Here is a 58,610-nt window from a genome sequence, read left to right on the forward strand (position 1 = left end):
TAATATATAATATATAATATATGAATATATATTCATATATTACACTTATAAACCATAAAATTTGTAATCAGGATATAAATAAGGAAATAGGAGATCATGTAGTGTTTGGAATAATCCACCCTTTTTCTAAAATTAAACACCATCTAAAGATTTGTATTAAAGTGTTTTTTATGATAGTGATTTTAATCACTGACAGATTAAATTTATACTGCACTCAACTATGCCGCGATCCCACTATGATGGGTTTTTTTAATCAATTGATATATAGTTTTTCGGTTTTTAAAAATTTTAAGTTCAGTTAAGGTTTTAAAAGCGGTATTATAAGTTTTAGGTTTCTATAATCATTTTTACAATATTTACTAAAAAAAAAAAATGCAAAGATGATTATTTTATCATCACCCACTTGTGCGGTGCTAAACTCTATCGGGTTATTTATAATTTAACTTAAAGTATACTTGTAAATTCTCCTGGGTCAATTTTTATACTACCTGATTTTATTCTAATAGTAATTTGTTAAAAAAAATACTACTCTGTGTTGTTAGCATCATCAAATAAAATGACTAAAGCACGTGAATCCATTCCATTTTCATTTTAATTCGTATTTTTCGAGTGCTCATTCGTCATTATTTGTTTTTTAAAATACTTAAAAAATTTTAATCTGTAGTGTTCATAAAAATTCAAAACATGAAAAATATGTATAGATCGAAAAAAATACTAATATAAAAAATCATGACAAATTAATAACATAAAAAATTTTTGATTATAAAAATAGTAAAATTGATATTTAAATTTTTTTTAAATGTTTGTTCGCATGTATAGAAACGTTATAATTTAATTATTATTTAATATTATTCATATGTGACCAATTGTAAAAACATAATTGATTACCAAATCAATTGGGATTTAATTAATTATCATTAAATATATAAAGTGGGAGATAAATTAATTTAAAACTTTTACACCTTAAATATTTTAAATGATTATTCGACTGCCCAAATTATCGACATTTTTTAAATTGTAAAAAAGTGTAAAAGACACTATAATACCATTAATATATTAAATTGCCCTCAAAAACTACCCCTATTTTCACTTATGCTTTCCTTTCGTGAAAAAATCCTAAGCTCACTGAAAAGATGATAGTCTAATAAAAATATCTAATACGGTTATATATGTTTATCCATAATTATGACAACATGCATATCGATAGGCAAAGAACAGAGTCAACGATGTATGTAGTTAGAAATAGAGAGAGATATAATCACATACTAAGTATAAGTTATTCTATATAGTGTTATTCTTATGGCATAGATAATAAAACATAACTTATGGACACAAACACTTAGTTACTATCATGTTGAATTTAGCATAAATAATTTACATTGGTGTTTTTGACTGATTCATTATTTATAACCTTCAAATATAAAATGTGTGCGCATTTTCTTTTCCTTTTTTCAGTGTTGACACTAGTCCTCTTAATTTGTCTAAGTATCTATTGAGTCTAAAACAAATAGCTTAAATGACATTTATAAAGAATTATTTGATTTATGTCCTTAACACTATCTTGCTTTTATACCACATGAAATTACCACTTATTATTCTTTGGTAGACAATAACAATGATTTAAAGGAAAGCACACTGTATAAGTGTGTTAAATTCAGTTAATTTTCTTTTGTTCAGCTAAAAAGCCTAGTTTTTATAGTTTTCGTTTGAAACATTACTGTATCATATTGAGTAATTGGTAGTTCTTTCAATTGTATTCCTGAAAAAGTAAAATAATTAGGAAGGCGACAATCTACGTATTTCATGGAATACTTTTCAATTCAAATATTCGTTGTTTAAAAATGGTGCAATATAAAAAGTGCAAATAGACCGACTGCAATATCTTTCCAAAGGAATATAAGATATACTACACGTTTCTTTGAATGAGATTTCCTTAAATTAGTAAACAGAATATCAATCTCAAACGGGAAATGTAATTTAAATAAAGCTCGTCTCAAACTATCTTATAATATATATTCTCACTAGATTTGCTTTTTAAGTATGTAATATGTATTTAAGGAATATAGTCGCCTTTTAAGATTAACTTTCATGTTGCCGCTAATGTAATGATTATAATTTTCAAGCTCATGAAATATTTTTAATAATTTTTTTAAAATTTATTTTGTTATTACTTTTATAAAATAAAATAAAGCTATTTGAAAAACCGCGACATTTTTAAGATTATTTTTAAATCATATTCGGGGTACTCGATATAGGAGTAACATCTAGTAATAAATTAACACTTTTTGCAATTCCGACTTTTTAACGACCAAGTTAGTACTGACAGCAATATATATTTAAAAAAGTAATTATTCTTAAGTATTACTTTATTCTTATTCTCTAAATTTAAAAAAAAGTCAAATAAACGCAAAGTATAAATTACCAATACCTTTTAACTTGCATACAAATGTATTAAATTTTTAAACACAATCATACTTGTTTGAAATTTCATTTAGCATAATTATTTCAATTTTTGCTAATTAAAATTTTGTAAGTTTAAAAAGTCGAAATTCAATAGCTGTCTCGATGTTTTGTAGATAAAATACAATTATTTTCAAGTCAATTTATTACTATTAAAATAAATGTTCCTAAAATTATTTAACCTTCCATCTGCTTTAAGTACTTTTATGTTCAATTCGTTTCATAATTATTTAAAGTTCATTGGGTATTATTTTAATTCATTGTTTTATAATTAATGGGTGTATATATTCAAAATGTTTAAACATCGTTAGAGGAAATCATGATTAACATCATTTTTTATTACAGTTATTAATGTTAAACTTTTGTTGCAAATAAAATGTTCTGATCGAAGTTATATTTAACTTTTAACTTTTTTTAGTTCGTATAACTTAACAAATATTTATTTTAAATCAAAAGTAATCATTAATTAATGTTTGATTTGTATTACGGCAATTACAAATTTGTTTCGCGTTATGCGTATATTACATTCTATCAAGTACTTAATATTTTGTAATCATGTAAACTTAATGTATACCCTGTAATTTACACTACGAGTATAAAAAATCAATATCTCTATAAAGACTACCACTGTCATGATAAGCTCAGTAAAATATGTTATGTAGTCAGTTAACATTTGATGATATTGATTATGCGTTTAGCTAAATAATGAAGATAGAGTTAAATATGTTCACAAATAGTTATTTGAGCTGTTTGTATTTAACGATAGGTAATATATTAAAATCATTTTTGTGGTCAAATTCCTACCTTGTTAATTATTGTAAAAATTATGCTATAATACAAGTAACCAGATATTTTTAATTATCTAAATAAACGATGTAACAATTTAAATCGTTCATTTTTGTGATTGTGTTTTTTTTCAATTCTATAATGTAGAATTTTATATTATTTTACGTTTTTTAATACATTTTTTTGTCAAACGAAATGCATTAGTATTATTTTTTTTAATAAAGAACGATTTTTATTTGATGGTATTTAGTATCATTTCTAAGGTTGAAAAAATTATTTCATACGAAAAAATACTTCTAATAATATTACTTATATCATACTTGCAATTTTATTATAGTAAAATTGATATTTTATTATATTCCATTAAGTATAAACTTCATACTCTAAAAAATACTTTTCAATTTGCCAATTTCATGTCATAATACCTAAAAAATTGATGTTCCTAGTATAAATATCCACTAAATTACATTAGAGCTTAAGACTTCATTAAATTGATATCGGCAATATACTAGGGTAACTTTTATCTTTGCTTACCTCATCAATTATGCTGACAGATCATTATAGGGATAAGAAAAAAGAAAGCGTATCTCTTTAAATATATTTATATAGTAATATTTTAGTTTTTTTAAAATCTATTTATGTGTTGAAATTCATCTTCTTTGTTATTATTGTTACATACTTCGACATCAATGGCCATTGGCAAATAATTTTTTTTTACATTAATGCAACTACATAAGTACATGTTTATAAACGTTACAATAAATAATTTGCTATTGTAAAATTAAAACTATTGTTACAATTGTTTTAACATATCTGTATATTTTAAAAATTTAATAAGATTAATTTCATTTTCTGGGTGTGGTCCGAGGCTTTTAGTTAGGTGGTGGTATATTTTGAACAATTTTCTGGTCTTTTCGTATTTTCTGCTATCTTTAAAAATATGTTTGATCGATAAAAGTGTACCACTTTCTATATTTTGTTAATTTCCTAAATTCTAATGTTTTTTCTTCTTAGTTAAAAAAAAATTGGCAATCATTAGAAAAATATATTCATAGAAAACATAGATCAAACTGAAATAAAATATAATTTATCTAAACTAGATGAATTGAAAAGCTTGCTGCAACTACAGGATACGTTCAATTTTTTGAAATTTTACTTTTTTATAGAATACAAACGACAGAAAGTACTTTATGTAGAGGTCCAGTTAATAATTTTGTAAAGATGGAAAAAATTATGCATAATATTATATATAAAACGTATTAAACGAAATTTTCACCAAAAAACGAAAAGACGGTAAATTTTTTTCTACATTTGAATGCAAATGAAAGTTTTTCTTGCTTCTGCTGAACATTTTTTAAAAGTGGAGCTAGTTTGTTATTGCAGTGTAAGCCGTTCAAATGAGCTTACAAAAATGTTTATTCAACTTTTCTATCTTCTTCCTCGAAAATAATCTTGAGATGTTTGTATGTTTATCAATATGTATAACCTGACGTCAAAAACGACAATTACCCTTTCAGTGAAAATTACCAGAAATCAATGGCCCCAGTAAATCACGACATTACTACTATTATATGTTTTTATGACATTTATTATAGACCGTAAGAAAAAGTTACAATCTTTTTTATTCGTATTGTCTAGCCTATTTGCAGTTTACAAAACATTATCCCATACTAAAAAGACAGGTTTATTTTTTTATGTTTTAGATTCCACGAAGACATGCATTTTATTTGTCGTTTATTTAATAATTCAACGGGATAAAAGTAACTGTTGCAACGTCGTGTACAACACTACGACAAAACTTGATTATCATATTCGATCATTTAGTAATTTACTATATTGCCACCGATAAAGTCATTATTATACTCATCTTAGAAATTCTCTTGATTTTGATCGACGAATAATAAAAACTAAAGGAATTAAAACATGACACGGAAAAGATTCCACTCTACAAGCAACAACATTTTTGTTTCGATTGTACCCAAGTAAAAAAAAATAATAACGACGTCATTGTGATGATTGTTAGACAATCGTTACACCGTAATGATTGAAATATACATTTTTTAAAAGGCTGACAATCGTTTTGCCCCGGATTGTTATGGTACTAAAGTTGCCGTCATAATACCGACAGCTATGTGCAAGATACAAACGCAGGGACCACCGATCAGATATAGAAGGCGTCCGAAACGCTTGCGCCCCGAGGGGTCGCGGCAAAACACATTATTATCCGGCCCGTGTACGCGTCTACGGGTTTTAGTAGTCCACCGCCCTTTTGCCAGGCATAATGTCAGTGCGCCGCGAAATGCCGTCGTCAATCATCGTAACGTACCGGACTTCCGGTACTCGGTCATCGTGTGGGGCTTGTTTGTTGATTCAGCAATACTTTTAGTAAGTTAAGAAAATTCGTCAGTTAAATAAAAATTGCAAATTTTAAAAATAAGTACGTCACCAAAAATACACTATGATATTTATATATATATATATATATATATGTATATATATTACCGAGTCCGGTTTCCCAACAAATGTTGCCAGTTTATTGTAGTAGTACTGTAAACATTGCAGGTTTTAATAGAGGAATGCTTATTTTTCATAAGCTATAAATACGCTTTTAATAAGAATCATTTTGCACGTGCCTTCTTATCATAATATCACAATATTACGTCATGATATACACGTGCAATTTTAAAACGTCATATAATTGTTGACGTTTAAAATTACAGGTGCCTTACAGAATTCATTAGTGCATTATAACGCTGCACGTCCTTCACATTGGATTATTAAATTTTTGTTTTTTTTTTACTTCTGCAGTACAATTTTTAAAATAACAACAATTTTCTCACTATGATAAGTTGAATATTCAAATTTAAATTTTACTATCCCTATGCTTTCGAATAAAATATTTGTTCTTTAGCAATTGAACATTAAAAAAAAAAAATAACAAGCTATTTTAAAATAATTGGATGCTGAAACTCTAGATTCTCATTTAAAATACTTCATTGAATAAAATTTTTGTAAATTGATAGTGCAGTTATAACTCAAAAGTTCATTTGAAAACCTTAAATAACTGTTTTAACTATTTTAGCTCTAACAATCATTGAATTGCGCAGTAAGGTTGATATAAATTATCGCATTGTTGATAAGTGTTAAATACTCAATAAATTTCTTATTGATTGACATTCCTAATAAAAGTTAAAGAGAAATTGAGAACAGCTTAACTTAATATTAAAAAATCAAGTTTATATCACATACAAAGCCCTTTATTATATAGATATAATAATTATTATGTTACATTAGTCTACAATGAATTTTCATCAGACAAAAATATACTTTTTAAATTATTTTTTCTCACTGATATTTATGAAAATTTTATAGAAGAAAGTTTGATTTTTTTACCATAACTTTTTTTGTCTCTATTTAGAAGTTTAAAGTTGACAATGTTAAAGGGGAAATTTTATGAGAATCTAAAATATAGTTTTGTTTATATTAATAAGTGTTCATGAACTTATATAATTATTATTAACAGTAAAAATATGAAAAAAAACTTAAAATTGTGTTAAAACCACTTGTTTTTATTTATATTGCATAAATAATTTTAACAGAAATTATAATAGTCATTTCTGTGTAACTTTTAGTGTTTAAAAATATATTGTGTATGTAGACATTAATAAATAAATAACAATGTTATTCTTTAATAATAGTTAACTTAAACATAATTTTAACAACAATCTGAAATTAGTTGTTAAAAAAACTTATTTTTTTCAAAGCTTTAATAATACAGAGTAGTGGAAAATTCACTCCTCCAATATTTCTATTACTATCACTTTTAGCTCATGGGGTTCGGACCCCATTGATCCCCTGTAAATACGCCTTTATATTGAGTAATGGAGTTTGGTTTTTTTTTTCTTCAAAAAAATCTAGTTTTATCTGAGAAAAACAGATTTTTTCAAAAAAAAATTTACAAAGTATATTTGTATAAAATCTAAAAGAAATTTTCATAACTTGACAATTTTATATGGTTATACTTTGAGGGAAGATCAAAAAGAAATAATTTTAACGCTTTATGATACTAAAAAGTTATTTTATTAAAATGAAGATTTTGGAATAAATACTAAAGGTGTATTATACACTTCCACAATGTGACTATCCATTTTCAACCCTTTTTTAAACTTAAAACTGAGTTTTGTTATTATCACATTATAATTCTCTCCCGCTCCCTCATTTAGTAAAAAGGTAACATCATCTTGAAAGTCCTCGTCATTGTAATAGTGTTTGTACACCAAATAATTTCATTTAACAGTAAATCAATTAAAAGACCTAAGGCGTATGGTAAATTTTGTAAGGAGGTTAGAGAAAAAAATACATAAAAGACAAGAAGAAATGTAGCGTATTCCACACAAACATAAGGGTGGCATTAATTTGTTAAAAAGTGGTGCTCTTTATTATTTGCCACATATTTTTCATTAAATAGCAAGTTATAAGTTTTTCAAAGTCCAAAATACATATTTGACGTTTATTGCAGTTTCTTTTTAAATAAAATCAAGCAATTCAATACAAACATTGTGAGCTGTTGACTTTCATAAATTAGTTAACGATATTCAATCTCAATTTTTTAATTTTTAAATAAACTCATTATAGATAATTTCATTACAAAACATTCATTGGAACTGAAAATACGTTTCTGACCTTAACCCTAGTAGCACAGACAGTTTTTTGCAAATTTTTTTTGCTGTCTCTATGGGAAATTTATTGAAAGCATTAAATAGAAAAATAAAAATTTCCCCAATACCAATCACTAAAAGAAAATAAGTAAGATGTCCCCGGTGTATACAAGTTTAGCTATTACACGTTAAATTGTAGCGAACTAGAAGTACAAAGAAGATAATCAAAATTTTCACCAACTTTCCCTTAGATATTGACATATATGGCGGTGATCCATTTATCATAACCACTCAATTATTTACAAAATAAAAATAATTTCGGAAACATTTTTTATATATTTTTTTAGTTATCAATTATTAAATACTTTTTCAGTTTATTTCTTATACCTTATAAGGGTGTCAAATAAATTTTTTTAACGACATTTCATTTAAAAGAATACTAGTATATTATGATGATTTTAATATTATAATATGTATTACTGTATTTATTAACTAAAATTTTTACTTATAGAACAATTAAAGGAAATTTATTACTTACTTCAATAAATAATGTTAACTCAAAATTTGTATGAAAAAAATTATTTTTAAATAAAACTAAAAGTTTTTTTTAACAAATGAATCAGCAATACATTCAAATATTTAAGTTTTATTAATTTTATTTGACAATTTATTTGAAAATTATTATGACATTGAAATTATAACATCAAAATATATTACAATTTAGTACTTATATTATCTATACTTGTTTAACTTTCAATTTAAAAGTTAAGATGATAGTTTTTTATAAGTTAAAACAATGTTTATAAATCCCTATTTTAAAACTTGTTATACTCACAAGGAAATAATGTTTATTTTTACTATTTTTAATTTTTAATCCTTTTATATACGCAACATGTTTCTTAGTGATTTGAGCCAAGTAATTTTTTATGGAATACTTTTCTTAATAAATTTAACATTAAGTTACTTTATTAGCGTGACTAAAAATAGTTGTTATAAGTGATTGTAACAGCATAAATCTCAAGCACCATCTAATCAAATAATTAAAAGCACCTGACATGGTTTTTAACAACTTTTTCAACTTGTTTTAATTTAATTTTTTTATAATTATCATGAAATATTACTTCAATTAGTCAAAGTTAAGATATATTTTGTATTAAATTTATGATTAGTTTTTTCTTGTAACAATTTAAACTTTTGTAAAGTAGAATAAAATATTTTACTCTTATTTAATGTAAGTTTCTCTGGCTTATATAAAAGTTTACACTTTTTTCAACGTTAAAGAACGAATTCCTTTATAGTTGCACCAGACACTAATTTTAAAATATAATATTTTAAAAAAGAAATAGTAAAGAATATTGTTTAATTGTTTTTAATGATTTTAATTTAAATTTTATTTAGACTATAATCATTCATATATTGATTTAGTTTATTGTAAATTGCTGTTTTTACTTTAATCTCGATTTGTAATTTATTTGAAGTAAAACTTTTTATAATGATATATATTACAAAGGCATTAAAAGTTTAAAAAGAATTGTCGGCAAATTGTTGGTTGGTACCTTTAAAGTCTTTATGCGCAAGTTATTGTTGCGTAAATCATAAAAGAAAGATATCCTATATATGCGAGCTGGTACTGATTGGCCATTAGCTCTACATTTATTGAATAGATAGCTATGCATAATGTATAAGATGTGGGTCAATATATTTTGAGTTTCATCGAAGAAATAGTTACTTACCCCATTGAAATAGGCCTTTAGCATTAATGGTTTTAAATAAAAATAAAGCTCGTTGTTGTAATAACAATCTATTGCGTTGTAACACTAATACTTCTACACGCATTAGGCTATTATTTTCTGACCACTATTGTATGACAACTTTATCTGTGTATCTGGAGTAATTATAACTAACCTATGTTTGATTATTACTATGAACAAATATACAAATTTGCAAATTATTTCCATGTATACACTAACACCGTATACAGCTTAAATGATATATAGTACGTACAACATCATTTAACCTGTTTATTTTACGTTGTCACTGACACACACGAACACATCATTAGGAACATGATTCGATCAGTATCGGATGTAGATCATTATGTTGAGTTCTGTAACAAGAGATTTTTTTATTTTAGTTCAGTTCCTCAGAAATCAATTATATAAATGATCAAATTTTTTGGCTAAAGATAAAGTTGAAGAGATTTTATTTTTAGAAATAATTTTTTTATTAGAACCTTGTGTACTTCCCGGATATTATTTCGTATTTTGATTTCTTAAAGTAGTATACCCAAAGCGCACACAAATCATAATAAAATATAATTTTAAGCGGTAAAATCAATATAAAGCAATCTCACCAAAGTGGGTTTACAAGCTTGTGCATTATTATAAGCGCATAATAAAACACAGATCAAGAAAAGGATTTTTTTTGAAAACGGCGTAGTAAAAAATGGATTAATAAACAATATGAATTAACTGATAAAAAAAATATATTCTTTGTAAAAAATCTGCTTTTTTCTTGTATTTATCGTAGTTAGAGTATTTTAATCCGCTTACTATCACTCAAAATTAGAATTATATACATAGTAGCTAAACCAAACATTTGGTACAATAAGCCTCAGTTATTTTTGAATGACTACTTCACACTTGCGTCAGTCTTTACGGTGAAACATTATTTAGTACGGTTTATAGCCATTGATCCTTTTTTTTTTTCAATTAAAAATTCAATGACTTTTTATCACCTTCCCCCCCATGTTTTTCAATTATAAAGGTTTTAACCTTATTCTAATACCTCTGAAACTAATTGAATAAACCTATACCTTGAAAAAACAAAATTGATCCAAAGCTTTTGATTTATTAATTCCAAATAAAGGGTTAAATTTTTTAAGAATACAAAATTTGTATACCAAAATTTTTTGTTTGTGTTTACATTGTATAACTTTATTAAATGTAAACACAAAAACCCGTAAGATAATTTTTCTATACAAAGCGATTTATATACATGTTTTTGGCTTGCTTTTATTACCTGGTATTAAATAAATAGATTATTCTGGAAGCTATAAATTCATCTTACTTTATGTTTAAATTTCCTGTACTTTTTACGCGATCAGTAAAATTACCATAAACAAAATTGTGCGTGGGTCTAAAATTGATGAATTTGTAATTAGTCTTCTACTGAGAAATTAGAATTTAATTGATGAGATTTATTTTCACTAATTCAACAAATGGCTTATGTATACAATATCGGTCACTAATGTTGATCATCAAATACATTTTTGATACTATTAAAATTTTGAACGTATTAGTTAAATGAGAATTTAATTATTAATCATTTATTAACAAACTCATAATAATTAAATAAATTTCTAACAATCAAAAATCTACATTTTACAAACAAAACTATTAATCACAGGTGAAACATAGTTCCAACATTTTTATTAACTACGGGAAACATTTTAATCACTATTTCCAGCAGCGAAATTAATATATAATCATAATTTGCGTGGGCGTAGAATGGAAAAAATCTCTTTCTAAAAAAGCTCCATTAAGTGTTTGTGAAATCCGTAACCATATTTTCTCTTTATATTTTTTATTATTTGACGTCATACAAGAAAATATATAATGGATGATAAATTTAAAATAAAGGTAAAAATGGTGATTATAGCGAAATAAAGTTAGGAATAACAAGCGACCGCTTTTTAATTTTGTTGAAATAGAAATGACTTTTAAATTGCATAATAAACTCAATACTTATTAGTTGTGTAATTCAATAGTGATTTAAATTATTTGAGTTAATCATTCGTACTCATACAGTATATAAACTTTCATTCTACTCTACACGGATAAATATGTTTTCTTGTTAAACTATATTTCTTGTAGTCATAAAAATTCGGATATATCAGTAGTAAACACAAATTAAACAGTTGAAATGTGTCTTTAATAATTAGAAATATAATAACCATAGTAATTATCAAAATTTCACAAAGAATTTTCCTATAGTTTGAAAGTGTTGTCTCTTGAAAAGAATACAACGAGAAGAATTTTTTATTTCTATATATCAAAATAATTTATCCTTTTAAAATTAATTCTCCCGCTTCCCTTTTGATCCATTGTAAATATTTTATTATATGTACTAAAATCGACTGTAACATCAAATATATTATACAAATATAAAAAACAGAAATATGAGTAATCTCATAAAATCTTTAATAAATTGAAGTTCAGTTTATTTTTATAAATATTTAAGTAACGTAAAAGCAATTTTCACTAACAATAGAATTCATTAAACACATCATAATAAAATATAATAATAGTCCAAATATAATAACAAAAACATTTAACTTAGTAAAAATATATTTATTATTTGTTGCTTATTTAAATTTAATTTTATGTTTAAAAAACTATTTATTATTTATGTAGTATTTTCTATCAGTAGATGTCAACATTTAAAAATTGTAGGCTGTGTCCAGATTTTTTTTTTTAAATGTTTTCTAACAAATTTTTAATAAATGCTCTTTTTTATATACAAATGAGGTCTCAACTTTGATGGTCATTGGCCGGAGGTTGGTTATACATAAAATATACATTTTAGGAATTAGATTTTGAATATAAGAATTTAAAAATTGTTTAGAGAGTTATTAATTACTTTTCTATTAAACGTTTTGTAAGTTGCTGATTTAGTTGAGCTTTAATGTATAATTACTACACATTAATTTAATGAATTATACAAATCTTAATACAATCTAGGATAATAAAAAAAAATTAGTAGAAAATAGTTATGAATGTGTTAAAGCTTTCATGGATTGTCTTGTTTCTTGAAGTGCTTGAGGATATATCCATGTTTGCAGTTGAGTTCTGACGTTTCGGACTCATTGCAGAGTCCATCCTCAGAGTGATGGTTGCTAGTCGGTGGCTGCAACTATACTGGCGGCTTATCTTGATAACAGTCTGTTTTTATAAAATTGATAACATCGGGTTTTTGACTAACGTTGTTTACCGTATCTGGGTTTTTGACTAACGTCAAGCAATATAAAATAGTTGTTTATTTGATTTCGATACATGGAAAAATAATATATTTTTTAATGCTAATGTTAAAATTATTTATTTTAAAGTAGAAATGTAAGTAAATTTAAGTTTTAATTTATAAAGAACGAGTAATTTGTATAATGAACATGATCACATTATAATTGAATAAGAAATACAATTTCAAATAATATTATTATTTAAATTATGAACGCAATTTATTACAGACATAAATATAAACCATTCTAAATAAAAATAAATAAAGGATGATTTTCTTTGAATTTGGTTAGCATTATGATCTTAAAAGTTCAGTGTCAGCAAAAATATTTGATAAAATTGTTTTACATAATTCATGCAAAAACAAATAAATATTTATTACTGAATAAAATGACGCCTATCTGCGGTTCATTTAAAATTTGCATTAGAAATACAAAATATTAAAGAATTTAACTAGAAATTAAAACATTATGCATTATTTATGAATGATAACATCATCACAAAGATAAAAATAATATTAAATATTATCTGCAGAGTATAGTACAATTTTACCAAAACTTATTAGCCAAAATATACTATTTGGTGTAAACATTTTATTAGTTACTTATAAATAGTATAATTTAAAATTTTTCTTTTGGATCCTAGAAAATAACTGAGATTTTTACATGGTTATACTACGAAATGAGAATTTTAAAGAATTCTTTTACTGGTATTTCTAAATATTTTTCTCTTAGCGCTTCTCCTTTTAAATAATATAGAATGGTTGGTGTAACAATAAGGGTAATAGTACAAGACACCATTAATTGTTTGAAATTGATATCATGGCCATTGGTGGAATCTAATTTCAAAATACTTGGAATTCGATGCCTTTTTCAACACACAAATACTTAGTCTATTATTTTACAACTCAAAAATATTCAAGTTTTACAACAGAATACAATAAACTAATAGTTATACCAGGAAATGATATAACATCAAAAATTCAAATAGCCTATAATATAATATTTTTATATTATGTGCTATCTGGATTTTTTTTTATTATCACACGCTTGTAATATATTTTTCGTCAAGTATAGCTGTGTCAATTAAAAAATAATCAAATTTAAATAATTTTTAGTACTATATTAAAATTTTAAACTTTTAATTTTGCTTTTTCAATAATTTGTATTATATGCTATGTATTATTATAAGTAAATTAATTGAGTCGTTTTGAATTCTGTTGTAAGTAAATGAAACACAAACTCAATTATGGTTTCACAAGGGCTACTAATATCTCATTCAAAATATATTTTACAATTTTGTGAGTGATGTACAACAGTAGGTATCTTATATTAAATGTTCATGAATAATGTTCAAAAGATGTGATAATGGCATTTTTAAAAATACAAGAGTATATAATTAAACTGAGCAGACAAACCTAAACTCAAATTAATATATCCGTAACAAAAATGTACATTACACTGTGAATTAGACGAGGGTGTATTACATATTTATGATAAATTTTATTAAAACTTGATAATATTAAAAATGTCACTACTCTTGATACTAAGCTAAGGCCTAATTAGAATATTTTAAATTAAGCTTTTAAAGTTCAATGAGCTTGTTTTCATATCTTAAAGTTAAATTTGGAGAAATATTGTTGTATAATTTTGTTAGATTTCTTTGTGGTTAACAGTACAAATAAAGTTTTAATTTTTTTTTTGAACCTAACATTTTAGTGATAAAGTCCTACCTGAATGTATACACTGAAATTTATAAATAAACATTTTGCATAAAATAATTGTTTGACTATGATTAGATTCATTTCCTCATTTAGTTTTCTTTTTTTAACTAAAAATCTACCTTTTCAAATATATTAAAATGTATATAGCTTAGATGTTCAATACCAAATAGAAGAACCATTACATAGTCTAAAATTAAAAATTGTTTAACAAAAATAAGCAAAGTGGTTTTTAGAATTGTTATCCCAGGAATACTTCAAGATACCCTGCAGTGTGTCAAAATAACTCCTAGGTGTTGTAGATTTTATTTCATTTTATACTTAGTAGTTTTTAACGTTTTAACTTAAATATCATGCTGTCACATTTTAGTATATTGAAGTGTAACATTAAATGAAAATATGCCACAAAAATATACTTCCTTAGATTAGTAATAGAAAAATATTCAAAAGAAAAATTATAATTTTTGCTATTGAGTCATTTGAAATAAATGAACTTAAACAAAACTCTTTTGTTATATCAAAGTGATATTTTGTTCTAATTATGCATTAAGTAACTTAAAATAAAGTTAAAATTTTATAAATAAAACATTATAAATTACCAAAACTTATTACAAGTGACAATTTGTGAAATGTTCTTTATTAAAATTTTAACAAAAATCGTACAACCGACATTATTTCATAGTTTCATTACTTACATAAAAGCGTGTGTTGAAGAATAATGACCACTTATAAGTAGAGTGGTTCAAAAGATTTGAAGACAAAGTACCCTCGAAGACCTCGTTGTCGTATGCATAAAGCCTTTTGAATGACTTCAAGAATTAGTATTGATACTATGTAGGTAATGTACTTATTGTAGACAATACATCAAGTTGATTTCAAAAGAATTTGAAAATATATGTTTATTGTTATTTTATACAAAATAATGAATACAACTGCATAGTTTTTTTAATATATATATATTTAATTACAATATAGCAATGAATATGTATATTTTTTCATATTAACAAAACCTGTTAGTCAATAATTAAAATCATAATATAAATCAAACGCTTTAGAAACTCTATTTGGATAAAAGTTAATTTACTTAGTATGTAAATTAATTCAAGTATTTTACAAAAACAATGTAAATATTTTGCAAATATACTATCACTGAAAAATGTATAGATGTACTTTTAAATTTGTAATCTCTTATTTTTTATCTAGTACATAGAAATATATAAAAGTTTAAATATTAACCGTGAGTTTTTATGATAATTAAACTTTAATTAAAATATTAGGAATTAAAATTATCGTATACAACCAAATTATAATAACACTAAAAATTTCATATAAGTTTGATGTTCGTTTACATGTATTTTTAAAGAAGTACTATAAAATTTTAAATAAATATCTGATAAATGCAACTTATATAATATTTGAGTTTACATATTATGTAAACTCAATTTAACTACCATGACTTCTACTAAGTTGACTTTGTAAACCTAATTTAAAAAAATAAAATATTACAAAAATAAATATGTTACTTCGAAGTTGGTACATTAATTTTTGGATAACCCTTTTGTTATTGATAAATGTGATTGTATAGTTCGTGTTTGTTATTAAATTTACAGTCGCGTGCATAATATTTTAAACGTTCTTGTCAATTAATTTTATATAGCTATCGTGAATTTTTTATTGAACTTTGCTGACATCATTTTGTACTTTTAACAGCAAAACAGGTTAATGTTTTTGAAGTAATCGTTACTATAACTATTAAAGCTGATTTTCTTCACTGATTTCAAGAGTTTAGATGCAAATTTACAGATCGTAGAATATATTCTACAAACTTCTGCTAATAGGTACTTTCTGATTACGAAAATCTCCAGTGAGTATATATTTAAGGAACGTAGACATCTAATCAGAGCCAACGAAAGTAAAATTATGCCTTAAGCAACCGTTATATGAATGCCTTTTTTATACTTGTAATACAAAAGTTTTGGCGTCCCTTAGCGTTAAAGACACCAATGATGTCTACAGCAATTGCGTAAGTCGTCATATCCCAAAATCGGCCTTGCATATGATATAATTACATATATACACTGGCCGAACTCAAACCGACATTTTTGGATGGTTTTCAAAAAATAAATATATGCGCTAAAAAAAGTTTAGATTAATTAAAATGTGCCGTCTATCAATGTATCGATAAATCACAGTAGTCAAATTGTAGTGGATATTAATAGAGCACACAAAAACTATTCTTTTAAACAATTAATGAATGAAAAATTTATGTCTTCATTAATTTAAACTGTTAAGCATATTTACATACTATTTATACATGAACACAATCCACTCATTTATTTTAGCCAATGAATTTTATGATTTAGGATTTAAAACAATTTTTCGGATAAAAGAAATGAAATAATTTTATTAAAAAAATCATTATTGTTTCTAGAAACCATGGGTTGATGATGATAATGGCCGTTACGGAGCATAACTAAAATAAGAACAATTCAAAACATGTTCAACCCACCCAAACTTCACCAACATGATTTTAACTTACTGCCCCCTGATGCCGGTGGTTTTATGGCCATCATGGCCAGTTTAATCGAGAGCACGGTGAATGGTGGCAGTGCCATGGATGCCGGTGAAGACCACAGGGGCATCAAGAATAGCACTTCGCCGTTCGGTACGGCAGAGAGAAACTTGTTCAACTTCAGTATTAAATACGCACTGGATGCAATATTCGACCATCAAATGAACTCGCACAGAGTACTGGTGCTATATTTGGAAGTTGCCATCATCGTCGTGTATGGAATATTATTCGTCGTGGGGTTGATAACGAACGGATTAGTATGTTTCGTAGTGTTCCGGCAGTGTGGCAAAAAGAATGTGCCCAGCCAAGGACCGTCTCCTCGAAATTTATACATAGTTAATTTAGCATTTGCTGATATAATCATGTGTATGGTTTGTATACCGTTCACTTTGTGGGCTCTCATGTCCAGACGTTGGACATGGGGTTTGATCATGTGCAAGACTGTTCCGGCTGCTCAAGGAGCTAATATCACTGTATCAGCATGCACAATAACGGCCATTGCTCTCGACAGGTAATATATATTTTTTTTAATCGTATTAAAAATGTACACCGTGATCGTTAAAGGTTGAAACGGTATCGATTACCGTCTCTTATATTAAATAATAATTCGCGTATAAATAATCCAAATCTTTTATTTTCACTCTTGGAAATTATTACTTTATATACACAAGTTTAATTTAAAAACACAATAAAATATACACACACATATATATATATATATATACCTTAGTGTTTTTTCCAATCAGATACTTTAATAATTATATTCGATGACACTGCATATTTACACAGCGTTGCGGCTGGTGAGCTTAATTAAGCGCCCAGTCGTTCGGACGTCATGTTATAGTCCTGAAAAGAACCGTTTAAAATACTGACTTCTATTAACAAGGTACCAATGTTGGTGGTTGTGGTTTGGCTAAAGCTTGTCTTCAAGAATGTCGTCTTTCTCCAAGAAAAGTTGTGATTTCACCTTATTACTCGTTTATCTAAATGAAGTGAGCCAGCGTGGTGGTCAAATAAATTACTGCGCCGTCAAACTCACCACCTCATATGTCGTGCGCGTGTACAACGATGATCGGCCCGGTAACCTTTACTTTACTTATTTTTATTCTTCCGCTAGATAGCGGTAGCGGCGCGTTCACTTGTTTGGTATTGAATGTGTATTGTGTATACACATGCTTACTATACGTGTTTAGGGAAGTGCTCCGTATAAAAGTAAGACACTCGTTTAATTAGGATCTATTGAACGTCTTCAATTTTCATAAAGAAAAATATTGTTTGAATCAAAAAACTCTATGATTGTTAAATAATTTTATTTTTCATTTCTTTAGGGATAAAAGCTTAAATTTTAATTTTCTTTAATGGGAACCTCTACTTTGATAATATTCGATACTTCAATAGAAAAAAAAATACAAACAGCTTTGTCCTTTTATTTTATTTTTTATTCACTCGACTGATTGCGTTTTAAAATTGTTTAAAGATTCGGATTTAAAATTCATTAATAATTTGAGTTTTATAAAACTGAAGGCAACAATAATACTTTTCGATGGGTCATAAATTATTATCGATATTTATTCTTGTTGTCGTAAGTGATAGATATGATAACAATAATTGTCAATAAAAACTTGTACATGTGATAGTCTAAAGAAATTATAATTACTGTATGCTATTTAGCAAATAATCAATAGAAAATTGCTAAAACTTTTCAAGCAATAACAGTAGAACGGTTCATCATCGTATAGAAAATATGATGAGAATAAAATTGTTTGTAATTTTTTTTCTATCAGATAATTACACTAAAAATAAGTAGTTATATTAACGAAAATGATATTTTAGACTTTTAACCAAAAAAAAAATTATTTAACTTTACATTATTGTAAACATTTTTGAAAAAAAAAAACAATTTTCGCTTTATAAAAATTTTAAATTTTCAATAGGATTCGAGAAAATGAGTTTCTTATTCTTAATCGATCACACTGTATGAGTGTTGTAAGGCAAAAAAAAAATGAGATTATGATACAACGTTGGTAGTCACAGCGTACTCGGCTGACACTACGGTTCTATCGAGGGTATTGTAAAGACATTGTTATAGGAAGTTTAGAAGAATAACGGCAAGGTATAAGGTGCAAGATATAAGTACTTCAATTATACAAGGGAGGTAGCAAAGTATGAAGTGCAGACACGAGTACTTGAGTCAGGTAAGGAGAGGAGAAACAAGGTAGGTAAGGCGACAAGAATGAACAAACTCTTGACGTAAGATTGAAAGTCTTACAGCGACAACCGAGTACTGAGATTGACGTTTTGACAATAAAACTTGATGTGCTTACTGAAGTCTGCTGACCACAATGGGCAGATTTAAATATTTAAATGATTGCGTAGTTGTATATTTCTATTTAATTGTCAAGTCATCAGTCGCCAGTGGTGGAAGTGTTTCCTTAATTTGCTATTATATTTTCTATAATTATTAAAAAAATATCGATGACGTGACAACATACATAAATATATTTATAAGAACAATTTCAATGGTGCAACGATTTCCTAAATCGAATCAAATTCCGCTTAAGTATTTTATTTACTATAAAATTTTAACTCTTCGTAAAGGTTCATAAATATTTCGTTTTCAATGAAATAATTTGCAAGTAAGAAATATTAATTATTAAATAGAATGATTTCTTGAAATAGATTCAGGTAGATTAATTTTTACTGCTTATATTACTAATTACAAAACAAATATGCTATTAGTATCCTATTAATTATTAACAATATAAAAACATAAATCATTTGCTTCAATAGATATTTGTTTTTGCACTAATAAATTTATTATCAGCTCAATTTGGAATTTAATCAAATACATTTACTAAATTTTTAATTCACAAAATAGCTTCATTGGAAAATACTGACAACTATGACAATTAATCAATTATTTTAAGTTAGATTTACTAATGTATTAAAAATAATCTTATTTATTTATTTAAGGTGTTCTTTACAAACACCAATGAAAAATAAATAAAAAGAAAACTAATATTTGCAAAATACATATACATGTTTTTGGAAATTAATTTTTTCTTAAATAAATCTTAATTATTCTAATTTATTAATTATATTAGTTAACACTGATTTCATCTAAAAACTAAAAATAAATAATTAAATACTTTAGACTGAAACCGTTAAGTGGGGAGGATGTCAAACCCTCATTGATCAGTCTCTATTCCTCACATTCTTCATTGACAACCCTTCAAATATCAGACTTCAGTGGCTTGGACAATAATATTTAATTGGACATTCACGACCGCTTATTCTGATCGAATGAATTCAATATGGCTGACGTTACCTCACTCACTGCTTTTGAAACTAAATGATCAGCTATTTTAGTATAACAGTCCTGTCACTCTGGGACATAGGTAGTGTGCATTACATAAATTCTTCGTTATATGTTTATATCATCAAAAATTACACCAATATATTGAGGTTTATTTTAGTAATTAGTACATAAAAAATTACATTTATTTGAACTTACGGATAATATTAATGAAAAATATAATTGATAAAAGCTTAAAGTAATTTTGCAGAATTGATTTATCTTATAAAAAATATAGTAAACGTCTAATAATAATTTTAACAATTTTATCTAAAAACATCAACCATAATATTTAATAAAAACAAAAACTTCAGTCTAATTTCAATGTTTTCCTTAAAAAAATGTTATTATAGTAATTATAAGAGGAACAATTATTAAATTACATACAACTAGTGATGTACGAATTTCCAGAAAAATAATTTCGAAAATATCCTGGATACAATTCCCCAGAATATTGTCATCTTTTATATTTTGTTTAAAGTTTTAAATATATAAATTAACTTGCAGTAGCAAATGTCTCTAATATCAATTACACTATACCCAAAAATATTTATTACCAATATTAAATACATTCTTAATTAAATTATTTTTAATTAAGTTACTAAACATATTAAACTTTATTAAATCTAATTTTATACACTATCACTAATACACTATGTTTAGTTTCAATTGTTTGAGAGGTGAACCAAGTACTTAGGTCCGCATGCTATTGTGCTATTATACTAATTTTATTTTTACAATCATCTTAAATTTAATATATTTCTTATTAAAAAAGCCGAAGAATTAACTGACCAAGACATGAAAAAGAAAAGAAAAAGACAGGCTTATATATGAAGTATCAACGTGGAAACCTTATGGAACAAAACCAAGAGGATGCCCAAGATTCGAGAGAGATCGAGTTTGGGACAATCCTAAGATGTTAGACGTCAGAGATATAGAAGTATTAGCGATGGTCAGAGAAGCGTGAAGAAAGTGATGATGGACAATCAGGCTTGGATTAAGCCTATAAAAAAAATATATATATATATATATATATATATATATATATATTTAATGATTGTCACAGAATGCAATCAATTGATGTGAAATGAAGTACTTTTGACCAATCATTTTTCTCTCTAACTATCCTTTAAACATATACAGTTATAAGCCGTATGTATTTAATTTACACATTTTTTCTAGAGGGATATTCCTCTAAGGCAAGGAAAACTTTCCGGGAGAGTTGTCCGTAAATAATCCTAGCGGCATATCACTGCATACAACAACCTTAATTACATAGACATTACATCAATAGTTGAGAAAGAATAAAATCAATACCTTTCTAAAATATATACATACATATTGAATGTACGTTACATTAGCATCAAGTGCTAAATATTTTTCTATAGTGTAAATAGAAATTTTGTATTCGCACTACAGAAAATGAAATTTTGTTGTCTCATTATTTCTAAAGTCTATAAATAAAATTCAAATATATATTTGTAGTTATGACTTATTTCTTTCTTTGAGTCATAATGAGGTTGCGTCAAGTCGACAGCCGATGTAAAAATTCTGTTAAATCAATAAGGTAGAGCCGACCCCAAATAGTTTGGTAGAGTCTAAGGAGATAATGTATTTTAGTTATAATTTAACTACTTTAAATAAAATGAAGATTAAATATGATTAAAACTCATTCATCTGCAACAACAATTGTTTTTTACTTTCAAAATCATAAATGCGTTAATATTTTTTCTTGTATTGATTCAAGGTAGAAATCATGCCGAATACGGATATAGTTTACACATTATAAAATTTTATGTTAATTGAAATCGTTCGTATAAGAAATTTCATCAAATACATTTGTTATAGTCAAATATGGCAAGTAACGTCTTGCTAAGTTATGGATTACGCGATTTAATATACATAATATACTATATTAATTAAAACAAAATTATCAGCTTTTCTATAAACTAATTTCTGCTAAATATACTGTTATTACTCAGTCATTAAAATTTAAGATTTCTATTAGCATATTAAGTGTGTAAGGTGTTAAAGAAAACACCGTTTTATCTCATAAGATAAAATGTTAATTGATATTCAAATTATATTTTTCTAGAAGGGAGTAGGATTATAACGCTTAGTAAATACGTATATGCAAGTAATTTGTCATGTATTTAATATTGTTAAAAAAGTTTTCAAAATTAGACATATAACTTATAAAATCAAATATAAAATCATGTTGTTATTTTTATCTTTGCAAGTGTTTTTGCTCTAATTTTTATAACAAAAAATAATAAAAAAACCTGAGCTGTTAGTTTAAGAAAAAAAATAGACAATTTGGTAAACAAATCTTCAATCCGTTTCAAATAGTATTTAATAATCATTTTTTTAACAAAAGCTAAAAGTAATTACGAAACCATTTCACTTACAAACTATGTTCTTTGCAGTTTTTATTCTCAGAATTTTTTCTAAATCATCCAAATGTGTTTTTTCACTAATATGTTGTTAAAAAAATATTAAATTTTAAATAACTTATTATATTATCTAAAAAATCTTTATACTCTTATTTTATTATCATCTGTATTGAATGTTCTCATAAACAGTAGTTAACTATATTTTAAACCATACCTCATTGAACAGATTTTTTGTAATTAGCTGTCATAAACAAATTAATTTTAATTAAAAAGCATTTATTTGTTTTTATTGTCATTTTGAATACATAAGTCAATGTTGGAATGATATTTATTTTTCAAGTGTGATAACTGTTCTACTCATTGACAATACTACATATCTAATTGTCTTTTAAAATAAAGCTTAGCGCTTAAAGTGTTTTGCCGGCGTCCTATATAGGCAATTAAACTACATACTTGTATTTCTTAAAATAAATTGAAAATCCTACGAAAAACAACTGATATGAACTTAAAATTTTATATTGTGTTTATAAAGAAACGAATGAGCATTTTGCTAAACTTATACTATTATGTTCAAATAATCTAGAGAACAACACATTCATTTTATGACGAATAAAAATAAACAGTTTAATTTTTTTTAATAAATTCTCAATTAATATGTATTTTTCAATCAAACGATATTTGCAATTTAGCAAATTCTATTGAATAAAATTGTTTTCATATTGATGTTTATCATAATATTTAAGATAATATATTAATTTTCCATTAGAAAATAGGACATTTTTTCTTTTTTTGAAATGAACTTTGATAAAATATCAAAATACAAATTATAAATTATAAATTTTTTGCTGATGTAAAAACAACACATTCATTTAGTATTTATGCAATTAATTTACTATAACTTCCAAAGAAAATCGTAAAAGAAACCTGATGATATTGACTTTAATTCAAAATAACAATTGACATTTCTTGGGTTAAAGTTATGAAGGAATTAAATCAGGTCGCAGAGACACTGCTCTATCTATTTAATTTCTTCTAGAATACAATATTATTTTTTATAAAACAATTTAAATGAAAAATACATTTGAATACCGTTTGTTTGACCTACTATTTCACAATCATAAAATGATACAAATATCTAAAAAATAACGCATTAAGTATTATGTTTCCAACTAAAAGAGGAATAATTAAAATTTAAATAAATTGTTCGCTAAAAATACTTAAGATACTATATGACGTTAAAAAAATGTATAAATTGAATAATATTATATTATTTATAGTTAATATATCCTTTCATATTTATTCTTACTATTCAATCTATATAAATTATGGTTCAATTCTGTATAAACATTTTTATCGATTAACAACGTACGTAATATTTTTTTTAGTCAAACTGAAAAATGAAGTGTTATTTGAAGTTTGATCAATAATACATAAAAATAAATGATTTATAATATTAAGCTACATTATATTGCAGTAGAAAAAATATTTTTATGTTAAGCGATAAATTTATGATAAATATATAAATTAACAATAATGCAATAGTTTTATCAAAAAGTACATTGACAGAAACTTAAATAGTAATACTGTTTTTGTGGTTTTTGGTAAATCACAGACTACATATAGATAAAGTATTAAGATATATTTTTTTCAATAAATTTTTTCTGGGCATAGTTTTATCTCAACATTTTAATTAACACAACAAATTAAATAAGTGTTAAGCTTGTTTTTTAATTCTGTCAATGGCTAATACTAATTATACATATAAAATATTTATACCTTACTCAGCGTTTATAAACTCCGAGTAAATTTATTAGGCAGTAAGCTTTTAAGTAAACAATTATAAAGATTAATTACAACTGTCAATTTAACTATGATTAGTCCTAACAATACATGTGATATTTTAAAATTTTTTCCATTGATTAGACATAAAAAGCCAAATTCTGTTTAAGTTATAAAAAAAAAGTTATTTATATATCAACTTTTTTTTTTTGAGGTAATTAGGAATTAGGTTTTGACTTGCTTAAAAACAAATATATGTATATATTTTTATAAGAATCATGTTTTAATATTTCAAACCAAATTATGCTCTATTAAAAAAAATAATTATAACCTTCTATATAAGTTACGTAGTTTAAATCAAAATTAAAATTTTTACAAAATGTACGTTCAATTACAACTCTATAAAGAAAACTTTTATTCATTTTTCTATAAATTTCACAATAATAGATCGATTTTATTAAATTTCTTACATGGAATTTCAATAGTATTTTAAGAAGGAATTATTTAAAAAAATACATTATTATATATTGTTTGCAACAAATAACTAGTAACTGAAATACTAAACGAATTTGACAAGACAGAAATCAATAACAAAATATTTTCGAATGTCAATATGAATTGACTTTTTGAGACATTCTATGAGAAATTTTATATATATCTTGATTTATTATTTCAGATAGATAAATAAATTATCTTTTTAAAATCTATTTTACCACTACAACAATGAATATTTTAATTATTAATAATGCTGAATATAGCACATTTTCTAATCTAAAAAATTCATTAAATTAGGACTAGAAACCGAAATAATTTTCAAAATTCTTATATATAGTAAATTAGTTTATCTATATGGAATTTTTTTGGTATATGTTAAAAAAGTGATTGTAGAATCCAACATTATTATAAGGCCACTTTGAAATCTTAATTGAATTTGAATTATTTATTGACTTTAAAAAAGTTTAAAAACCGAAATTAACCGAACAAAAAATGTATTGGTCCAATTATTAGTTTGGTTAAGGCTTTAAAAGTGATTTTATATCTGAAAATTAATAAAGTAAATACTGTAAAGTAGATTTAATAAATGTAAATACTATAGTAAAGTATGGTTACTAATTTTAAATTTAATATTTTGCTTTAAGTGACAATGTGTCTCTGTCGATGAAGAAGTAAGTAATAATGCTAAAATAATAGACTTTCTCATGCGGTAGGAATATTGGGCATAAGTCTCAACAATAAAATAAAATATGCGGTGAAAATGTATTTTATTTTTATTTGGAAATGGCAGTAAAAAGTTTCGTTGAGTAAATCCACCTTAGAAAAAAATCCTAAGAATGATCCTTGCTGAGTATTTTTTTTTTAAATTTTTCATTCTCAGTTATGATTTTCACGATATCTAACCGATAAAAAGACGCTGTCCTTTCTTTTTTTTTTTGATAATTTATACATAAATCATGAAAGAAAAAAATGACACCTATAGCTGTCATCAAATAAAAAGAACCAAGAAAATCTAACAAAATTGTTCTCTTCAAAAACTCATCAATTTATAAAAATAATAACATAAAAATTAAAATATACAGATATCCCAAAAATATTATCAGCCAATGGTTTGGTAATTTATTATAAGTTACTAATCTAGGGAAAATTCTAAAATATGTCAAAAATCATGCACTTTTGTGTGCATAGAAATAAATAAATATCTATATTTTTTAACAAAATAACAAACAAACGACAAATAAATTTGTCAAGTAAATAATTTGAAATTAAATGGGTTGGTAAAATCATAAAATTGTTTGATAAATATCTAATAGTGATAATTATACAGGTCGTTATTATAATTCTTGGAGAATAAAAATATAAAATTTTTTTTAGTTACTCTTAACTATATATTGTAATGTGTTGTTGCCGAGGTTATACTTCAAGGAGGTGGGAGAAGTATCGCATTAGAGAAATACACTACACTTTCAGTATACATTTAGAAAATGTTAATAACTTCCGAAATACTGGTTCATAAATACTGACCATCGTATTGTATACATTTTTCAAAAATATAAACTGAAAAACTATAGTGAACTATTTCTAGCTTTGATACAAAGCTAAAAAGGTATTGGTTTTATGATGGTGTGAGTTTTTAGTCATGTCTGTCCATGAAAGATCTTAGCTTTCATATGTCCGTTTTTGTTGATATATGCGATAAAAGAAGTCAAATTTAAATTAGTTATGTCTATCAGCACCATAAACACTATCAATTTTAAAAATAAAAAAATAACTGAAAATTATGATAGCCTAAAAAATGGGATCTTTAATAATTATTTTATTTGCGTTCTAGATCTTTTTTAACGAAAAACCAATTAAAAACCTGACTACAGGAAAGGATTCAATGAGACCACCACGCTTATAATAATTTTTTTTTACTGAATTTTTGAAAATGATCAGGAATGTTCGCATTCTTTATACCGATATCAAAATTAAAGTTTTTGAAGTGTATTATAGTTTAAAAAAAAATCCATTCCATAATTGTTCTACTGTAAGTAATCGGCCGTCAAGTAAAAAAAGTCGCAACTTTTACAAAAAAAAAAAAATACTATAATTATTATAATTTCTTTAAGCGAGGGAACAATATTTCAGCGATTTAATTACTATAAAAAATAATCACTGAAGCAAAATTGTCAACAAAATATGTTATTGATATTGTGTATCATTGGTTATATTATTAGGGCTAATATTTAAGGCTTTTATTTAATAAGTAACTTGTGTTTAACAATTGTAGACTATAATATACTATGTCGAAATTTTAACTATATTAGGAATTTTGCATAATCGCATTCGTTTGTAACTGTTGATAATTACTCGTTAATTCCCGTCTATCGACTATGTTAAATTTTTTTTACATACGAAACGAAGCGATAGATTTCCAAGCATTGGCAAAAAATAGTTCTAAAAAAATGAAATAATTAAACGTGTGCATTAATTTAGAGTTGTTGTGACATGAAACAAGCCAGGAACCAGAAAATATGGTCAAACCTGTTTTGAATAATGTTCTAAATAAAGTTGCCTTTAAAACTCGAACCCGAAATTAATCAAAAACTATTTCTATAATTTGTTTTGTCAGTCCAATTAACCTATGGAGTCTTCGCTATTGTTATTTTTATTACAATACTCATAATAGTATTTTTGAATTTATTATTTGATAAAAAGTAAAAAGCAGTCTGCACAATTTTATATAATTTTAAAAGAGGTATACTTTTGAAGTTTCATCGTCAAAGTTTAATTGAAAATAATTTTCGCAGGTACTTCACAATCGTTCGAAACCCTAGAGGTTCAATTTTTCGATGCAGCGTGGCCAAATCGTTGATGCTCATTTGGTTGGTGTCATTTGCAACTATGGTCCCACTATTGTTATATCAGCACATTGAAGTGGTTCAGGTTGGTCCGGTTCATTTGTACGAAGCGTGTATAGAAAAGTGGCCGTCTCGGGTAGCACAACAATCATTCACAGTGTGCTTGGCAGTCGCCCAATTCGTGTTGCCATTCACCACCATATCACTTATACACCTCAAAATATCATCCTACCTCACAGTACACCTAAAACATCCAGCGCCATCAAAGGAAATTAACTGCAGACGAGGTAAGTTACATTTATGGGAAAATTATTTTACTTGAATGTATTTGTAGTACACAATTTCCATAAATTTATTTATTTCAAATTCAATATATTTCAAAATAAAAGTGTTCACGAAAAATAAAATAATATTTTATGAGAAACGCTCAGCATAGTGGTTGTAATAAAAAAAAACTGTACAATTTTAAAAAATAGTTTTTAACTTATCATACAACCTTGTATACACAACAATACAAAAAAAGTATTTTTTAGTCTACAATAAAAGTAGTCACAAAGTGTACGAAAATGTTATTAAGATTAAACATTTTTCTGCTATTTCGTTTTGTTAATATTATTGTTTTTTAAACAATTTGACATATACAGATTATAAAATTAATGTTATTAAATTTATCAAAAAATGTGGTTTTTATTAAGCATTTTACCAAAGTTTAATCGTTTTTTCATCATATACACCATTGATTCAGCATGATAATATTTTAATAGAACAAGCGTATCTACTCATTTTTTGTTGGATATTACATCACTATGCAAATTAATTAATTCAGTTTTATTACTATTAGAGTGTTTCATTATAAATTATATAATTCATATTATTTGCATATTAATAATTTTAAGAACGACTAAGTTTTTGGATATGACAATCTCCAACTTATCTTTTCTAGTACATTTAACTTTTGCCACGAGAACAACAAACTTAATTAATGTTTAACAAATAATTCAGACATTGGTACAAATAGTATAATTTAACATCTACGACCATTATTCGTTTTTATAAATAAGTTATGTCCAATTCAAATTTTAATTTGTTTATCCAAGAATAAAATAACGATTTTAAAAACGAGTGTCCATTATGGACATTGAATATTATATTGAATAATCATTTTTAGCAAATGATAAGATAGAAATATAAATGAATTTTCTTTTTACTAATCAATGAATTACTTTAATACGTTTTCTCTATTGTCGTTTTGAAAAAAATCTATATATAATAATAAGTCTTTAATAAAACAAATTTTAAATATCAAATTTCTTAAATTAAAATTATAAAGGAATTATTTTAAATTTAATTTAAGAAACGCATATCATTAAGAATGACAACTAAACAGTGCGCTAAGTACGTGAGATTTTTTTAAAATCGAATGGTGAACAAATTTATATTTTAATAATCGATCTTATTTTATGGCACACAGCGGAATTACAATTGTACAATTTTTTGATTTGGAAATTAATTCCAGGCTTTATCTTGGGTTTTTAAATTGTAATTTTTTTATTAACAGCAAAACTACGAAGGAAAAATTTTTTTTCAAATATTCAAAACTAATTGGCTTTTCAAGTAAAGCACCAACAATTTATTACTAAATTATGAAATAATTAGGCAATATTGAGTTATCCAGTTAGTATTTTTGAGAAACAAAGTTGTCACAAATTTTATCAATTTTTCAAAAATATCTTAACAAAATAATTGCTCAAACTAAAAATAGTAATTTTATAAAAAAAAAACACCATTTGACAGGTATAGTAATTGGATCTAAGTATTTCATTAGTCCTAGGAAGTTTTAGAAGTCCTGACTACAAAGAGAAAGTACATACAAATGTAATGATTACAATTGTTTTACAACTAACTAAGAGCTCGAATTATTTATCAAATACAAATATTTGTCATGACGACTATTTGAAACGATATATTTGTCTTTAAAAACTTGAAAACGTAGTGTGCGAAAAAACAAATCAATTTTCTACAGTTTTATTCATAAAATAAAATTTTTTGATATTAATAAATAGTCTTGGCTCTCAAAATATTAAAAATTTATGTACAGATTTTAATTGTTCGCTATGAATTCGAATGTATATATAGTATTGAATACTTTAGTATGTACATATAATATACTTTCCTAAAATCTTAACGCCTTAATATCATTTATAAAAGAAAAATAATAATGTTAAAAGTTAAATAAAACTAAAGAAAGCAATTACAATTCACTATTTAAACAGGCGGTCGGTACAATAGATAAAACTTAGGATAGTCATTTCCTTCAGTCGAGCGATAGTTTTTCATTGTACACGTTGTTCATACAAAAAATATATATTCATCTTATGAAATACTTATGCCAAGATAGCTATCATTTTTTATTACATTTAAGACTATTAAATGAATATAACCATTTTATAAATTCTTAAATTTAAGCGTATATTAATTCTGAAAAACAATAGCAAAGTTCTTATTTTGATAAATATTTAATAAGTCGAGTGTAAAATGGATTCACTTCACTATAACATTCAAGTTATGATAACATCAGTTAATGTTGATTTTTTGCTGAATTATAAATCCGTTCGTCAGTTCACTAAAAACCGTCATTAAGTTAAATACGTAAATAAAAAATTCAGATTAACCACTTTCGTTATGAAACTATTTTTTCCAAATATTTTTCTACTGTCTACACTATCATATCAAAACATCTATTAGTCAAAACATTTTAATAACACTATTGTGCGTTTTAATATGCAAAAAATATTGAATATCAGCGTAAAAACAATGCTTTGTTTATGTGGGGAAAATATTTTGATGGGAATTATATGAAAATATTTATTTTTTAATTTTTGCCAAAGCGATAAATTTAATAAAGTTACAGCCAATACTTTTTTGTATAGTCTTTCTTATTTTATTTATAGTAACCGAATTAATGATACCTAAATTAATCCGCAGCATACTGAAAAACACGTTCGAAAATAAAATGTGACTAGTTCTTGAAAAACTATACCCATAAAATGGTTATTAATTAATTTTGGCATAGGTATGATGTGCATAATACAGTTGATCGTCGATAATTAAATGAAATCCGATACGCTATAACTAATCACGTATCACACATGACCAATAAAAATATTATTTTAATTAAAAACGTAGGGTTAAACTGAGTTTATGATTTCAACAATGTGATAGTATTCTTAAGTTCTTTGAAAACGTTTGTCAAAACGCACCTCAACGTTTAACTTGTGTTATTAGCGCACATGCGAGTGTTACTATAAAATATGATTTAGAGTAATACGTTGATCCCACACAGTTCTACAAGAAAAAATCACTAGCATTAGTTTTTATATGGCATTTATTTATCCTTTGAAACCGGGCTCAATAATATGTATATTTACTGCTTACCGACATCAATCGGATCACATTGGTTTGTCAGTTCTTATTTCTTAGAACCTAAAACAAACACTTGGCTTTACACGAGCATTCGAACATGGACGGCGATTGTATTTTATCTAAAAGAAACCATCACAACTGACGTGAAGTGTATGTACTCAAAATCACGTGTTATACGCAATTTTCTGTTTTATAAAGTGTATGTGCGACGCAAAAATGCGACGTCATTTGTGTATTTGAACAATGACTGTAAATATTCATCTATCATGTTCGCCATTGCTTACTACGTTCAATTCCCCGGTCGGTTACTAAAAGCTTTTTTTGCGTATTAAAAGCGTCAAAATTTAAATGAAAAAAAAAATCCTAAAATATTTTTATTATAGTAGGATAAATGAGAGTTTGCATATAAACGTGCATTAATCAGTATAGTGTTTTTGAAAATTAGAATGTTACACCCGTAGGTTAACAGAACCCCTCGTAAGTACTTTTTGTAAACGTTTTCGTAATTTCATTACAAACAAAACTTTATAAAACGAAAGGTACATCCAATAACTTGCATTATTAATATGTTATTACATGCATAAAATTATCATATTTTATAAATATGCCCCTTCTTTGCTAAATATCGTTCCAATAAAACTTATGCGTTAAAACGGTTATTGTTCAGATTTAGATTTATCTTATTTTTTTTTATCTCGATGAACAGATTCAAACGTGTTGAAAACACTAAAAATGTCAACATTTATAGTGATCGTATAGAACATTTTAAACGTTGAATGTTTAAGTCTTTATTCATATTTTAAATAGATTTTTTTTTTAACATTATTTTTAACAACGGTGCAATAAAATACTACTCTGGTGGTCCGGTAACTAAAGAGATTTATTGTTTTAACGTGTACTCACACTATATATAAATTGTTTCTAATTAAGAAATTTAACCTCTTAATGCGACCTGATTGGGTTACAACGCAAAATTTTCGCTCTCAACAAAACCTAAAATAATTCCACTAGTTTTTATTACAAAATTTTTCCCTCCTTAAATATGTCCTAGTGTATATTTATACAGCTTTTAATGTAAAACGTGTTGCGCGTAGGTATTCCAAACATGCTACATTAAATATACTTAAGTATTTCGGTAATGCTACAACATAGCATTAGAGATTTAACCCATTTTCTAGGAATAATGACATGTTATTCGCCCAACCATATTAAAAGTTGACCTCGTGACCCATTAAATAAAACCACAGGGGAACTTTTATTTAATATTAAACATTATTTATATACGGTAATACGAGCAATAGATTTTTATTCGGCTAACAATGGAAATTTTATAATGGTATCATAAATAACTTTGATATAGAATTATTACTTACTTGTATTTCTGATACATTGAAAAAGTACAATGTTTCTACTCAAGTTGTTTTTAATGAATCAAAAAATTACTCATGTATTACATTTCACTTAATCTCTCGTTGCGTGTTATTTAAATACAACAGGCCATGTTGATTATACGTAAGCAATCATTGTTTAGCAGTATTTATATAATATAATATGACTTATGATAACGTTACAAAAGTGTTCCAACTAAAGCTTACCGCGTGACGTTTGCGTTGACAGAAAATAAAAGCGAAACAATATTATACCCTGTTGAGTTTTTTTATTACAAGTTTAAATTACATGTAGTTTACGTTAGGACTTTGACGAAATAAATTTAAATTAAAAAATTATATATTCGTAGACACTACTTTATTTTGACGAATTTTTAGTATTACTCTCTGTAAAATTTTACAAGATTGCAGGAAAAAATAATAACTCTGATAGATAATATGAATACTGGTTTTGACATTTTACACGAATAAACGCCGCATTTGAATCTTTTGACACTAAAGTTGTGTCAAATCTACAAAGACTTTTTAGTTTCTTAAATCGTATCCTCCGGCGTATAATTTAAAACTTAAAAAATAAACGCGCTATCACTTTTGAAAATTATTTGGTGTTGCGTTGGTTAACATTCACACAGACCGTCAAGTATCATGTTTGAAAAAGAAAAATTGTGACAGAATTTGCATAGTTACCATAAAATTGAAAGTGAAACTATAAAATGAGTTACAACTTAAAGTGTAAATGGAAGTTCAATAAACCGTATCTATGAATTCTACGAATTTGTAAATGGAAATATTAATAAATCTAAAAATAAAATGTGCGTCAACTTGTCAAAGGCGTGTAAAGAATTTTCGGCTTGTGATAAGAGTGAAATAAGTCGATTTCGTTTGTTGTATGCTGTTGACATTTTTATTTTAAAATACCAAAGCGCCATGGCAGGTCCGGACAATAGAACTAGTCTGTAAGCCGTGTAAATACGAGTACAACTCGCATATGTTCACAGGAGTTCTTCGTAAAAAAGAGAAAAAATTTGGGGTGTTGTACAATCAATATGTACAATTGTTTTTTTAACGTTACGAATTCCGTGTCATTGTTGTGAATTCAAAAGTAAAATGCCAAATGCGAAAACAGCCATTAACCAGATTTTATATACTTCAATTGTCAAAAAGGATAAAAAATAAAGGCTTAATATTTATTATTTTTTCACGACAATAATAATTGAGTTACGGGTATTTCAACAATTGAGTCGTAATGCGTTTCCAGCATTTTTCCAAGTAAAAAACATAATAGTGACGAATAGCGGCGCAATAAAAAGTTCGTTGGATGATACGTCGTCTTTCCGGAAACTCATAAACGAGTCGCCGCAATGACGAGACTCGGTATTATAATAATTCACAATGGGGTTCAATGGTGTTTCATGAATTTTCTGTAATTTTGTCAACTGTCCCTGGGGAATGGTAGCGCATTGACGGCCGGGGTTATCGTTCGAATATAACAGCAATAATATTTTGATGGTTTGATTGCCGATCGCGTTCATGTACGCACCTTTAAACCATGCAAATAAAATTACATTTTAATAAAAGCTTATAAAAACCGAACTTTTTATATGTCACACGACAAACAAGCATTAAACGCCGAGATTTGGCTTGGGAATAATACTCGTTTTGTACCCTCCGTACGGTGTTCCCATGCTATCACATTTTTTCGGATAAAGTTTCCTCCGGATCTTGAGTCCTTAAAAGTGTTAAGGGTAAAAAGATTTCGAGTTTGAACGAACGCGATATTTTATAGGCATGCGAACAAGACATATTTCATATTTTATCATACACGCCGAAATGCGTGCACATTCAGTGTATTATTATTTCCGATATCAATGATGGAAAAACCTCTTTAAGATAACAAACATATAAATATGAAGCAATGTTCAGTGGAATAACAGTAGTGTGTATCGACGGAAAACTGAAACAGATGTTGTCATACACAGAATCAGCAAAGAGCAATTGATTACTACTACACAAACATTTGTTCTTATATAAATTGTATAATGTGCATGATACTTTGTACGGTAATATTTTAGTTGAAGCGTACGAGTTACACTGATGTAGAAGTGAAATATTAAACTAAAATATAAATAACCGTTGCCATCTTGTGTTTCAATGTGAAAGTGTTAGGAAAAAAAGTTGAAATCAAATATTCAGTAACCATTCTTCTGGAATCGCACACGCACGTGTCACGTATGACAGTCTCAGAATTAATATGTTACTATACACTCGGAGCTCATAATTTTTTAAATAAAAAGCAAGATAACAACTTTTTCAAAATTTAAGATGAAATATTTTTTTTAATACAATGTGCGTTCAATAATTTTTAAATTACAACGTATTATAGTTGAGCAATTATTGTATATGTATTTTTTACTTGTTTTCATTGTACTGACTTCCGTAAAAAATGTCTACATTTATTTAAAGTTGGAAAAATTAAATGTTTTAATTGATGTAACTTTTAATTCAAATTTTAAAAGGTTTTCAAATTTAAAAATTTTCACGGACATAAAATCATTTTCCACGAGATAGCGTTATTTAGGTCTATTCACTTGTGCAGTAGTTTAATGTAACATGTCTTTACCTAACATTAATAATCTAATGACTATAAGACCCAAACTTCTTATCATTTCTTTAATCATTTACCGCTGTTAGAATAAAAGACTTAGGTCTATAAATTTTAACTTCGACTACATGGCGTTTATAAAATACATTAATATTATAGTTTTTAATTCAATATCACTTTTACAAATTTCAACAGTTTGACGACACATTTATAAGGTTAAGTCAAAAGGAACTATTGAATATAAACAATTTCCATGTAGTTTTGTATCAGGTAATCCGCGTTGCAATAAAACACTTACCAAGTTTCATATATAATTTCCATTATATTATCGTACACTCATATTTTGAAGTATTCATTTAGGATAAGTAAGCAGCGTACATCACAATTTTAATGCAATTTTTAAATGTTATTCTCTAATAGTCACTATCTAAGTGTTAACCCTCTTAGCTGTTAAAAAGTCGATAAAAATCTTTCAACGTTTTTAATGGTTAAAACACACTAATTGATATTGGTACTAATCGTACAACGTGTAATACGATTTCGTTTATCATTCGAAGAATTTGTACGATTAAGCCAAAACTAATGATTTTTATATAAGATTTTTGGTTTTCCTCGCTATAAGATACGATTAGAATTTTTACATGTGGTACTTCAATACATATATACATAAATCGAAAAGTATAAACTCAGAGAAAAGATTTATTCAATTCAATGCGTGCATTGCTTTCAGATAATAACATTATTTATAAACTACAAAAAATATCAAGTAATTTTTTTTTAACGCTCTTCCAAGAAATATATGAAAACCATAAAAAAATATACATTTCAAGATACTATGTACAACACACGCAGCTCGCGTACTTTTTTCGGTCAAAATACCAACTACCGTAAAAAATACAAACCGCTGACTTAAGGCGACAGCATTGAAATGATAATTCAAATCAAGGGCGTTGTCGATAAATAGTGAAAATGTATTGCATTGGAATGTTTAATTCAACAAATGGAAGTATTGTGTTTCGACATTGCGCAATCATTTTATTAGGTTCAAAGTTTCCTAGTATAACTTCAATTAATTAGTTACATTCAATTAATATGATTTGTAGTGCTTCTTAAAATTCGTCCATGTCGATACTATTTCTATATTGTTCGTAAAACTATGAATTTTAAATTTCTTGTTGAAATTTTTAGAATAATTTATTGATGAAATAATTTTTCCTATAATTTTTACTTGTGTACAACTAACAATACGCTTTTGACGAAGCAAGTTTAATTATAATTATTAGAGTTAATGTAATTATTATTATTTAATTTTATAATATTATTAAATAGATTAGTGTAATCGGCTTGATTGATTTTCTTATTACTAAGAAAAATATTGGACGCCAATTAAAGAATATTTATGAAACTGTTATTTTCTAGTAACAAAAGAAAATACTTTATTATTTTTATGTTTTATTTATATTATTTTCTTTATAATTACATATTACGACAGCTGACCGCACCTTACAATTTTCTTTAATATTAATGTTTTTTATTTTTTCTGAAGTATAACGCGGCTCACAATAGAATGTTGTAGTTTGTTCTTCTCAAAGATTTTTACACTTAAAAGTTCTGCAAGGCAGGTCGTTACTCTTTATCCAAAAAGGAAATAGAGGCTTATTTTTATTGAAAAGTCTCTCGCTCAGTAAACAAAGCTGCTCGTGACCGAGATGTGAGCCGATAACAGTTCACATTTGGCACTTCTGTTTTATCAACTCAGCCATACGGTCATCCTTAAAGTAGAAAATAATTATTTTCACAAAAATAAATACTATATATTTTACTAAATGTCTTCATGGTTATGTATTGTGCTGTTTTCGCGTAATTTTTAAAAACCTCTAATTGATCGAGTAAAAACTTTCGTTGACAATTGAATCAAAATTTCTTTTAAACTTATCCATGCGAAAAACAATAATACGTCTTGAACACTTTTTCATTCTCAATTAAATGACACTTAAAACTGTAAAAACAACTCAAAGATTGTAAATGTTCTTAAGCTAACAAATTTATTGCTATTCTTAGCATTAACACGAACAGATTACACTCGTATACTCAATCATAAATTTTCCTAATACGTTTTAATTTCTTATATATTTCACTCGAAATCGAGCAATATTATCAGTAAATACTAATGTACTTTAATGTTAAACTTTATTCATATATACGCAAAATATGTGAACCAAAAAATTAAAAGATTTGAATAATAACAACTTTTTTTATAAGTAACAATTAGATTACTTTTTCAATAAATGATAATAATTAAATGAGTATTTATTTATTTATAGGAGTTAGGATTCATTAATAATTAACTAATGAACTGTGTACGTTATAGCAAAAAGTCTTTGTGTTCCCTATTTTTATTTATTTGAGCATAAATTTAATAGGTTTTCGCTGGTAAAGCTCGATATAATCCCTAAAAAAATACGTTAGAATCGTAGAGAATTCTCGTGAAGTGTCCAAATCTTATAATTAATGACTGCTACCTAAATACAATAAAGTAGAAAAAATATTGTCGATGTGCCAAAGAATTTCAAAGGGTATAGATACGGGATTAAGTATAACGTGAGTGTCAATTCATTCAATTTCATCATATCTACCATTATTTTTTCACGTGTAGTAACGAAAAAAAATCATTTTTAAAAGCATAAAAATTTTTACATTGATTCGCTTTCTAAGTAATATGATTACACGGCGCACCGTATCTGCAAATTTACTGCATAGTGGAGTGCATTATTGTTTTGCTGTATTTAATTTATGTTAAAACTGATTATATTTTGTGTAACTTTACCAATTCAACATTTACTTCGTTATATTTAAATAGGTAACTGTGATAAAATCACTATATCGCGTGTATGGACGTTCTAAAACTCGTTTAAATATTTAATCGTGTAAAACTCAACGCGATTTTTAAATGTCTGATGGTTAACACCAAAAAAATCTTTCACATGCAAAACAAACAACTTTTTTAATGTTTTCGAATTATTTTTATGTTAAAAGCTGTTAAATTTTTTAAGTTTTAAACCCACACTGGTAGTTTTTACTCTGAAAGTCATGCACTCCGTGTAAACACGTTTTGTTATACAATTTGGGTTGATAACCTATAAAAAGTATAGCTGTTCCTAATTTATTATTGTAAAACTACCGTCCGTCTAACAAATCGTAGACAACGCCCAGTATTAAAGGCTTAATGAATTTCGGTTCTCATAAGAAATATACGCTACAGTTATTATAATTACTTATGCAAACCATATTTTAATAATTGCTAATTACCATAATAACGTCCAAACATGTTTTGTAGTCAACAAAAATTTTACAAAACTCTTTTTGTTGCTATATAAATCCAATTAAAAAATAAATTAGTTGTTACGTACATTGTTAAGATCATGAAATTAAAATAAAAAACACTTAAAAATTATACAGTCGTATCGCAAATTATACTAACTATAATATATTCTTTTACTCTTTGTAAAATTTTATTAATTATTAATTAACTCGTGACTTTTGAAATGAGTTCTCTTTCTATCTTATAAAGTTTCTTATGATAAAGTTTATTAACACAAGACTTACAGCCAAGGATTCTTGTTTAACTTCAATGAGCTTAAAGATTTACTTAAAGACAAAAGATTCTTACAATTATAACGAAGTAAGTATCTCTAAAGCTGCAAAATATGTTAGTCAAAAGTCGAAGATACCGTATTGTTTTGGAAAAACTCTTTAACACTTATTGAATTATGAACTCTAAAAATACTTAAACATTAAACAATAAACGACAATGTCTGAGTCCATATCATATTTATAAAAGTTGTATTATACATCCAAAGTTTTTTTTATTAAATCTCTTTACTAAAATAGCAGTAAAACTGAGAAAAAATATAAAAACTGATATTTAAAAGAATTAATTCATTTTTACCTACTCCATAAAGTCTTAGAATTTTTTAATTTGAACATTAAATATTTTCATATAACTAAAATAAAATAAAATAGAAAATTATAATCTAAAAAAGACTAAGATTTTTCCAATTATACTTAAATTTATTTTATAAGTAAGATGATTGATATTCAAATAACACCCACTTATTTGGTGCATATTTTAATAAGTTATATTATAAATAAGGGCGTGGTGTGACGTGGTGGTCACATTAGTTGTTGACAAAACTCTAGTGTTAAGCCGCGCCTACTGCTGTAGGTGAACGGATGGGTGACCATGCGTGCGCTTCTACGGTGGCGAAAAAGCACCATGGGTCCCAGTGCGGAAGGCAAAAGTACAATTATAAATAAATACCATAAATTTATGATAAATTTAATGTAAAAATTAATATATTCTTCAATTGTGTTGAAGCATTATATAAATAAAATATTTGAATTAGTTTCGTTAATATTTTGCATTCTCTAAAACGGTTCAGACAATTTTATATTATTATATACCACATAAATTAGAACTTATATAGAACTATATAAAAATTAACTCAATTTAATTTATTTTATAATAATAATTTTAGTTTTTGGACTTTTCTTTTTAAAATTTTTTTTTTTTTTTGCTATTGATCACAACTTTTTTTATATTGTCAAAAGTATTTTTTTCCATTGAAATATTAAATTCAAAAATGACTGCAAAAAGATTGAAAAATATATTTGTAATTGTATTCATTGTCATAAATAGTCTCAAAGACAATCTTTACAAAATTCTCAAAAATCTATATTAACTTGATATTACATTTTAGTACCTTTATTTGACTTTTATTTAATATTTTCTATTTTGTAATAAGTTTTAATTTTAGTTTTAGTTCTTATCGAGCTGGACATAATGCCCATGCACTCAGACCTGTTGGTCTATTGTGCGCACCCCATACCGAAATGTCTTGATTCAGTTTACCCATCTAAGTGTTATTACATTATGCTTATCATTATATAATAGTGAACCATCAAGTTACCCCTATGGATGACCAAAGAGTCCTGTCTTTCCGGCGAAATTAAGTATCTCTCTGAGTCTTGGGTTTTTAATATCTTCTTTTTCAGGAAAAGGTTTACTCAAGTAGTTTGATTTTAGTGTGGACAAAGCTTCACATTCGCACATAATGTGAAATGAGTCTTCCTTTTCTACTCCACACTGCACATGGTGATTCCGATACCCCCATTGCGTAAAGATGTTTAAGCAAGTGACAATGTCCTGTCAGTAGATTAGTCAAAGTGCTTATTTGATGTCTAGTCATGCTATCAAGATCACCCAGCTGTAGACCGTGGTTCTTGATAAACATTTTGGATTGTCTAGGTACTACCAAGTACTTCCAAATTTTCCTGAGTTGTTCTCTGCTCCTTTCCTGACTAGAAAGTCAGCATTTTCATTTCCAGTGACACCTTTGTGTCCTGGTACTCACGCTAGTGTAACTTTGTTGAACCTCGATAGTGATTCTAAAGTTTTCCTGCACTCGAGGACAAGCTTTAAATTCACCTGGTCATTACAGAGTGCTTTCAAAGCTGCTTGACTATCACTTAAGATAGTTATCTTCCTATTCTTGTATACCAGCAGATTCTGTATTTTGTAATAAAGTATAAGTCAAATGAAAGCTAATTTCTTTCTTAATTATTTACACAATTTGGTAAAATATGAAAATTAAATAATTTAATTTTTATGGCTTCAAAATAAAATTTTGATTCCGCAATTCGAATCTTCTCAACGAGTAGAATATTTTAAATTCAATAGTTGAGAAAAACAGAAAAATGTATAATTTATTATTGTTTATCTGAAACGTTATCTAGTCTATTATATTTGCTTTTAAGGTAACCTATATGAATTATTTTAACTAGAACTCCAGTTTTTTCTTTGATTATTATACAAATTTTTGTTGTTAATGTAACTTCTATTATTAAAAATACCAAAATTTACTTAGTACTAAAATAACAATTTCTTCTATTTAATAAAAAATCAAAACATTGAAATGATTTTAGGGCTGTGTTCCAAAAGTTGATACGTTATTTTTCATACAAGTAAAAATTAATTTAAAATTTCAACAATTTCTAATGCAAATTGACATTTTTAATAAGTAAATAAACATTTTTGACAAAATTAACTTACATTTTTTCGACAAAACGATAAAAGATATCATTTTCTAGAAAAATTATAAAAATCACATTTCTGTGACTTATCAACTATTGCCTAGAAGCAACAGAATTTTTAATTTTTACATAATCGTTTTTATATAATCTTCTCAGCATAATGATTCTAAGGCATTACCAAGAGAGAGAGCTTGGTTTACTTTTTTATAACTTATGTAGTCTGGGGTCATCACATTTTACTTCAGACACATATGATTTTTTTCAATATTTATGAGCCAGGATGTGAGAATTTAACACTTTGGGAGTAAATGGAATAAATTATAGCACTAGCTTCGATATTTGACATAATGCAAATAAAACATGATGGTACAATAAATATTTTTACATCCTATCGCGAAAACAACTTAATTCCTATCATCGAGCAACTTTATAAATATTGTTGTTCAATAGTTGCTGGTGAATAGATTTTATTGAAGCATGAAATATAATGAAAATCAACTGTATAATATAATCCATCGATGAATATCCGTTTGTTTTGCGTACGTTAATGTAAACCAAATAACAAATTATCACTATACAAGGGAAAGGTTATTCTCCTACACGGTTTTATTTTATCACATAAAATCCATTTGCGTTCGACGGCATTGTGTTAACCCTAACTTATGCAAATGACGTTGTTTATTTGTGCCTGTACATGTGCATTTTGGTAGGTATACAAAAGTTTTTGTATAAATAAAAAGGTCTCCCGGGAGCTTCGGAGACATAAGTTCTTTCCGGTACAAACTCAATGTCGTTTATCTTTTTTCGTGTCTAGGATCGACTTTGGCAAATGGTTTATTATGTGCCGATGCAGCCGAGTCTATTCGATGACCCCGAAAAAAAACTTAATTTAAAAAACAATAGAGTCCTGCTAATCACCGTCTGTCAATGGCGTTAATAAATATTTATAGTTTCCAAGAAAACAAATGGAGTACTGTAATTTATCAGTTTTTTTTTCAATCCAATTTATGCACGCAAGACTTACATGCTTCTTTTGTATTTTGTTTTCTCAAGCACTAGATTACTAGCGTGTTTTATGTATTTTGTTTTAGTTTGGATATATGTAGGCCGTTATTGTGCTAAAATATAGGTCACGAGTCTTTGCCCTTTCTAGAGTAATTCTAAATATCAGCCATATAACAATGCATTATGTTAAACAATATAATAGTAAGCGACAAGAATATGAATCGCTAAATTTTTGTGCCCTACATAATTTCAACGAGTACTAATAAAAAACTCAATAAGGTCAACGAAACAATGTCACTTTTCATAACTTTTTAGTATGAATAAGTTTCCTAGTTTTCGTTATTTGAAGGCACTATGGAAAAGTTATACAATAACTAATTTACAACCATTTCAATTTATTTTAGCAGGAATACAATCTTTGCACTTTAAAAAATTTATTTGACTCGAAACGATTACATCTGAAAAGGCTTTTTCGATCTTCCAAAATAAAGTGTAAGCTCTAAGTTCATTGACATTGTAATCAATTGATTATTTGAAAAACATCGGAAAACTAAACATGTCTTCAATTTAAAATAAGACTAAAAACTACAACGCAAGTTAATTAATTAATATTTTTTAATTTAATAAACGTTTTTTATTAAAAAGTTTTTAAATTTTTTATTTTCTGATATATTTGCAGTAATATTGTGAACATGTAAAAAATTCTATTGATAAACTAATAAAAAAAATTAACTTAATGGATTGTTAATTACTTCTATTATGATAGAAAATAATAGTAATAAACATTTTAAACAGATAAACATTTTGTGACGCACAAAAAACTATAGTTTAATGTCGGTAATATTTTAAATAATTTATTTTTAAGCCTACAAACTAAGATTTATTATTTTTTTTTAATCACAAACAAGACAAACTTTCCAAACTCCCAAAAAAATTCGGTTGTAATATTCATGAACTTATTTGTTGAGCTTCAGAATGCACAAAAGTTTCTCTCGACGTCATAAACGTACACCGATAAGTAAAAAATTTTCTTAAGAAATATTTTATATCCCCCGAGCGTTACTCAAAAGAAAGCCATAATCTTTTCCGTCCAAACCCATTTTATTATTGTTTCGTAGCTTTCATGATTTAAAACGTGGCATTTCATATTTTTTACAGTTCGCAGAGAGCTGAGTAGGAACAAAAGGACCATGTGGATACTGACATCGATCGCCGTTGTGTTTGCATTGAGTTGGTTGCCGCTTACCGTGTTCACGCTTCTCGTGGAGTTCCAACCACACTTGATCAAGTCGCCCGATGTGCTCTACACGGTGTTTGCAATCGTCCACCTGCTGGCCATGTCGACCACTTGCACGAACCCTCTGCTGTACGGTTGGCTTAACACCAACTTCCGCAGAGACATCTCGGGCATATGCCGGCAAATGTGGTATTGTGGAGACCGCAAGCCTCCTCCGAGGCGCAAGCGGCATCCTTCCGTAGCCACCGACTACCGCGGTCCCAATGACAGGCGACCCGGGCCCGGGTCCGAAGTACCGTGTCGTCGACATCAGCACGACGCCGAGACTACCGGTCTGTCGATAGTGGTCAAAAGCGACCGTCGGTTCAGCACCAGTTACCTAACCACCTTGACAACTGTTACGTCCAGGTCGCAGCCGCCCACCAGCATGGGCCGCGTGGAAAACGTGTGAGCCCCACGTTAATCACAAGTTTATACATGTTTGATCTAGTCGGTTTGTATAAACAGACCATTGGTGTCTGCCGCGCTTACATATAGACTTATGTACAGTAATAAATATTTGTACCGAATTCGGTACGTGTGGTAAGGCTAAATTGGTTATTTTTCATCCAACTAATGTGAACTTTATTGTCGAAAGGACTACGGATTAATACTCACCTAGTAGAACTAACTCAGGCCCCTCGTTTTTCATTTCAAAGTAAATCTAGTTTGCGTTATGAAATTTTTACATAAATTAATAGATAACGATTTAAACACAAAACCGGAGCACATTTCCAATAATTAATTAACGTAACAATTTATTAATTGTGCTTTTGTTTCAAAAAAGACTATTAATAAGGAAAATTTGAATCATTAATTTTATTTTAGAACCGTTTGTTTTATTCTTCTTCAAAATAATACCTTTCAAGTTTTACATCATTTATACAAGAATAGTGATCATTTGAAATAGATAATTTTATTTCGATTTCATTAATTTTGGGGTTCTTCTAAACAAATCCCATAGAAAAGTCCCAATAAAATACAATTAAAGTGACCCTTAGAAATGAATCGACAAAATAAATGCGTATTTATTACATTATTTTTAGAAATATGTATATTTACACTGTTCAAGTTTTTGAAGTCTTGGAACTCAGTACGCAAGCATGCGTTTTTTACGCCTTTCTGACAAATAATTTTTTTTCTTTAATGTATTAAAAATTGTTAAAGTAAATCCTTTGAAAATACCATTTTAGAATAGTAAGGAGGTCGAATTTCTCGTTTCACGAGTATTATATATTTATTTATATTGTATTTGGAAATATCGAGATACAAAAGTTAAAGCCAACGTTACTTCATCTTAGACTCTCAGAAGGTTATCAATAATATCGGTTTTTAAAATGTAAGTAACCCATATTTATCCTTAGTCATTAAAAAAAAATATACATTTACCTATTGGTTTTTAAACAAGTAGTCAAAAAATCCGTTGTGTCATTACTTAATGCCATTATTTATTATATAGAGTGTTCAGTAAATAAGGAAACAGGTTAATTGTTACAAACAATGAAACCCGTTTTCTTATTTACTGAACAGACTATATTTTTACTGATAAATCACGATTTTCAAACTTTTTAAGATTTATTTATAAAAACATTTTTTGGGGGGTTCGTTGTTATTTTTCTAATAAATTAAAAAACAATTTTAATCAATAATTCAAAATTATGCCAACAGGTATTCAACCGAAACGTCAAGCACACTGTTATTTTATTAAACGAAATAAAATATATTCGTAAACAATATTACATTTTCCTTTTTGAACAACAACTTTATTTTTTACGATACACGCGATTAGAATAATTTATAGTCCTCTCGACAATATTATTGTTTGTATTTTGACTGAATAGCGATAAATACTTTGACTGTAGTTTTTGTTTAAAAATAATGTTGTCGAATCTGTAAATAATTTAGTTATTAAGTACTTACATTCAGCAATTCCATGTGTAATTTCTTAATTAATTAAATAGATGATAAATAATTATATCTCATTGTAATAGTTGACATAAAGTGTACATTACGTAGATATTATATAATTAAATACGGCTAAAGACGTCTAGAGATCAATACGTACTTAGACATTTTGTTGCGATTATACAATACCTGTTAATTTATAATTTGTACAGCTCTCAATCCAAGAGCAATAATATATTGGAATTAAGGGAAACGGACAATCTTGGGACCATATTACAATCATGTTTTTATCTCCATTTCAAGAGTGTTTTATTATTAAAACTAAATCAAAATGTCATTATTGATTTTTACCAAATTAAGTATGACTTTATATACTTATAAAATACCTTTTTTTACTTTATTATACTATACTTTATAATCCTATACAAGGTGTTCAGTAAGTAAGGAAACAGGTCAATTGTTACAAATAATAAGAGTAATAAAAAGCCCATTTTCTTACTTACTGAACATCTTATATAATGTTAAATGATGACAAGGTAATAATTTTTTCATTAGGCTTTCAATAAAACGAATTGCTTTTATTATTATTTATTTTAAGCTGACCTTTGGCTGTTTGTGACGGAAAATTATGAAATTTCTTTTTCAAATATTAATTCTATTCAACAATTTCTACTACTTAATTACTGTAGACATATTTTTTATATTTACGAATTTTAGGTTTTTAATATATTTCAAAGAATATTATTTATTTTCAATATATTTTTTTATTTATTATGTATTGAACTATGTGTCTTGAATCAATAATTTTGTTTTGTTTCAGAAGCTATAACTTTATTAAAAACTATTCTAAAAATACCTAAGCTAATAGATTATTAAAAAACAGTGTCATATTATATAAAATTATAAGATTAATAATTAATATATCTTATTGAATAATTTAATAATATTTAATTTTTGTAAAATAACGTTTTAAAGTCTTGGTTATTATAATTATATTTTTTATCGTTACATAATAATCATAAAAATTATTATAGTTATTCTTGAAAACTTACTGCAGTATTGTAGCATTTAAAATAGCTTATTAATTATTTGATTTTAGTTCTTAAACTATACGAAACTACATTATAATTTTAGAAATATGCCCTCAACCAAACTTTTAGACCTAAATTGATAAATTATAAACAATTACAGGGTGATCTATTTATCATAACTACTCAATTTCTCCCAAATTAAATATTCAATATTATAATAATATTAAATAATTAATATTATTGCAATATTAAAAAATATATTGTTTTTTTATAATGACATTTTTTGTGAGGATAATGAGTTGTGATAAATGGGTCATCTTATGTGTGCAATGAACAAAGTAAAAATTATAAAATTAATTCTGTAAAATACTAGGAAAGAGTTTAAATCTGTAGAAAATAATTGAGTATTAATATTGAGACCATTTTTGTTTAACTACTGAGTATTTATGATTGGTGAAAAACGAAAATGTTATTACATTTGTTATTTGTACAAATAATTCTGTTTTTTATTTTATTTTTTTATTGTAAATAAGTCAAGTTATTAATTTAGACGGCAATCTAAATGATTCGTTTATATTATTAACAGTGTCATGTTTACTAGGCGTGTTAAGCTTAAATTACATTTTATTTATAATCCATTCTATATTAGATTAAAAATATGAACAGAAATAAGAAAAGTACTGAAATAGAAAGTGAATAAGAAATTGTGCTTAAATGAATGTGATAAATGACCAAGTACATAATATAGTTGGTCTAATTTGTCCTACGTTGTGTTAATTTATTTTCCTGTCATTAATTTTCTCTTGTCTCAGTAAAAATCGTTTATATTCCAAACATTTCAGAATACTTTATAATTTATTCCAAGGTATATTTTAGTGGAAAATTTAATTTCTATTTGATAATCTACAAAAAAGTATAGTATCACAAAAGGTAACAACTAATCATATTATTAAAAATCTACACTATGCAAGACTGTTCAAAAACATAATTTGGTATTTCGAGTATCTAAGGAAATTAATTGAAAAAGTGGCTTCACTTTTCAGCTCGTCATTTATAAAAACAAAAATTCATAATTTAATTAAAATAAAGTAATTTTATGATACAATTTTAATATTCGTATCAATTTGAATTAAATAATAAATACAGTTATAATTTGAAATAAAAAAAAAGCTATACAAAAAATAACAAGTGTATCATGTATTATAAAAATCCATGTTAAATAACATCCTACGCTTATAACGCCTACAATAAATGAAATTCAAATATCTGACACGACTTCAACAGTAATCTTATCATTAGACTGAACATCAGCTGTCTAATTTAATATTATTATAAGCAATTGAGTTTATCTTCGTGTGCGTCAGTGTATTAATCCTAGCTTTAACTAAAAAGTAACATAACTTCAAAGCTCGTATCTGATTCGTATCGTATCGTAAAATAAAATTATGTTTACAATTTTTAATGGAATACTTATAGCTTATAAATTATTGATAAATTAACGTGAAGATCAAAAATATTACATTATGAACGTATAATATTTGTTTGAGATACTTCCGGTAAGAGTAGCATCAATCATAAAAAATATAACTCAATTATAACCTTAACGAAGTCTAACGAATTTCATATTACTTGTGGGTTCCTTGAACTCTGATCATAATTCAAATGAGCTTATTTTAGAACTTAACCTCAGCAAATATTAAAGACAGTTTATTATTTTACAGGCAAGTCATTTAAAGTAAATAAAACTAAATTTTATATTAGTTTTTGTAACGTTCAGTACATGGAATTATTTTATACAAAATATATTTTATGTTTTCATACGTACGAGAAAGGAAATATGAACAAAAATTTTTCCTCCAAAATAATCGAATATTTTTTATACTGAACAAAAGATTTACATAAATACAAAGTATACATAGTAAATGTCAGCGTGTATGCAATAAAATGTATTTACCGAACCACCACTTTTACTTAAAAGCTCAATTTTATTTTTTATTATAAAATAAAATACGAAAAGACAAAAAGATTAATGTGACTTTGAAAAAGTATTGAAAATGTAAGTTGATAATTTGACAGCTCTTTTCATACAAACTTTGCGTGTTACCCTTGAAATTTAAAGTTCCGTGTAAAAAAATAATTTAACTTATTTAGTTAAATAGCTAATTTTAACCAAAAAAATATTGTAATAAAACAAATTTTCTACATTTTTTTTCTATAAATCGAACATTTTTCTAAACATGATTACAATAGTTAATTAATTATGGGTACGTCAGAGTTTCTATACAATTAATTATGATTATTTATGGTTGGGGCAAAATATTAATAATTTCCAATGAGCTTTGGCTATTTAAGCTTACTTAAGGAGAGTTAAATGGCACTTTGAAACATCTGTGCATTACACTAAATTATATTATAATAATATCCTGTCAAGAACACAATAGTAATCATAATAAAGGTATCATAAGAACATAGAATATTCATAAGACAAACTGACATTATTATAAGGACCAGAAACAGCAATATCAAAATTCATAAATAATATTAAAAGTATTAAAAATAAATACTTACTAGTATACGTACATATAAGATTTTAAACTCGAATTTTAAGTATAAACATTTTTGTACTCATATATTAATTAAATAATAACAATTGAACCTGTAATATTAGATCCTAACAATATTTCCAATTATTATTTATTTTTTCTTAAAATAATGAAGTAATATATTATTATTAGAATAACCTGCTCTCAAGTATCATTTAGAAACAATTTTTGAATATCATTTAATAGCATTTAATACTCATTGAATAAATGACATTGTCTTCCACGCACATCTTTTTATTTTACTTTTTTTTTTTTTATTTATTTTTAAACAAATTTATAAATTCAAGGTACTATAGATACAGAAATATATAATTTTAAAACTTATTTATTAAAAGTAACAATGAATCACTGTGTCCTTTAAAAATAGAAGATTAACTTTTTTAAATATACTACTAATCCCAACCCACCCAAACCAGAAACACTTGTATTTAATTTATACTTTATGGTGTAATATAATATGAATTTCAATTTATCTTTTTGTATTGTGTTAATAAAGAAAGACGAGAGTAACTAGATAATGGTCTTATGAAGTAAAAAAATAAGATTTAAATTAAGCTATTTTGCAAACTAAGATGTCTGTATAACCTAAACAAAGGAAATTTTGTTTTCAGTAATTAACTGTGATAGATGTTTTTCAAAAAGAATATTCTGCGTTTTTTAGTTTAAATTATTCAATAAAGTCAGGATAAAAATAAAAACAACAATCTTTTTTGCTAAAATTTTTGAAGGGTGTATAAAACCACACTGGGCATTAACTTACCACATTAGACATTTGTGCTTATTTCGAGTTTCTCTTTAATTGGTTCTGACTTAGCGACCTATAGTAGCGGTTGTACAGCTGTCATTTCTCTTTATAAACACTCTACAAGCAACATTTGTTACAAATTGCGCAGTTTGCCTTCAATTACTCATATATCACTCTACAACATTTCACATATTTTGGTATAATTTATGATGGTAGTGATTCTAAATTTGTCAAAATACATTGGCAGTTCACAAGATATTGCACATCATTGTTCAAATTAAAACATAATATATCAAATAATTCTTCAACAACGTTTGTGATATCTTCGAAAGTTCTTGTATACAATTTTACCAACAGCTAAAAAATTAAAACACTACGATTACAATGATCAAAATTGAAAAAAAAAAAATGACACAAAAGGTGTTTTATAAATAAATTTACTTATTTAATTTTTATATGATTGGAGAAATATCTAATGAGAATTTAGTTGGTAACAGAGTTATAAACCGTTACATTAAAAAATATTATCAGTTTTAAATAATGTGACATATTCGAATTATATTTATAAAATATTAAACAAAGTATGAGTAAAACATTAAAAAACACGTAGAAAAAATATTTCTATTTTATACTTTATGTACTTTTAAATATTGATTGTTAAAAATTCACTTAAAAAATTACACTTAATCTAATAATCAAATTCTGAAAAAATTCTTACTAAATACATAATTATTATATAATAAAAAATATCCTTTTTTAATTTTAATACAAATATCTAATAAAAATATTTGGTTTTTTCTAATGCAAGCCGACGAATGAGTGTGGGTTGCAAGATAATTTCCTATTTTAATACAAAGTTTGAAAAATAAGCTTAATAAAAGTTTCATTATTATCCAAAACTCGTAAAGAATATTAATGGATTTTAAAAATAGGTTTCATCTATTTTATTTATTGTCCTGTATAATGTACTTTTAACAAGTGTTTCATATTAAGAAATTTTGTACAAAATTTTCTTTTAGCTAAAAATAAGATAATTGTGTTATTATATAAATATTAAGAGTCTAAAAATCTTATATATATAACATTTTTTATGGCTCGTTTTTTTATATAACATATTTCATATAAATCTTTCAGTGTTAAGATGAATCATTTACTTGATCAAACTTTGTACTTCATAAAATGGTTATCCATCTTCAGTTTTATTATTTACAATAAAGGTATTTTCAAAATAATTCTGACCTTTATATCTGCTATATGTTTTATATTACTAAATTATAGAAAATATTTGGATAATATTGTATTATCCAAATATTTTCCTATTCATTGTCTTTATTGTTTTTGGATATTATTTATTTTTAATTGAATCACTAAATAGGACCAATTCAATTTTCTTTTTATTAGGAGACAAAAACCATTCAATTTTTTTTTTTGCTTTTAAATTAATCATTTATAATTTTTATTGCCGCTAAATGGGTTAATTTAATTTATATTATATATTTTTATTTATAATAGCTGAACCCTAGTAATAATTTAAATGTGGACCTTTATCAAAATATTTTTTTTTATTTAGCTTCAAAGCGTAGTTGAGATTATGCACAATTACTCTGCTCCTACTAGACCGATTTTGCTCAACGATACGTGTCAAATATAACAAAATGATCAAACTATCAGCGTCATCATTTTTAAAAAAATATTACTATCAATCCTTTAACATAATAAAATATTTCAAAATAGTGCAGTTGTTAAAATACAATCTATGTTAATATTTTTTAATTTCACTTTATATTAAAATAATTAAAAAACTGAACGGATTATTCAGAACGTTTAATTGATAATACTTGAAACATATGCCTTGTCGGTAACATCAAATCAATAACTAAATTACTATGGCACTTTAAAATTTATATCAACATTTTTTTCTTCTAAATTTTGTATAATGTTTCAAAAGCTTCAGTTCTTTAAACCTTGTCAAGCTAACACTGAAACAGTAAACTTTAAGCTGGAAAAAGAAAAACTACCTGAAATTTCGATTGTCTAAGAATTTTCGGATATTAAAGCTAAAAATCATACAATTTTTGATAAAAATGGCTGATCTTGTTGTTTTTTGTATAACGGAATACTTGCATCATTCTAAATTATTTCAGATTAAAGGTTCTTCAATGTGATATATGTTTGAAAATAAAATGACATTCTCTAACTTAACTTTTATATGTAATCGGTTTCTAAAGTCGATCATGTAATCGTTTATGTATTTGATCATTTTTTTTAATGTGTTTCAAATATTTATCGAAACGTTTTAAAACATGTCATAAATAGCTTTAAAATCACTATTAGATATCAATCAATATTAATTTAAAAAATTGCCACAACTTCACTATACTTGATCCAAACTGTACTTAACTTTTAAAGATTAATTTATATTAAATAACAAAACACTATAATTGTGTGTAATAAATTATATTTTTATTCAACTAGTGTTGGGTGCAGTATATATTCTGAGATCTTGGTCAAAATCAAGACAGACAATTGTATCGCTAATTACTAGTGAGAAATGATATAATGAAATCAAAATATTGTTTTATGTCAACAACAAAGTAAAGTTGTATTTTAAATATTTATTAAATATAAGCTATGTGTAATGTACATCTGACCTGAATGCTAGCACAGTTGATTAGTAGGTATATCCAAGTGAAGCGCTGTTTGTTGGCGATAAGTATGTAGTTGTTAAGATTAAGTTGAGCTATTGATTATGTAATTAAATGATTAAAACGGAAGTGACTATACCTAAAAACTATACCTACAACCACTCAATCACAACTGCGTAGTTAGTTCAACATCAGTAGCTTCAAGCTACAGACAAATAGAATTGTCATATCAGTATCTCCTTCTGTATTAAAAAATATATTTAACGAATTGGGTAAATGAAAACACAACATGTATGATATAAGTGGTATGAACAGAGTAATACATGATCTTACACTAGTTTTAAAACTAATTTATAGTAAGTTAAATCGTAGATCTTTATAGTATCCATCATAAGAAAAAACGTATTGTGCTAAAAATCTGATTCGGGCCATTATTCCAATTAGTGATTCAATTATACTCATAAAATTTTCTTAAAATCTAAAGTAATATTTGTAGTTTAAACATTCCTTGTATAACATAATCTGCATTGAATTCAATTACATTGGGACCTATGTCGGTTAAAGAATTTAGGAGTTTATCAGAGATATTTGCCTGACTCATGAAATTTTTAAAACTCCTTTTATTTTTGATATTTTCTATTCTTTTAAATGTGCCACAGGCGATTTAATAGCTAAAATTTTTATGTATTATTATATATTTAAAAAATTATACACACACGTGTGACCTATTTATTGGTATATTTGCTTAAGCACTTACCAAACGTCCATGAGATTACGATTCGCATATTAAATACTTTATAAAGAACACAACACACTCTCAAGTACACAAAAACTTACCGTACAGTAATCCAATTAATTTGAATGCACGGCAACTTTCCTCTCGAATTTAATTCAGGTTATCCTAGCCCGTTCACAATTTGACTCAATAAGATTTTCCTAATTACCTATCTATTTATACCCTGTAACACTAGGGATATAATAATAGTAATATATGCGGTATATACAAAAAAGCATGTTGTTAAAAATTATTAAGAGTTAGTCTAAAAAAAATTTAATAACTTTTCATGCACACAATGAGGATACACTATTTTCCCTATGTATTCTAAATGTGGATATTTTTTAAAAATAAAGTAATATGTATAAATATTATACTCATTCATGAAAAATATAAGGGTAGGTCGATACTTATTTTTAAATTCCCAAGGCAAAGTGACAATGAATATTTGAACGTGACTGATATATAACTGCGATTCAGTTACCCAAAATAACAAATATATGTATATGTTGTAATCCATCACTTAAAAAAGTTAAAATCGTTAATAATTTGTTTTGGGTCTACAGTTTGTGTTATTATAAAGATTGATTAGTTCGATTGTAAGACTTATTAATGTCATATCCAATATTTTAGAAGTATATTTCCCGAAGGTGTAATGTTGATTAAAGCTGTGACTGTGAAAGCCAATATTATTTTGCTGAATGTGACTTCGTATGACAGATATCACATGAGAATTCATTGTTCAAATTAAACTTCCGCAAAACTACATGTATGGGATATCCTCTAGGTTTAGAAGATATGTGAAGTCCTCTAGAAACTATTTCTTCTACGGGAAACTAAAAGCTCAAATGTATGGGAGATAATAAATGACAAGTAAATTTTTTTTGTTATTTTTAAGTTTAAATTCATTTCAATTAAACTAATTAGTAAGTTCACATAAACTATTAGTAACTATTAGTTACTTAACATTACATACATTTTAAACTTCACAATATATATGATGTATTTCATTATTTTATTTACTTTTAAATATACTTACATCTATCATAAAATTAAAAAATAAATAAAATAAAATAATTGAACGTAAGTTCATAACAAGAAATGAACTTTATAACAATAAAAAAACGAATAATGAATATTTTATATCAATAAAACGACGAAAAAACACGTATGTGTTTTAAATCACTCACACTATTAAATATGCTACTAACTCAAAACAGATAAATATATTAAAATACAATCTTGCCTTGTAGGACACGATAAATTTATTTTGGGTTATGGAAGTATTAAATTATACACTCTTTAAAAAAACGTCAGAATTTTACATACATGTACTGAAGTTATTAACGAATATAATGTTAGGAAAAATTTTATTAAGTAGTGATAAAAATATTTTAATTGTGTACGAACTTTCGATACATTATGTTAAAATTACACTACTTGTGTGTAAAATTAACGTGTATATTAAAAATATCATAACAACGTATGGTATTTTTTTAATCGTTTATGACAGAATACATAATAAAAAAAATTTTTATAACTATAAAAAAATATTTAAATCAAGTATAATCATTAAATCTAACAGATTCATTTAACTAAATAATCAATATTTATCTTGATAATATTAATTTTGTAAAATATATTTTAACAAAGGGGCTGTAAATTTAAGAGTTCTTATTTTCAGTACACGATAGAAATTGTTCAAAAATTTCTCCAGTAATTATAAAAAAAAAGTTGTTAGAGTTTCACAATTAAATTATAATTTTTTTTTTATTGTTTAGAATCACATTTTAGTAAATTTCATTCTCTGATTAGTGAATATTTGAGTTTAATAATTCTTTCAATGATAACATACATTCTTAAAACTAAATTCCAGATTTTCACAGATATGTACAAGAAATTTTTGACTGTCCAACCCCAAGTAGTTGGGATTAAAACGAAGAAATAGAAGATGTATTAGAAATTTTTGAAGCATTTAGCGTGAAAATTGTGATAAATAGTAATAAAAATACCACATTTGTATACAAATTTTCGATACATTATGTCAAAATTATAAGTGTTAACTTAACATATGTATTAAAAATATTATACTGATATATAGGACTTTTTAGATCAATTATAATTAATCTGTAATAATTATTACAGTGAAAAGTACCTCAAATGTATTATAATACAAGGATAAAATAACTTATATTTTTGTAATGTTGATATTTCTTCTAACGATACACATTTTAAACAATGTTTTTGTTAGGTACAGAAATAAATATCATCGATTCCTATAGGTTTTTCTTAGCGGTGTGATTTAACCCAGAGATAATAATAAACAAACCCGCTTTACTCCTCCCGCCATTGTTTAATTGTGCTAATATATTTTAAAGTACTGATTCACAAGTTGTTTTCGACCAGTAAATTTCATAGTTAAATCATTTTCCTATTTTTAAGCTAATCAAACATATCGCTATGCGCAACGAATAAGGCAGTAACTCAAAAAAATCCATTTTGAGATCATGAGGTATTTGAATTTAGGTTTTACTCTTCTTGTAATAATTTTTATTAAAATATCGAAAAATTGGATTGATTCGCAATTAAACCACTGAGAAAATTGATAAACGTAAAGCATGTAATCAGAGATTAATTTTTATTTTTGATATCCTGAAATTGAGTAACTACCTTATTCGTTGCGTATATTGATATATGATTCCATTTAAAAAACTTAAGTTGATACTATTTTAAAGTGGTGAACAGGGAAAGAACCAATTTATTTTTTAAAAATTATAAAATATATATGTGTAAAATTTTAGGCCCGATCCAATCCATTTAAAAATACCATGATTTTAATTAAAAGGTTTTAAATTTTTTAGTTTCATTTAATTTTAACATCGATGCGAATCTGAGAAGGTATTAATTTTATCACGATGTGTTTATTATTATTTTTTTATAACTTGCAGGAATGTACAAAATCTAAAATCAATGATTTATCAGATCATTTGGCATTAACAAATAGTGTTTCATTCGTATTCCCAACCGTATGACAATATTGAAATAATTTTATATGTTCTTTCAAGCGTAAACGTTGTGTGTGCACCGTTTATTGCCTCTGGCATATAATATCATTGGCCTAGTTAGAGTCCTCTTTATCTAAACTATACTTTTAATGTTAGTTTTTATTTATTTCCGTAAGTTCGATTTGTGCACTTATAAAACTATCACTGCCCAAAATAATTGATATTGGTATTATTTTACAGAATGTTTGATCACCAAACAATTCTTCGTCGATTTACTGACGGTTGGAATGGTTTGTTGATGATATGCCAAAAAAACCTTAGAGGTAACATACCGGCTAGGTAATTTATGCTAAGAATTTTAATAGAAATCAAAAGCATACGAAACGTTTATAAAAATATTATTGATGTGGCAGACGCATACTTTTATATAAGTGAAACGATTGTCGATTACATTCAGAAGTTATGAACTACACCAAACATTGATTGTTTAAGGGAACCTAGACTCGATCTCAAACCCGCGAAATATATGATCACCAGTGCTCGGGAGCTCTGGGAAGGACAAAAATAAAATATAGAAACATTACTTGTGTTGCTTGATCCAAAATTTTTTTTTTTTTTTAATTCGAATAAAACTTGTGGTGTTTGGATCGGATTTCAAACAGTTCATTAAATCAGCAAAAAAAACAATGATTAAATACCTGTAATAATAAGCATAATTTTATATAACTATATAGTGTAATCACGCGATTAAAATAAATTAAGCGTTACGAAATTGAATAACAAGGTATTCGTCAAATATCATTTGTCTGGTCTCAAAAAGATGTTTTTCAAAATCTCAACTGCCGAGTCAAGTAACATAGCCAAGTTAATATTAAATTGGGCGATTATTCTGGATAGCGAAAACAAATAGTACACATATTAACTTGACTGTGATTGGAATTTCGGAAGAAGAAAAATATTTGACCGCTTCAATCAAACAAGAGTCGGTTTATTCTTATTGCACGTGTGTAAGTATAACAGACTAAGACCAGTAGTCACCAATAGAAACGACCTCACAATTGTGGTTTCGACCGGCTTGCGCGGATGGAGGTGTTCGATTGACCCGGACACCTGTGACGTCAGTGATGAGGTCACGGGGCTCCGAATGACGTAATAGCGTGCTCGTGCAAAAAGCCGCCCGGGAACAGAGTGGCGCTTAAATTTATTTACTTCGCATTTACTCAATGTCAGGTTATTGGAAACGTCGAACACGCCGAAGTGCTGACATCGCTGACAACAATAATCTATTTCACCGTCGTTTGAAGTAATATTTGTTTTAGACCCTCAAGAATATTGAATTGGCAATGACTTTGTTAAGCTGATGTGCATAGTGTTGAGTATAATGAACAAAGAACGTAACGTGATATGTCACATTGAATAATATTCGTTCTTCTCGAAAAAAACAAAAGATGTAAAATGCGACGAAAATATTAATTTTAACTACAAAATACTTCTACTTTAAATACACGTGATTACGAATTTTTCTAAAAACATATATTTTAAGAACTTTTGTACCACAAAAAATCCTCCAAAATTTTATTATCGTTGTAAACATTACGTTTATAAGAAAAAATTATTCCATTTAATAATTACAATTATATAACCCACTAAATTACTAGCAAAATATAAATAAATTCGGTAATATATTTTTTTCTATTATTAGTCACATCTTTATTTATTAATTATTAAATTTGTTTTTTTTATAACATACCTTTAAAAGGTGTCCACTAAATTTTAGCTTCGATGCGAAGCTGAGAAGGTATTAATTTTATCATGATGTGTTTATTTTTTTTTTTATTTTTTTTTTTATTTTTTATTTTTTTTTTTTGTGTCTGTCACTACTTTTTCTCAGCTCTCACTGGACCGATTTCTTTTAACAATACGTCAAAAGATCACAAATTGTATCTAGTTGAAGACATTACCCTTAAAAATTTAAAAATTTTCCCTCGTTCCCCGCAAATGGGGGAAATATCCAAAAAAATTACAAATTTAAAAATCG

The 58,610-nt window shown here is 26.2% G+C and overlaps 1 protein-coding gene and 1 long non-coding RNA gene across 2 annotated transcripts; one reads left to right on the plus strand and one right to left on the minus strand.

Annotated features, from left to right (window-relative positions):
• The first annotated feature begins 5,485 nt into the window (after positions 1 to 5,485).
• Positions 5,486 to 47,589, plus strand: LOC126906931 (neuropeptide Y receptor type 5-like). The gene is made up of 4 exons (XM_050687880.1): positions 5,486 to 5,631; positions 17,071 to 17,722; positions 28,026 to 28,363; positions 43,746 to 47,589. The coding sequence occupies exons 2-4, from the start codon at positions 17,136 to 17,138 to the stop codon at positions 44,273 to 44,275; spliced, it is 1,455 nt and encodes a 484-aa protein (XP_050543837.1). The 5' UTR covers positions 5,486 to 5,631; positions 17,071 to 17,135; the 3' UTR covers positions 44,276 to 47,589.
• Positions 27,905 to 31,946, minus strand: LOC126906932 (uncharacterized). Its single transcript, XR_007704386.1, has 2 exons — positions 31,512 to 31,946; positions 27,905 to 28,320 (listed from the first exon to the last, which is right to left on the minus strand). It is a non-coding gene; the product is annotated as an uncharacterized LOC126906932 (long non-coding RNA).
• Positions 47,590 to 58,610: the final 11,021 nt, after the last annotated feature.

The sequence above is a fragment of the Daktulosphaira vitifoliae genome, unplaced genomic scaffold (assembly GCF_025091365.1).
Source record: "Daktulosphaira vitifoliae isolate Bord-2020 unplaced genomic scaffold, ASM2509136v1 Scaffold_5, whole genome shotgun sequence".
NCBI classification, from domain to species: domain Eukaryota; kingdom Metazoa; phylum Arthropoda; class Insecta; order Hemiptera; family Phylloxeridae; genus Daktulosphaira; species Daktulosphaira vitifoliae.

Bases quoted from the DNA above. Each gene is read 5' to 3' on its own strand.
- LOC126906931 (XM_050687880.1), top strand. From the start codon at position 17,136: ATGTTCAACCCACCCAAACTTCACCAACATGATTTTAACTTACTGCCC. The intron at 17,723-28,025 runs GTAATATATATT...TAATTTTCGCAG, and splicing joins ACGGCCATTGCTCTCGACAG to GTACTTCACAATCGTTCGAA. The intron at 28,364-43,745 runs GTAAGTTACATT...TATTTTTTACAG, and splicing joins GGAAATTAACTGCAGACGAG to TTCGCAGAGAGCTGAGTAGG.